This window comes from Psammomys obesus, unplaced genomic scaffold (genome assembly GCF_907164565.1).
Source record: "Psammomys obesus unplaced genomic scaffold, mPsaObe1.curated_primary_1811, whole genome shotgun sequence".
In the NCBI taxonomy this organism is placed as follows: Eukaryota; Metazoa; Chordata; class Mammalia; order Rodentia; family Muridae; genus Psammomys; species Psammomys obesus.
In genome coordinates, this window is record NW_026595981.1 from 10,814,444 (window position 1) to 10,884,645 (window position 70,202).

General features: G+C 51.1%; 1 protein-coding gene and 1 long non-coding RNA gene across 3 annotated transcripts; one reads left to right on the forward strand and one right to left on the reverse strand.

The window, feature by feature from the left end:
- The first annotated feature begins 9,787 nt into the window (after positions 1 to 9,787).
- On the forward strand, positions 9,788 to 34,928 carry Tbx4 (T-box transcription factor 4). Of its 2 annotated transcripts, none has more exons than XM_055620234.1 (8): positions 9,788 to 9,997; positions 10,576 to 10,670; positions 18,301 to 18,420; positions 19,299 to 19,446; positions 30,940 to 31,092; positions 31,808 to 31,896; positions 31,977 to 32,212; positions 34,216 to 34,928. In XM_055620234.1, exons 1-8 carry the CDS (start codon positions 9,788 to 9,790, stop codon positions 34,833 to 34,835), a joined length of 1,671 nt encoding a protein of 556 aa, XP_055476209.1. In that variant the 3' UTR covers positions 34,836 to 34,928. The 2 variants fall into 2 exon arrangements, with proteins under 2 accessions (XP_055476209.1, XP_055476210.1); XM_055620235.1 differs by having other exon boundaries at positions 34,219 to 34,928.
- A 1,247-nt stretch (positions 34,929 to 36,175) lies between these two features.
- On the reverse strand, positions 36,176 to 38,906 carry LOC129686337 (uncharacterized). Its single transcript, XR_008721598.1, has 2 exons — positions 38,201 to 38,906; positions 36,176 to 37,563 (listed from the first exon to the last, which is right to left on the reverse strand). It is a non-coding gene; the product is annotated as an uncharacterized LOC129686337 (long non-coding RNA).
- Positions 38,907 to 70,202: the final 31,296 nt, after the last annotated feature.

Genomic DNA, 70,202 nt, shown 5'->3' on the forward strand with positions numbered 1-70,202 from the left:
TGACTCCCGGCCTTGATGTAAATGGTTTATGGAGGGCATAAAGTCAGGCTATTTTTGAGATTGCCCAGGTTGGTCTTGAACTCCTCCTCAGCTGGTTACCTCCCTGCCTCAGTCTTCCCTAGACTAGGGCTAAAGGCATGTCACCATGCCCAGCTCTAAATTCTGTCTTTTAATCTACGATTTGTATAGTCATTGCACTGTTCGGAATTGAGCTCAGGGCTTTTTACTTGGGCAAAGGCTCTACTATTGAACCATTCCCCTCAGCTCTGCATTTAGGTTTTTACATTTTTGAGCCCATTTTTGGGGGTTGTTTATGCTTAAGAAAAATGAAAGGATCACGTGTGGTGGCACACGCCTTTAATCCCAGCACTCTGGGAGGCTGAGGTAGGATTGCTTTGAGTTCCAGGCGAGGCCAGCCTGGTCTACAAAGCGAGTCCAGGACAGCCAAGGCTACACAGAGAAACCCTGTCTTGGGGATAAAAAAATAGAAGTCAGAAAGGGGAGGAATAAAAAGAACCTATGGAGCTGCTGGCCTTAGTGGCTGATGCCTGTAATCCCAGCACTTGGGAGGCAGAAACAGGTGGATCTCTGTGAGTTGGAGGCCAGTCTGGTCTACACAGTGAGACCCTGTCTTGGAAAAAAAAAAACTAATTAATTTCTCTAACTCAGATGTTTTGTTTTTTTTTTTAACTCACCAAGCCTAGTGCCCAAGCTTTCCTCAGACAGTGAAAGACTCATGTGTTTCAGAGAATTTTTTTTTTTTTTTTTGGCACAAACAGAATGAAGTGGCTCTTTTAAGAGAGTGTGGTAACAGGGACAGGGAAGGCTGAGATCCACATAGCCCAGGTTACCTCCCACCTCTGCTGTGTCTGTGGAAGATACCAGTGGTTCTGGGGAACGGCCTCACTCCCCGAGAGGACTGCCTAGCCGGACATAGCCAGCTCAGCAGTTCAGGCCTCCGTTTCTTCTAACTGGAAGTTTCCCAATTCTCCCTAGGAGGAGAAGGCCCTAGGGAGACTGGGGTCAGAGGTCAGGTAAGCAGCCCTCATCTGTGGAGCGAGGGGAAGCACCTGCAGCACCAGCTGCTGCCATCCCCCATCCCCCACTCCCTAGAGTGGGCTCAGGTCCCCACCCCCACACAGCTGCAGGAGTTTGCTAACCCCATAGGGATGTGGGCTGAGGAACCTGGAACTGAGAGCCTGGGCTACTGGGAGATAATAAAGACCCAGGGGACAGGTAAAGTCCCGTGGCCTCACCCATCCTTCCCCTCTGGGAGACTTAATAAGGATCCCAGGCCTGAGATCACAGCTGGGAGGGGCTGGGAGGGCTTTGGGTCCCTGCATCTGGGCGGGAGGCATGTTGTACATGCAAAGGCCACTTCAACCTTCAGATGGGTCTTTCCCTGTGCGGTGCCTACTGGACTAGCACCCAGTGATAGGTCTTACAAGTCTCTGGCCAAAATGTACAGATCCAGATGAACATGATGTAAAGAAGTGGGGCTTAGCTCTCTCTCATCACAAGTGGCGGGAAGATCAGGCCACCACGGCACCTGACATCCTTGGCACAATAGTGTTCACCCTTCTTTCTTTGTCTTTGGGGTGTGGGAACCCCAAGAATCTCACCCATGAGAAATGGGGCAGAGGGTATTGACGGTTGAGGGACCACTGACTGTCTTCACTGCGTTCCCTTCGGGAAAGAAAGCAAAATGTTTTCCATGATATTCATTCCTCCAGTCTTCTGCTTAGATGTCTTTGGTGGGGACAGGGTCATGTGTCATTTCCAGCTGCAGGAAGACTAGGAGAGAGGAGGTCAGAACTTCCATTCCAGGCTTAGAGAGACAGCTCCCTACATGGGCTTTGCTCACAGAACTGTGGCTCTGTTGCTTCCAGGCATTTATTAAATGTTTCCCCAAACTTCTGCCCTTTTTGAGATGGGGTCTTGCGTAGCTCAGGTTACCCTTAAATTTCTTGTGTGTGCGGCTGGCCAAATTCCTTGTGTCTAAGAGGATGACCTTGAACTTGTGATCATCCTGTCTTCACATACAGACTTCTGGGATTACAGAACCCAGGTCATCCTACGTGCTACCCAAGCACTCTAGTAACTAGCTACAACCCCAGCCCAGACCTCTTCCTCCTCCTTGTTTGTTTGTTTTTGAGACAGGGTTTCTTTGTGTAGCCTTGTCTGTCCTGGACTCACTTTGATTGATTGATTGATTGATTGATTGGTTGGTTGATCATAGTGCAGATTGACTATGTGCAGTGGAACATATTAGAATCCCAGCACTTGAGAGGTGGAGGCAGGAGGATTATCAAGACCAGCCATGGCTACATAAAAGCTTGTTTGTTTGTTTGTTTGTTTGTTTTTAAAAAAAGGCAAAATAAGGGACTAGAGAGATGGCTCAGTGGTTAACAGCAGCAAATGCTTTTCCAGAGGGTCAGGGTTAGAGTCCCAACATACACATGGTGGTTCACCATCTCCAGTTCTAGGGGCTCCAATGCCCTCCTCTGGGTTCCTTGGGCACATGCATGGTTCACAGACACGCATGCAGGCAAAGCTCCCAGTCATGTAACAGAAACAGGATGGAAACTTGTAATTACATCTTCCTACACTACACTGCCAGCTCAAGCAGCCACCCTTGGCCACATCTGCCCTGGGCTTCCGGCAGGCTTCTGCCTCGAGTGCTGGCTGGGCCCCCCCTGCCTATCCTGGAACCCTGCACTCCCCAGGAGTCATGATGTAGGGATTGGTGAACTTACAGGTTATTTGTTTACGGTTTGCAGTAATTTGCTGGTTAACTAATAGCTTGGCCTTTTCTCTTATTTATGGATCTGGTAAACACTGGGTAAATATTTCTTTGGATGAGTAAATTCATAGAATAAAGATAAAAATGGAGTTCTACAGCAGCATCAGACAAGAGTAAAGCTACCAGCCACTTTTTAACCAAACTCTGTGCAAATAAAAGAGTAAACATTTACACGGGAAACAACTACTTTCAAAATCTAGGGCTGGGGAGGTTTGTTCCTACCTTGCTGTTTCTGGGCTGGCGAAATAGCCCTGTCAGTGAAGTGTTTGCCTCGCAAGCCCGAGGAACTGAATTTCAGCCTCAGAAACCACGTGAAAAAGCCTGGTGTACTGCCAGATTTGTAAATTCCAGAGCTGGAGACAGGTGGATCCCTGGAGCTCAGAGGCTGACCACCCCAGACTGTGTGAAGGCCAGTGAGAGATCCTGTCTCAAAACAAACAAACAAACAGTATTTTAAAAAAGCACCCAAGGTTGCCCCCCCCCATATGTATGAATTTTGCATTCGCACACAGACAAAATAAAAACTCAAAACGAAAAAGAAGTGTTGCTTGTATGTTTCTGAAGTGGAGTAACACCCTTCTTCCCTGATGCTGGGAAGCCGGATTTGGCGTCAGTTACAGCTCTCCTGCCAGTAGGAGAGCATACACACCTCTTCCTTTGCTGTGGCCCCAATTTGTCTTCCTATTAGTATTTTCACTAGCTTGTGTTTGTTATAAAGCACGTTGGGCTTTGAGGAAGAAAGGAAGAAAGTCACATGTAGAACTACCTGGAGTTTTCTTAGGAACCTATCACACATGAGGCATATACATGCACCAACTCAGCCAAACCTTGCCATGGCTGGCAGGTCACCCCATTTGATGTGGGTGTTAAGAGACTCGCCTAAGGTCACACAGCTGCTAATTGGTGATTCAAGAGTCAGAGCCTGGCTCACAACCAAGCCCAGCCTAACACCAAACCTGAGGACTTTCCTCTAAGCCAGCCCAAACCAGCCTGCTAATGCTTGTATACTCTGATATTGTTTAGCTAGTTGAGGTGTAGGGGTGTGTGTGTGTGTGTGTGTGTGCGCGCGCGCGCATGCATTCATTCACACACGTGTATTTGGAATTTCTGATAGCTGTTTTAGGGGGAAAAGGAAGGGAAAGATATTTCTTGTATATTCATTGATAAGTGCTTCATCTGTTATTACAAGCTACTACGTCTGTGTTCCAATACTGTTCACTAATGTCAGTACGACATTGACTATAAGGTAGATCCCAGTTTCAGAGAACTAGAAAAAAATGTATGTGTTGGAATTATTCCACTCTTGTGATGGTGTGCGAGTGAGAGAGAGAGAGAGAGAGGCTCCTTTCTCTCTCTCATTCACTTGCTGGCTGGTTTGCTGCTTTATTTTCACTGCCAAACCCTTGTCTGTCTCTTCCATATCTCATGTCTCCACATCATCGGGAACCAGTTGATACTGATTTAGACCATTTCCCATGAGTCTCCAGAAAGACGTGCACTTAGAGGAAGACCACAGCCTGATTTTTTAAGAGCCGGGCTACGTGGTGTCATTATGAACTTCCTCCGGTGACTGTCAACAAATTCTTTCCAGGGTCTGGCCTAACTCTGGTTTTTGTGTAGTACCTGCTAATTCACTACCGGCTCTGCCCGTTCCCACACAGTTGCTTGGTCAGCCTGCCTACTATGTGGGAAAGATTTCCCTACAGGCTGTTGAAGAAGACAAGGGAGGGGCCTGGGGGCAGGAGCTGAGGCCTGTCATCCAGTTGTCTCTAGCACAGGAAACATGGCTCCCCAGACATACTCTGAATCACCAGGGCCTTCCCTTTCTTCACTCGGGAAGGAGAAAAAGGCAGGGTGGGGAGAGCCAAGCCTTGAACCCATTAGAGCTTGCTTCCTCTCCCCAGTTTGGAAGTCTATGGGAGGAATCTTTTTTTTTTCTTTTCTTCTCTCTCTCTCTCTCTCTTTCTTTTGGTTTTTCAAGGCAGGGTTTCTCTGTGCAGCCTTAGCTGTCCTGGAACTCAGTTTGTAGACCAGGCTGGCCTCTATGTCTGCCTGCCCCTGCCTCCAAAGCAATGGGATTGAAGGCGTGGCACTCTGGCCTGGTGGATGGGAGGAAGGGTCTGGGCGTAGACCAGTGCTATGCTGGACCACCGGCTCCCGACAGCAGCAGGTTTTTTGTTAGTTTGTTTTTCCTAAGACCCTTGTTTTCCTTCTTTCTTGGAGCACCTGAGCCAAGGAGGCGCTGGTGCTGGCCCTCAACTTTGAAAGGGGACAGATTCCTTAGGGAATGGATCTTGATTTGTGCCTTCAGTCTCACTCTGAGGAGGAATCTTGAAGAGAAGCCCTGGCTGATTGGGTAGGTGACGGCCCCAGTGGATCAGGGAGACAGTCATGCTGAGAACTGAGAGCTAAGGCCAGGATCCCCACTAACGGAGGACCTCTGGAGATGGGTGGGCAGGCATATCCTTGACCAAGTTTCCCGGGCATGTGGCAGGCTGTGAAACCCAGAAACGCGTGGGGTGAAGGCCACAGGAGTCTGTGTACCCCAGAGGTTGTGGGAGGTGAGAGCAGATGTAAAGAGAAAGAAAGGTAAGGGGACCGAGAGGAAGGCACGCAGCCTAGGCGGCTAAGCAGGCCTCACTTCCTCAGGCTCAGACAGAAGGCGCTGCGCTTGGCTCAAGTGTGTACTGAGTTGGATATGGGGACCTCCTGGCCCAAGCCTGCCTCTCTGCTGCAGTTTCCTCAAAGGGCTTAGCTGCTTCTGGTACCCCAAGTCTAGCTGAGGCCGGGTCAGGGCCCAAGCTCCGACTGAGGCTAGTTCAGCATCTCCTAGTAGCTACAGGCCCAGCCCGGCCAGGCCCAGCCACCCAGCCTCCTCCCTGCGCTCCTTGGTGCCCCGCTCCCCACTCCTAGGCTCCTCAGGCTGGTGGGGCACCCACGGTCGTCAGGCCAGATCCCGGGCACAGGGCTGCGGGTGTGAACATGGGTGTTCAGGAGTCATACTCGTCGTGTGTGCCTTCAGCGTAGGCTCCCAAGTCCTGGCAGGGCTGTGGGAGAGCCAGTGCGGGGAGCTGATCGGCCAGGGACCAGGCCCAGCCCTGGACGCCTGGAAGAGGGCCTGGCGGTCCAGCCTCAGTGGGAGCAGGGCACCGCGACCCAGCCGCCCGTCCCCCTTTGCCTCCTCTCTCTCTAATCTAAACCATGCGGGGCTCCAGGCCCCTGTCCAGCCCGAGGACCCCAGGGAGGACACCCGGTTGCTTGCCGAAAAGCCTGCAGCGCGATCGAGGCTTGGGGTCCGGGACGACGGAGGAGTCCCAGGAAACCTAGAATCTCCCCTCTCCGGGGGGCGGGAGGGGGGGGACGGCGGGCGAGACCTGATTGACAGCTGCGACGTCAGCACGGAGGGGGGGCGGCGGCCCTGGAGGGAGGGAGGACCAGGAGGAGGGAGCAGAGGCCCCAAAGCGCAGCCTAGGAGATCAAGGGCCCGCTCCGCACCGGGGATGCGCCGCCCGGCCTCGAGGGCGCAGCGGGCAGCGGGCCGGTGACCCAGAAGCCCGGGCAGAGCCTCTACCGTTCTGCTCCTTTAGGGCCCGAGCTGGGTGCGGACCTGGGGCCGCAGGAGCCTCCGCATGCTGCGGCACACTTAGGGTGAGTGTGGGCTCCAGTTGGTCGCGGGTGAGCAGGGCGCGGGGCTGGGGTCACTCATCTCAGGGCTTAAGCAGCAGAATCCAGGGGGATGAGCTGAACAGGAGACGACTCGGTATGGGCCTGGTCAAAGCCGTAGGGGGATCTCGACTGAGCCTCAGTAGTCAGGTCTCTGTCCCGGGCAACACCCAGCGGCAGGGGCACAGCAAGCCCTTGTCTATAGTGAGGAGACTAAATGGGTCTAGGGACCTTAAGAAGCAGCTTCGCAGGCACGAGAGCGGTGGCCTTGAAATTTGAATTTTCAGAATAAGAAAGGCCAAAGAAGAGGGCTTAGGGCTGGTGGTGAAAACTGAAAAACCACGCAGAAATGTGGGCCACCAGGACCTTGGGCTGTTTGATGCTGCAGACTCCTCAGATTTAAATCAGTGCCCATCACAAAAGTAACAGCAGCTCAAAACTGCCAGAAGGTGAGCCATTACCGAAGAAACAGAGCGAACCGCTTAGCTAATGCAACACTTAGGGTTTTCGTCAGCACAACAGTCTTTTTCAGGATCAAATGAAAAGAGTACCAACAATTTGAAAAGGGCTGAAGTCAAAGTAACTTCAAAAGCAGAGACAAAGTCACTATCCGTAGTATTTAAGGAATAATGCTATTGTAGCATTTTACTACTTATTTGCTACTATATTGTAGCAAATTACTAAACCGAAGTACCGTAGGAAACGAACCAGGGGAAAAAAACGAACAACACATGTATTATGGGAAATTCTCCAGTAGCGTTGTGAGACCATCGCACGATGCATTGTTGATATCATGTCAATATTAAATATTAACCAGAATGTTAACAAGTAATCTTAAAACACGTAGAGACGCGGTGATGAGGATTGCCGGAGTAATGACAATTTCTGAGCAAGTATCGATAGTCCTAACGTTATAAATAATGTCCAAGTAGTAAGGATTGTACCAGCGTGCTGAAAAATAACCAGAGTATTAAGGAAGTAACAAGAAGCCGTGAAGTGATGGAAAATAACAGGCAAATTAAGATCCATCTTGCACACAGCGACAGAGTGACGAGTAAGGAGGAGATACTATTACAGGGAGGCGATGAGTAGCACGAGCGATCCCAACAAAGCCAATCGCGGTAGGATCAGAACTATTATAACGATGTAAGGAAAATTAAGCTGAACATCGGGGCAATGATATGACAGCTGTGCTGAATGTCAACCCGTGAGAATTCACGTAGAGCAAAGAGCTGGAAGTGGGAACTCGAATGGGATGCCCAGCACGACTAAAATAATGCCAGAGTCCCAGGGCCAGATGAACACTGTATCTAATTACCGGGGAGCCCTGAAGGACGAAACAGTAACGGGAAAGCCGACTCCGGAGTGATACTCAAACTCCGCTTTATCCTTACAGTGTTAGAATCACAACTAACCCCGGAGCTGGGGATTAAACATTCTTCACGTTACCGAACTGACCAGAGTTTTACTTTGGCGACAACAATTAAATCACTAAAAGAAAAAGAAAATAGTAAAATATATATATATAAATGTTTAAAAATCCCCTTAGTGTAAGGGTAAAGTTCGCTAGTAAAAATAGGAAAATGAAAACCCGCTACCCTCCTTTTTATTTTTTTCCTGCCGGGAAAATTGAGGTAGCACAGAGGTAGCGGAGTCCGCGGGCTGACCCCGCAGCGGGTAGACGGGGGCGGCCCTGGCGCCGGGCTGGGGTGAAGGTGGGACCCCAAATGCCAGCCTCGGAGCATGCAGGGACCGAGAGGGTGGCCCACAGCGGCGAGGAAGACGGTGGCTTAGGGAGAGCGCAGAGCAGTTCTGGCCGCGGGTGTAGGAGGGCAGGGCGGGCCGGGCCAGCAGCTGCAAGGCCGCCGCTGGGCTCCGGGTGACAAGCGACCTCCCGCTCCTGGACCCCGAGCCTCCGCACCCGGCCGCCCTGGCCGGGACCCGGCAGCGGTCCCCACCCCCGCCCCCGTTTGCGGGAATCCCGGATTTTCGAAGCTCAGCCTGGGAACCAGCATGTGGCTCAAGCCGGGTGCAGGGGCAGGCCGGGTCCAGCGACCCCTGCTTGTCCCAGGCTGGCGGTGGCCGAGACCCGCTGGGCTGTCAGCCTTATCTTTATGGGCTTTTCCCAGCCCAGCCGGCCCCGGCCCCCTTTTTATCTGCTCGGTTGCACTTGGCTTGTTTACTTTGGAGGCCCGGGAGTCTCAGCCAGGGTGCAGAGGCTGAGAGCCGGCTGGGCGAGGGGCCTGGGGATGGTCGGAGCGACCTGGGGTAGAGCAGAAGGGGTGTGGGAGGGGAAAGGGGAGACATTTCGCCGAGACACACAGAAAGCCTGCTAGAACTTGGCTAGCCCCCGGAGGAAGAGCAGGGTGGCTGGCGGGAAGGAGGGCGCAGAGCAGGGCATCACACCAGCACTCCCGAGGGACGCAGGCCAGGCTGGTCCTTGCAAGCGAGACCTCTGGTGTCCCCAGGACCAGAACGCGCTGGTGGGCAGGCAGGTGAATAGGCCCGGATGCTTAGGGGAAGTTTAGCTGTGGCCTGACCAAGGCCAGGCTCTGCGAAACGGACACTGGACCGCCTTACTGGCCTAATGTTTAGCTAACAAGGTTTTGAATCCTTTTGGCCCAAAGCAGATTCGTTTTTGGAACTAAAGAGCGAGCGTGTAAGCCAGCCTGTGTGAGTGTGAGGACAGGTTGAGGAGGCCCCTGGCAGAGTTCAGGGTCTGAATCAGAGGGGCAGAGAGAGAGAGAGAGAGAGAGAGAGAGAGAGAGAGCTTCTTGGGTGAGGAGAGTGCCGGTCGGGGTGTCTTCACTGAGCCAGCCCGGGCTGGGGCGCCGGCCTGAGGTACCCCAGCTCTGAGCCCTCCACAGGTGTGGGGCTGCAGGAACGCGGTCTCTAACTTCAGGCCTAGCTCTCCCCTCCAGCAAGACCCTGGGCCAGAGAGTGAGACCCCAGTTATCTAGGAATGGACCAGAAGACCCAGGCCTTGGGCTCCAGTCGAGGGAGGGAGGGAGGGACAGCGGCTGAGACCAAGCCGAGAAGGCGGTCCTTCCTCAGAGACCTGCTCATCAAATGGTCCTAAGTCTCAGGGGCAGGCAAGACCTTAAACTGCACGTAGACCCTCCCAGGTCCAGAACCTGGAGGGAGGAGGCTGGGGTCCTGCCCTCCCGCATGCTCCCTCCCCCAGCTCAGAAAGGGGCGGGGTCCACGTGTGCCTGGGCACCCACTCGAAGCCTGGGGGGGCCTCCGCTCCACAGGGCCGCGGGGCCTCCGGACGGTGTGGATCGGGGCCGAGTGACTCTGGGTGTGCTGTGCCCGCAGGAGATGCTGCAGGAGAAGGGCCTGTCAGAGAGCGAGGAGGCCTTCCGGGCCCCGGGCCCAGGGCTCGGCGAGGCCAGCACCGCCACCGCCACCGCCGCCGCCGGCCCCGAACCCGCGCTGGCGACCCCGGGCCTCAGCGGAGCAGCGCTCAGCAGCCCCCCGGGCCAGGGCGCCGACGTCGCCGCCGCCGCCGCCGCCGCCTCGGCCGAGCAGGTAGGGGCAGCGCGCTCGCGCGGGGCCTCCCGCGGGTCCGGGGTGGGCCTCCCGCGGTCAGGGGCGGTCAGCCCTGGCCGGGTCCTCCGCTTTCGAGGGGGGGGGGCTTCCCCACCTCCAACCCCCGGGGCCGACTCCGCGGCAGCCCCAGAAAGCAGGGGGTGAGCCCGAACCGACGTCCAGCCCCCAGGATCCCGAGAGGGCGAGAGCCAGGGAGCGGGGCAGACAGGGGGCCACGGGAGGCGCACGGAGAAGGCTTTCTCGCCACCGCTCCCCTGCACATCACCGCAACCCATATCCCCTTCTCGGGCCCTCGCCTCTCTGGACCCTTGCTTCGGTCCAGCTGTGGCGTCCTCTCTGGAGGCCTCTCCCCCCAAAGGAGGGAGTCTGAACACCTGATCCAAAGTCGCCAAGTCGCCGATGGTGATGGTTCGAAATAATTTTTTTGTGAAACGAACCATTTCGAGGAGCGTGGGTCCAGGGCTGGCGCGCTCTGCGCCCCCGGCTGGTCTGCGCCCCGCGTGGAGCCCAGCTGCGGGCCAGCCAGGCCCACCAGCTCCCCTCCCTCCTGTCGCCAGGCCATCGAGAACATCAAGGTGGGGCTGCATGAGAAGGAGCTGTGGAAGAAGTTCCACGAGGCGGGCACCGAGATGATCATCACCAAGGCGGGCAGGTCAGCCGTGGGGAGAGGCGCGGGGAGGGCGGCAGGCAGGTGGGCAGCGCAGTAGCCGGGGAGACAGGAGGATGTGTGGGGGCTGGGGATCCCCTAGAGAGAGTGCTCGGCGGTCCTCTGGGTTCCAGGTCAGGGGCCAGTGGGAAATTTATCAGCCACTGGGGTCCCAAGCTCTGCGTCCCGCAGCGGCCTGCCAGGCCCCCAGCTTTGACATTTTCAGAGGACCCGAGCCGGCCTGAAGGCTCCGGCAGAAGTACCGAAGGAGTACTTGTAGTATGCTGAGGACATGCAAACCAGGGCGGAGGCCTGGAGGCCCTTGCAGGGGTGCTTTGCCCTCCCGGGGATTTCTCCGGCCTCATCTGCCTAGGGACCTAGTGGTGACAGAAGGGCTGAGGTTTCTCAGTCGCCCTAACTTCTTGGGAGCGACGCCGCCGAACTACAGGTTCTTATCCCAAGGCAACTCCCTCAGCCTAAAGGAAGGTTCGGCCCTTTGGTTCTGTGTTGTTGTTTCCGAGCCTCCCTAGCTCTTAGTGGCTGCCAGAGAAGGGTGATTTATAAAGTGGAAACATCTTTAAAATGCGCTGGTGTGTCTGTGGGAGAGAAGCCTGAGAGAGGGTGAGAGAAGAGGAAGGCAGATCTCTCTCTCTCTCTCTCTCTCTCTCTCTCTCTCTGTGTGTGTGTGTGTGTGTGTGTGTGTGTGTGTGGTCACATGCCTGGAGTGTGTGCAGAGCAGATATTGGCTGTGGTGGGGTGCCTGGCCTGGCACAGGGCAGCAGTGGCCGAACAGAGCAGTTGTCAGGTGAAGGAGAAGGTCCAGGGAGCTGCTGTGGATCCCCTGCCCCTTCTGCATCTACATACTCTTGGTTTTGGTCTCTGGTGACAAGTTAAGTGAGAGACCATGTCTCTGGTGATGGGCCCCGGGGAAATCGCTGTTTGGAGAAAGAAGATGGTAAGCCATCAGGGGGCAGGGCTGTGGAGCTAGGGAGGACAGTGTGGGAGGCGTGTTCTCTTTCCATCCGTGCAGCCCTCAGCCGAGGGCCAAACCCAGTGTGTACCTGCTTCCATTTCGCCCACGGAGAAAATGCCCTGCATCATTCAGCCGCCCATAAAGCACATGACAAAGATCTGTTTCAAAAGAAACCGAGGCCAGTGGGGTGCTGGGTGCAGCGCTTGGGTCCTGGGCTTCCTCCTGTTGGCTCCCAGGAGGCATTATGATTTTTATGAAGGTCTTGTTTTGTTTTTATTATGTTGGAGATGGAAATATATGGCATGGCCAGGGGAGGAGGAAGGCTGGTTTTAGGGCACAAGTTTGCTGCCCTAAAGGGGGAAAAGGACACTCTAGTATTCTTGGCGGAGGGTGACTTTGTGGCGAGGTCCTGGGGAACAGAGAAAGGGGCAGGTGTCAAAAGGTCTGCCCCTTTCCAACTGCGCGCACTTGGCCAAGTAACTACTGTCTTGTTGCTCTGTGGTACCCAAGTGTTTGAAATGGTGACTGTGTGCGTACTTGCTGTCTTTTCTAATGGTGGGACTCAAAACTGGGGCTCCTCGGAATGGCACGGGTAAACCGTCAGTCAGGTGCATTTCAAGTGTGAGGAAAGGGAGCTTGTTCTCTCATGCTTGCTGACATGGGGGGCGGGGGGAGGAAAGATCACTCCAGAATTTACATCTGTAGATTTTAGCCTCTTGGAAATACATGGCGGGCATGTTCTCTGGGCATAGGAGTTTGTGGTTTTCAGTGGGTCCTTCCTACTCCCAACACGAGCCCTCAAATCCACACTGCGGAGGCTACTGCCCTCTCAGTGAGGAACCTGCACCCTATCCTGGTGACTCTACCTAGCGGTGGACCTCAGGGGTGGCGCTGATAATTTAAAAATGGCTGTGAGGATGCCGGGCGGTTACGTGGTTCTCACATCCTCTCATTTCTCTGGGAAGCAGTATGCCAAGTATAATCGGAAAAGCTCACCAGCTTCATCCACTTCCACCTCAGATCCCATTTCTTCCTGCAAACCTTCCTGCTGTCTTTTGGGCGGGGGAGGTGGCTGGTAGGATCCACGCCATCTTGCACACACTAAGCACGCTGCTATGGCTTAGCATGTAGCACGTGAGCTCCACCGCCAGACCCCGGCTGCCTTCCTGGATCTGCTCACTGTGCCCTGTGGTCTCTGGGCGCAGCCTGCTCTGTGGGCTCGTCTTCGAACTCTACCTAGTCAGTGCTTCCAAACTCTGCAAGTCTACCAGTACCAGAAGACAGCCTGGCACTTTTTCCTGCACCCTGTACCATAGATTCCTAGGTGTAAGAACTGGAAAAACAAAACAAAACAAAACAAAAAAACCCAAAACCAGAAAGTACAAACCAAACCCCAGAGAAGGGAATTGTCAGGGCTGTGCAAGCCAAGCAGCCTGCACACCTCACCCCCAGAACAAGACCTTAACTTTGAGAAATCTCCACAGTTGTTTTTTTTTTTTTTTTTTCTTTAATGGCAGCCCTGTGCAGTGTCGGAGTGTTTGGTCCTAGAGACTCTGGCTCCATGGGGGCAGGATAACTCTTGTCTGCCCCGGGAAGGATGGGGCCCTGGAGAAAGGAACCAGCATGTTCTCAAGCCCTTTAGAGTTCATGGTTTCACAAGCTCATGGTTTCACACGTCTCCTGACTATTGGGGGTCCTTAAAAATCTGAAGGCAGACGGAAAAAGAGAGTCAACCTCATTGGATAGCAGCTTTGACTAAAATGCTGAAGAAACCCCCCCATGCCAGGTGTCACATGAGAGCCACCCCACTCCCACCCCACCCCAGTCAGCCTCAATTTCTCTCAGGCTCTTGTAGCCAGAGTGCTTGTGTTGGTCATGGCAGGGAACAGAGTTCTCTCTTGGCTTCATATCTCTTCCAAGCTTGATACATGTGAGAAACTGCATTTTTCTCCCAAACACAGATAAAAGTGAGCTACACACACACACACACACACAATCAAATATAAACTTTCCCAAAATGAACATTTCCTACCCATCTGATTGCCCTAATCCTAGGTCATGTGGTTTTTTTTTTTTTTTTTTTTTTTTTTTTTTTTTTTTTTTGCCACCAGATAAATCTCCACTATCAGCCTTCATAGCCTGTTGAGTTCAATGTTGCTTGTGTTAGTGACAGTGAATTTGTGTTTGAAAAATGAACTACCGATGAGAACTCCTGTTGAACCTGTATTGTTTGTTATTCTGAGGCAAGGATTTGGCCCGGCTTAATCCCGGGCTTCAAAGCCAATTGCCCTTGCTCTGTATACAGAGCGTCAGAGCCCAGTGGCGTGGATGATAAGAGGAGTAAGGGCTGAAGACACTGGGAAAGTGGGTTGGGGAGAGAGTGCTTTGATCTCTTCTTAAAGTATTTTCTGAAAGCAAAAGTCTATCAGAAGGAAGTGCCTTAAAAAAAAAAAATCCAAGCAAAGCAGCTGACCTTCCCAAACAGCACCCATTCCACACACCCTCCCCTCATCCCTTTCCTCAGGGAAAATATGTCTTTAAAAAGTGCTTTGGGTATGTGAGAAAGGCGTAATCTCTCTCTCTCTCTCTCTCTCTCTCTCTCTCTCTGGGAATCAACAGGAGACAGTAGTGCTTTCAGAAAACGCTTGGCTCCGAAAGGTCTGGCCTGAACCTAGGCAGCACCCCCACCCTTTCCCAGCAAGACCCCAGGATTTAAAGGCTAGAATGATGGGCCAGTGATTCCTGCAACTCACTTTGCATTTTGTTTTTCTTCAAGGTTCTAAGCTAGGAACCGTGTGTGTGTGTGTGTGTGTGTGTGTGTGTGTGTGTGTGTGTAAAAGCACACGTCATTTAAATGTAGATTTCGTCTTTGAAGTGGAATATTTCTGCAAGGGAATACTGGTGCATCTGAAGTTTACAGCTCTATAGAATTTAAAAAAAAAAAAATGAACCCAGGGTGTAACCAAGAAAGGGAGACCCTCCCTCGTCCGCTAGCATTCCTCCAGGTCACCACCGCTCTGTGAAAACCACTTTCCACACCTCTCGCCTTCTGTGGCGGCGGTTTTAATGCCTGGATTTAAGGAAAGGCGCGTGCAGCCGCCTCGGGCCTCCATCCTCAGGGAAGCCGAGGCTGCGGTGGGTGGGGTTTGGGGGTACAGCTAGGTAAGGAGCGTCTGGCCGATTCCGGGATCTTGATTTCCACTCTGTCCTCAGGATGGGGGATGGAGGTGAGGGTGCGCACTAATTCAGCGCTTTGAATTGACAACCATGAGACCCGGGGAGCCCAGCCATCCCCGATGGACGTGTCCCACATTTACAGATCTGTGGCCCAAATCACACCGGCCCCCTCCCCCTCCAAGCCTGCACCATGGGAGAGGCCTATTCTAGCAGCTCATTCTAAGGCCATTTCCGAAGTATGAAGCAGATAAAGGCTTCGGCCTCCCCGTATCCCTTCAGGGCCGGCTGCTGATGAGAGGGGAGGTCCGGGCTTTCATCTGCTCCCGGCGGGCGGCCAGGCGGCCGGCGTGTTTATTCCCCCGGCGGAGCCGCTTCCGCGCGTGCTGGCCGCCGGGTGCGGGCACCCGGGGCGGCAGAGAGGGAGAAGCGGGAAGGGTGCACGGAGCAGAAGGGGAGGGAGCGGGCCACGCTGGGCGCGGAGCAGCCGGGGCCAGGGGCAGCCTCCCCTCCTGCTCCGCCCTCCCCCCCCACCCACGAAGGTGTTTGGTTTTCAGGTGTGTTCAATGTCGTTAGGTCAGAAATAACCTAGCCCACGCGATCGGGCGCTCCGTGCGTGCGTTTCATCAGGGAGGTACCTTTACTTTGCCAGTAGGGAAACAAACGAGGAAGTCACAGCCCCCAAACTCCAGGCTGGCCTCTGCGCGGAGGCCTGCTCTCCTGAGCAGCTAGTGGCAAGCTAGACCTTTTGGGTTCCATCACTAGCCCTTTCCTAAATCAAAGGCAGATGCCTGTGCGGTTGGGAGCGGTACACATCACCGTTCTCATGCAGCAGCCCTTCCACCCTGCACCGACAGCTGGGTGGTGGAGGTGGGGTGGGTGGCCACGCTTAGGACCCCCACAGTGTGTTCCACAGGCCCCGGAAGCTGCTGCCCTCAGAAGAGGCAGAGAGAGGGCAAGGGGTACTCTTCCTTTCCTACAGCAGGGCCTCAAGACCTCCCCAAAGTGGCTTGTCCATGGTCAGCCCCTGGAAGCAGACAGACCCTGGCCCTGAGCCTTGGGAGGCAGAGCACAGGGGGCTTCTCAGGAGCACGGTGTCCGCTTGTTCCTCTGAGCTGCTGAGGCCTAGTGGCACGCAGAGAAGAGTGGGAAGGCAGAAGCCCTTCAGCCCCCTTTCCATCCCGGCTGTCTGCACTGTTGTGGTGGCAGCCAGGCATTTCTTCCTGGCTAGCCTCTGCTGCTGCCACCTGCAGCAACTGACTCCCCGGGCCTAGCGACCCCAACACAGCCAGGGCTGCCCCATTTTGTTGCTGTCTCTGCCGCAGCTGTGAAATGGTGGCCTGGAGGGGACAGGGTTCCTGGCCTAACCCCAGGGAGGGCGAGGCAACGCAGCTGCTGCCCTCCCCCTTTTAGCTTTAGGCCCACTAGGAGTGAGGCAGGGCCAGGAAACAGGGTGGTGCCCACTCCAGCTGTGCCCCTATGCTGGGCAGGGGACTGGTTCGAAGGAGGAGCCTGGATTGGGTTCCTGAGTCCTCTGGCTTTCCCCCCATCTTTGGAGAGGGGGTGGGGTGGATATTTGAAAATGCTTTCAATTGACATCTGAGACAAATTCTTCCACACGGTTTATAAGTCCCCAGACTTGCAGCTAGAACTGCGCGCACACACACCCCCTGCCCTCCAGGCACGCATACAGGCACACATGCGCAGTTGCCGCGCATGCTCATGCACATGCGCCTGGCACTTCTCTCTGCTGTGTGTGTACCAGTCTCTCCTGTAGCAGGAGAGGGGCATGGGATGGGCTGGGCAGGTCCTGGAGGGGAACCAACCCTCCCGGAACTCTCCTGCTCAGGGTCCCAGCTTGCTGTAGGGTCTGCCAGCTTGTGGGGACCTTTATTCTTGCAGGAAGCCCTGCCCCATCCAGGTAAGCTAGTTCTGTTGACAAAATGGGGGCCAAGGGGCGGCGTGGTCCAGCCTGTTTGAGGTGTGCGGGGCGGCTTCTTGTGAGGCTCTCCAGCTGACTTTGGCTGAGCGAGCAGCTTCCTGGTGTTGGCTTGATTTGCAGGAGCACAGTGGAGGGAGGGTTGAGACTCGTATGTCTCCATGTTTGGGCCCTGCTTCTCTTCTGGAGAACCCTTTAGTAATTTTTTTTCCTCTTTCGAGACCGGGTTTCTCTGTGTAGCTCTGGCTGTCCTGGAACTCACTCTGTAGACCAGGCTGGCCTTGAACTCAGAGATCTGCCTGCCTCTGCCTCTCAAGTTCTGGGGCTAAAGGTGTGCACCACCACTGCCCTGATGATTTTTCTGTTTGTTTAAGACAAGATTTTGGTGTGTAGTCCAGATTGGACTCTAAGCTACTGTCCTCCTGGCTCAACCTCCCTGAGCACTGGAATGATAAGCCAGTTATGGCCACGCTGAGCTTAAATGGAGTATGTGACTTGTATAATTCAGGATCCAACCCAGCACATTCTAGGCAAGTGGTCTACACCTAAGCTTTCATCTCCAGCCCTCGTTTGTGTAGTCAGCTGGGGAGAGGTCGGAGGCACCTGTCAGGGGAGGGGTGCGTGGCTGTTCTCTGTGGCCTGCTCTGGTTAACGAGGAGCAGAGGGTCCTATGCTCTTGCAGGTTTATATGAATATGCTGAGGGCCTAGGGAAGGTGCTTTTTTTTTTTCTCTCTCTCTCCCCTAGAATGTTTCCCGAGCCTTAGCAGGGCCCTGGAGGGGGCTTCATTGTGGGCTGTAAGGAAGTGGGTCCATTTTCACAGAAATAGGCCATACCACTAGCTTGTGGAAGGTAGAACAAAGCAGGGGCCGGAGGCAATAGTAGTATATTATCTTCACTTGAGAGGTAGGGAAACCAAGGCGCAGGAGACCCACAGGCAGGTGGCCTGAGGTCTTAGCTGATGGTGGTGCCTGGCTGGGAACTGGCAGGCTGATTTCACCTGCGAGGCATCTCTGCTGACTTCCTGGATTCCTGGGCAAGGTGTTATGGCCTCGGTGAGGCATGTGCCGTGAGAAATACCCCTGCAGCACACACAGGAAGAACCCAGGCCTAGCAGGGTTTTCACAGAGCTCTCTTCCCTGTGAGAGGGGCAGCTCACTGGGGGGTTCAAGGTCAGCTGTGTTACCCCCTATGTTGGAACCTCAGAATTTTAGCTGTATGTAATTGGGCAAGGGCCCGGGGACAAGTTACGGCAACCAGATTTGCTGCTGAAATCCCCCTTCACGATCCTGAGCAGGGTCTCCGCTGCTGTGGCTCACAGCTACTGGAACCTAACTGTGGGGGAGGGGTTCCCAGGGCCGGAAGGTGATAAAAGGTATAAACTGTCTTTCTGGATGTAGATCGACAGCGGGTGGGGTGGTGTCGTTTAGACAGCTCTATCCTGTGGTACAGTGAGAGGGCGGGAGAGAAGTGCATCAGGACCTCTGGCTAAAAGGGCTCTTCCATTTACCCTGTTGTTTCTGCCCCCGACTCCGCCCCTGACTCCCTCAGGAGGATGTTCCCCAGCTACAAGGTAAAAGTCACAGGCATGAACCCCAAGACCAAGTACATCCTGCTCATTGACATCGTCCCTGCCGACGACCATCGCTACAAGTTCTGTGACAACAAATGGTGAGAGACCCCGGGGGAGGAGGGTGGGGAGGGGAGGACCGGCTTCCCTCAGCTGCTCTTTGGCTTTGCTGGTCTGCCGCCCGCACCTGGGCAGGGGCGGATGCAGGCGGGCAGGCTTGCTGGACCTCGAGGCACCATATCCCCCACCCCCCCACGGTCACGGACAGCCTGGTGCTGTCTAGTGGTGGGAAAAGTAACACCTGGTGGCTTCAGGCACTGGTGACACCTCACCGGGGTGGAGAAGGGGGGGGCCATTTTGCTTGACATTACTTGGTTTGAGGCGCTCCTGTTTCTTGGCCTGGCTTCAGACTGAGGGGCCTCCCAGTGGGGCCCTTGCTAAGAGCCCTGGGGGAGTGAATGGCAAATTGGAGGGGCAAATGAGTACCGAATCTTAGAACCATTGCTTGTCCCTAGAACACCTGGCTGGGCCCCTGGGCTCCGAGGTGGAGGCCGCAGAAGCAGGCATTACATTAGAACCCAGAACAAGCTCTGGATTTGAGCAAGTTGTTTGGGTCCTTTGAGAAGTTCCAGCTGACACATTCATAACATTTAAAACATAAAATACATATAAGGGTGGGATGGGGTGGGAAGGTAGCTCAGGGGTTAAAGCACTGCGGATAAATGAATAAAACACACAGAAGTGCCTGGACTCTCCCTGAAGCGTCTTTATAAACGGCCTCAGGCTGTGAAGTAACTGCTCCTGCATCCCCCCACCCTCTTCCTAAAGCAGTGAAGAAGGTGGGAAGTTCTGACTCCTCCTCCTCTCCCCTCCCCCCATCGGCGCTGTGGGCCTTGGTTTGCTCTCCCAGGGAACCTGGAAGTTAGGCAGCACCAGATCCCAGTAGCCTCAACGCTCCTGCTGTCTGCTTTGTCCACAGGATGGTTGCAGGAAAGGCTGAGCCAGCCATGCCGGGGAGGCTGTATGTCCATCCGGATTCTCCCGCCACCGGGGCCCACTGGATGCGACAGTTGGTCTCTTTCCAGAAGCTGAAGCTGACAAACAACCACCTGGACCCCTTTGGCCATGTAAGAACAGGGATGGTCTGGTCTTGGGAGAGCAGCGGTGGGGGCCGGGGTGGCCCTCATGGGTTCCAGGCGTGGCGCACTTTTTGTCAGGCCTCTGATCCCACAGATCAGCTGAATGTACGTGGCTCCTCCTCGAGAGCTGGTGATTCTAGGCAAATACCTTAGTTTCCTGGCATGGAGAATAGAGTTGACTGTAGCAGCACCTTTTGTGGCAGTGTGGCCTAGACGAGAGAATGTGCAGGGAGAGAAGAACTAAGTGAGTGTGGCAAGCATGACGATGCAGGTGACGGGGGATGGGGATGATGACGATGACAACAATGATGGTAGCGATGACACGGATGGAAAGTGATGTCGATGACAACTGCGATGGTGATTGGTGGCGCTGATGGTGCCAACGGTGATGAAAATAGGGGAAGTGAGGACGGTGACCCCACTGGCGATGGTAACAGTGGTGGAGGTGGTGATGAGGAGGATGGGTTTGGTTTTCCAAAACCCACTCCTGCTAGACTCTACAGACAGGAATTCTGAAATCCCTCTTTGCATGTTTCACCCTTCTGACCTCTGGAAGGGGAGCACTGTCTGTGGCTCCTGGCTCGGCCTCTGCCTGGCTTGCCGGGGTCTGGTTCATAGGTCAGGACGGTGGTAGTAGGAGTGGCCGTGGTAGCCACTGCAAACATCCTAATTCCAGCTTCCCAGGCTCATTCTTTTCCCATCTGGCCCTGGCAGGCCCACAAAAAAAGGAGCTTTTTATGTGGAAATCTTTAGCTCAAATGTGTTGCAAACAGAAGCGTAGCAGCTGGTATCATCTTTCAGGCCTTCAGACCCTGCCTTGGTGGACTCCTGTGAGTCTCTGGTAGTGTAGGGCAGGGGTGTGGGGGAGCCCATGGGAGTAGAGGCTGCTGGATGCTGGCTCTGCTGTGTACCGGAGGATGGAGATGGGGGACAAGGTCACAGGTGTGGATCTCCTGCACAGCTCGGTCTCTGGAGAGCTGGTACAAGTCAGGATTCTGAGAAGAAGAGTTTCTGACGCAGAAGTGCTTCATCCTGATGGATCTGGAAGCAGCTCCTGGTTTCAGTTTCTGAATCTTCTTGGTCATTGGTGATGTAAATTTGTACCTAGAGTGCTGGCTTTACCAAACTTCCTCTTCTCTGTTTTACAAGTCTCCACACTGGCCTCCCTCTCCTATACCCCCCTTCCCTCAGGGCATGAAGATCCTAGTGCAGAGGGTCAGCCAAGCTCCAACTCCCAGAGCCAATCCTGGCCAGGTCTCTGTCCACTTTTAAGTCCTGCTGGACCTTGTCTGCCTGGCTGCACTGTGATATCAGGTTTACAAGATTAGGGCAGGCCTCTGATGCCAGTGAGGAATGCAGAGACAGGCAGCCTCTAACTACACCTGCAGGCTCATGTAGTACCAGTAGGATGGGTAGAGTCCAGAGCTTGGCACGTGTGGCCTCTTTGGGCAGCTGAAGTACCTTGAGGTTAAGGGTTCTGATGGGTCCTTGGGTGCACTTGCTTGTTACCATGGCTTCCAGGCACAAGAATGCTCTCTAAGCCACTTCTAGTTCCCTTGGCCCTGCAGAAGGCTGGAGGAGAGGGTAGCCAGGGCTGGAAAGCTCGGCCTTCTCTAGCAGCGGGAGAAAATACAGTGTTTCCTCAGCCCATCTTCCATCTTTGGCAGCTCTTCGTGTTATACAACCCTGCATGCTTTCTTAAGTTAGAGTTGGTGGGGGGCTGATTTGCAGGCTTGGAAGGCAGTGGGTACCACAGGATCCACTGGCCCTGCCTACAGGGGTTATTTCTTGGAGAGTTGAAATTTCACCTTTCTTGCCTCGCCTTCATCCCTGAGGGATGGGTGAAGGACATCTGTCTACCTTCCCTCTGTCTTGTACCCAGCACTTGGCATGCATCGGCCACCTTACGATGTTAGAGCCAAGGGGACGAGTGTGTCAGGAGCTGAGAGTAGAGAGGGCAGATGCCTGGACCCACACCTCCTGCTTCCTCCTCCTGGAGCCTCTCAACCTGTCTGGACCCAGGGCTCTGGACCCCGCCTTCTCTTAGGTATTGGTAGTATGGCTGTAGAGGGGGTAGCCTGTAACCATGGAGACAAGGGCTGTGGTACCCAAGCTCACTTCCTGGCCTTATCAGGGCAGAGAAGCCCTTTGGACAATAGCTTTCTGCTTATTGTGCCAGATGGAAGTCGTGAGCTTGCAGGAAAAGTTACCTTTCTTGGCTTCTCAATTCAAGGGCCTGGGAAAGAGTCACCTTGTACCATGAATTTGCCTTAAACAAGACCTCCCTACTGCCTAAGTCACCCACACAAGCTTAAAGGCTTCCCGACATGAAGGAACTGTCCTCAGCCCAATGGCCTTGGGCCTTATCCCTTGGATTCTCAGAGCATCTGAGAAGCTCTAGCAGCTGCAGCCTATTTTTTGCCACCATGTCATCAAAGTGGTTGGAACCTCTCCCTTGGGAAGGAACAGCTGAGGCGTGAGATGGGACCACTCCATCTTCGAGAAGGCCACACCTAGTGTCAGTGGTGTGAATTACCCTGGGGTCCTCCATGTTGGCTCAGGGAGCCTCCAGGCCAACCCACCCCATCTCCTCACTTCAGAAGTGGCCATGTATCTGCCGTTGCACAAAAGCAAGAAGAGAGTCAGGAAGTGGACACCATCCATCTTGGGCTATCTATTTTATTCAGATTCTTTATCTCCAGGGCTTCCTCCCTCCATGAATGCTCGTTTTGGTGTTTTCTTCTTTCCCTCTTCCTCCTCCTCTTCTCTTTCCCTTCCTCCATCTTCCCTCCTCTTTCCTCACCTTCCCATTCTCTTCCCCCTTTTCAGATGGGATGCAGGGCCTTGCACATGGTGGGCAAACATTCTACCCCTGCCCACAGCCTGATTTTTTATTTTTTATTTTTTTGAGAGCCAGGAAAGGGGGCTAGGTATAAGGGTAGGGAGTTGGTAGTCAGTATTCTATGGAAGATGGAACCTTTCTTAGACTACATGGCTAAATGCCCCAAAAGTCAGGCTTGAATTCTGACTTGAAGACCTGTGGGGTTTTTTTTTAAGTTTTTTTTTGTTTTTTGTTTTTTTTTTTTAATATAATGTACGTGGATGTTTTGTGTGCATGCTTGGTGCCAGACGAGGTCAGAAAAAGGCACTAGATCTCCTGGATCTACTGAAGTTACAAATTGTTGTAATTTGCCATGTGGGTGCTGGGAATTGAACCCAGGTCTTCTAGAAGGGCAGCCAGTGCTCTTACTAACTGCTGGCTCATCCCTCCAGCCTCAACTTGTGGGGCTTTGCAGTAAAACCCCACAAGGAAATTTCTAGTAAGAACAGTGGAGGAGGAGAGCAGGGCAGGTGCAGGGTATGAGCTGGATTTTGCTAGAGAAGGGCCAGGTCACAGGGGCAGAAAGGATCATGGGAGTGAAGGAAGACAGCCACTGCCTCAGCCTGGCACACCTTCAGCCGCACTCCAGTCATTCTGAAGGCTACAAAGCTGCCATCTTCTCTTGCTGCTTTGCACCTGCTCCTACCCCAACCCCTCCAGGACGCCCCTGTGTTTGGGGACCATGTGACAGAAAGAGGATATTCCCCCTCCCTCTCTCTTAGTCTACTAAGAGTCTAGCAATACCTGGCTTTCAAGAAGTCAAGTAGGGCTGAACTGGGTTCATGGGGGCTGGCAGGCACATCTGGAGATCTACCCATCTGGAGGTGGGAAGGAGCTGTCAGCATAGGCTGTGTATAGTTATGAGCACAGGGAGATGGCTGCCCTCATCTTAAGGAGGCCTAGGATATACTGGGGGTGGGGGTTGGGCGGCATCAATAAGGTCTTCCTGTTCCCACCATCCCAATGACATACCGAGGTACGAGGCCATCATAGTTCGCTCCAGGAGCAAGCGAGCATATGGGTTTACTTACAGAGTGTAAATATGAAGTTTACTGACAGAGGTGTGGGCAGCCCCTCTCCGAGATGCCTGGAAAATCTTTACCCAGGTTGGATGATGGCTTCTCTCCATAGCTTCATAGATGGAGTCTCTTCTCTTGGCCTCTCTCAGAGGCCACGTGCAATTAGGGCAGAAGTGCATACAACTGGCTGTGGGGAGTGGCTGCATGCTCTGGCGAGGGTGCCATAACCCAACAGTCTACAAACCTACTGGGATCTTTTGACTCAGATACAGCTGAGCCCATGAAGATGGTGGCAGTTTGGTTCAGAGGGCAGTCCTGTACGGCACTGGGCCTGCCTAACATCCTGCCATCCTGTCTTAGTTAGGGTTTCCATTGCTTTGAAGAGACACCATGACCACGGCCACTCTTACAAAGGAAAACATTTAACTGGGTCTGGTTTACAGTTCCAGAGGTTTAGTCCACTGTCATCATGTTGGGAAGCATGGCGGCGTGCAGGCAGACATGGTGCTGGAGGAGCTGAGAGTCTTGATCCACAGGCAGAAGGAGACTGTGTGTCACACAGGGCATGGCTTGAGCATATATAAGAACTGAAAGCTGGCCTCCAGTGACACACTTCCAACATGGGCCAGGCATTCAAACACATTAGTCCACGGGGGCCATATCTTTTCAAACCATCACATATCCCCCCGGCCCCGGGGCCTGGGTGACTTTCCTGTCCCCTCCCCTTGACTCATTCCTCATCCTTGGTTCTGAGTTCCAATACATTTCCTCTGGGGAGAAAGCACAGGCTCTCTACGTGCTCAGAGATACACGCCTTTTTATCCTTGCACCTGAAAAGTTTTACCTGAGTACTTGTTTGTACTTGACAGTTGACTTTTTTGAATCAGAAACACAGTCACATGGCTTAAAAATAAGTTACCAAGGAGCCTGGGGAGCCAGCTCAGTTGGTCCCCGTAAGCCTGAGGACCCGAGATAGATCCACAGCACTCTTGTCAAGAAGCCCCTCACACTGGCTTGTGTCTGTCAGCTCCGGTGCTGTGGGTGTGGAGATAGGTGGACCCCTGGAACTCACTGGCTGGTTGCCAGAATTAATGAGCTCTGGGTTCAGTGAGAGAGCCTGTCTCAAAAAGGGAGGTGGAGAGCCGCCGAGGAAGACACTGGATGTTGGCCTCTGGCCACCGTATGCACGTGTACGCAAGCACACTCACAGCACAGCACACGAAAACTAGTCGCTGAATTTAAAGAAATGTCTTTGCTGTGATGTGGTTGAGCACCGTCTTGCTCTCAGCATTGCTGGCACAAGTAGGCAGAACAGGCTGCCGTATCAACACCTTTTGCCCTTCGCCCTGTGAGCAAGGTGTCCTGGTGATCCTTCTGCTCAGACAGAGCTTCCTCTTTCCCGGGTTCAGCCGAGCTCCACTTTTCAGGGTTTCCATGGCTCACTTTGTTGGTCTTTACTGAAAGAGTTGGGTGATCTGCTATCAAGTGTTTCAGTCTTTGTTTTCTGAGGTTTGGTAGCCCAGGTTGGTCTTGAACCTGAGATCCCCCTGCCTTAGCCTCCTGGGTACAAGGATTACAGGCGCTGATACTATCTCAGGCTCTTTTTCACATTTTGTTTTCTGAGGCAGGGTCTCACTGTGTAGCCCTGGCTAGCCTGGGGCTTGCTCTGTAGATCAGGCTGGCCTCAGACTCAAAGAGGTTTACTTGCCTCTGCCTCTGGAGTATGCAATTAAAGGCATACACCACCACACATTCTTTTGGTCATGTAATGCCAGGTTCACGGGACCCTCAGAGACCACCAGGAGACGACTCGATGCAATTGCAAGAGAGCTTTATTACGAGAGCAATCAAAGTCAGGACCCAAGTCTCACTGACACAGCAGTAGAGAAGTGGGACCCTGAGCTCTGAGTGAACAGGATTTTTAAAGGGAAAGTCTGTGAGCAGGGGGTTTCCATGGCAGCAAGCAGGGCGGGTACAAGCCTTGGTGTTACAGAATTGGGTGAAGTTTAGCAGGGCAGGGTGACCTTTTCTGAGGCACACAATCACAATGGCTGTTTTGCTATAAACCACATCTGAAACATTGGGGAGAATTTTCCCACCCGATCTCAACCAATTCCCATTGATTATTGCCAGGGAGATTGTCTGTATTTTCTATTAAGCATTTATTCTGTATTATTTCCTGGAGGCTGTTGCTAGGAGAGTTAACTTTGTTTTCTGCCAGGTGTACATTCTGTGATATTTTCCTGGTACCTGAATTCAGCTCCCAGTCAAGATCTTTATTTCAAAATGGAGTTATATTCTGGCTAACTTAAACTCTTCAGTCAAGCTTGGATGGGTGTGGTTTTGTACTGTACCAAATGTGTGTGTGTGTGTGTGTGTGGAGCGCACGCAGTAAATGACCTGTTGACAGTTTGATTGGGAAGTTTGAAAACAGTCACCCCTCTTCTCATGGGCCCATCCTGGCCTCACCTGGCAGGGTGGAAGGGCAGACTTTTTGGATTTTGTTTTGTTTTTGTGCATCTGTGCGTGAAGGTGAAGGTGATATATTTATGTCTGTGTGCACACACATGTGGAGGTCAGAGGTCAGCCTTGGGTGGTGTTCCTCGGAGCTCCATCTGGCCTCTCTTTTGAGGCCAGAGTTCTCGCTGGACCTGGAGCTCCAGCGAACTGACCGCACCTGCTTAGGCTGGGCAGGCAACCTCAGTCATCCTCCCATCTCCGATGGCTGGCTTCAGCTAGATTACAGGCATTGGCCAGGCCTGGTTTTTTACATGTATGTTGGGGATCACATTTGGGTCCTCGAGGTTGCACATGGAGCCCCTCCCCAGCCAAAGCTTGGTAGGTTCCTGACAGTTTGATAGGTGAAATACAGGTACCGATTTTAGTTTTAACTCACATCTCCTTCCCAGTGAGCGAGGGCACCCTTCATACACATCTCCTTTCTGTGAACCATTGATTCTTTATTTTCCTCTCAGATTCCTGAGCTCATCAATTTTAGGAGCTTTTATAAACTTGGAAGATTTAGGTCCTGTCTAATGTGTTTGCCAGTTTGTCACTTGATCTGGTCCGCAGTGGCTGTGGTTTCCCCTGGCAGAAGTTTTTGATTGAATTTATCCTTTCTTCCTTTATAGATTCTGGAAAGGCCTCAGTCATTTCTTCTTTATGAGGGAACTTGCCTTCAGTACTTTTTAGAAGCTCTTTGTGTAGCCCAGGTTGGCCTCAAACTCCCAACTCTTCTGCCTCAGCTTCCCGAGTGCTTTGGGGTCTGTTCTATCCATTATGTGGCTCCATTGATCAAATTCAGATGGTCAGGCGTGGCAGCGGATGCCTTTAGCCACCGAGCCATCTTGCCAGCCCTAGGTTTATTTTATTTACAAAATAGAAATCCTTTGAGAACCATGCTGGCCTTGGGTGAGGGGCGTCAACCCTGTTCTTCTGATTTTGAGAGAGCTTATGTGGCTGTTCCAACATCAGTCAGGGGAGGGTCTCTGTCCCTGGGTTAGGATGCCTTCTGTCCCCATGCGAAGTTGTCTCTTCCTGTGCCAACTGCTTTAACTGCTGAGACTTGATGCATTCAATGCTTGGCAGGGCTTGGCCCCTTGGCTCTGCTCTTTTCAGTTTTCTTGGCGAGTTGTATGTGCGGTTTTTTTAATTTATTATTATTCATATGAACTGTAGGATCGACATGTGTAGCTGAAGAGAGAGACTTGTGTTTCTACTGTAATTCCTTCACATTGTAAGCTGCCTTTGGGAAGACTGTGAGGAATGCCCCTTTCTTTGTCCTCCAGGGTGCCTTCAGGTGCCCTCCCTAAGGCGCTGCACATTCTTGCAAGGCCACTTTTCCTGCCGTATTTTCTCGCCACTCATTTTCACTTGCTTCTTGGTGGTGGTCTGGCTCACATTATGTCTGGATACCTGGGAAGCTAGTGAGGGCTGGTGGACAGCGCGTGAATCACAAACACTCACAAAGGTGGTGTGTAGGCCGGTGGCCTTTCCTGGGCCAGCGATTGCTGTGCCCCCCCCGGGCTGTGTCGTTCCCTCTTTGCCACCCCCATCTCCTGACTGACAGTGTGCCAAGCCCCACCAGTGCCTTGGGAACAACAGATGCCTCACCATGCCCTGATCAGCCAGGTGAAGGGAGTTAGTACTGATTTTGCCTCCGTCTCAGACTACAGCCAGATGTCCAAATGTCTTCTGATGATCAATCCATGGTATGTTAAAATGAGGGTTGTATTGATTTTTTTTCTCTCTATCTTGTTTTTTGAGACAGGGTTTCTCTGTGTAGCCTTGGCTGTCCTGGAACTCACTCTGTAGACCAGGCTGGTGAGGGTTGCATTGATGGCTTTGTAGGCATTATCAAGATTAATTATGATATATGTGAAAATACCTAGCCCAAGGGACCAGCACAAAGGCTCTGTTCCCCTGACCCTTGGCTGTCATTGCTGTTACTCTGAGAGAAAAGCACGAGGCTCCTGGCCCTGTGGGAGAGCCCCAGGTTGCTGTCCTGGGAATGAGGCCCAAGGCTTATCCGGCCAGGGATTTGTGAATGGGCGGAAGGTCTGCCTGACTCCATTCAGTTTTTTCTCTTCTACCCTCCCATTTCTCTTCCCTTTCTTTCTTAATAGTATTTCATTTCACAGCTGAGGCTGGCCTTGATCTCTTGGGGTCCCTCTTCCCTCAGCCTCCCAAATCCTGGGGTTTCAGATATGAGCCCTCCCCCATCTGCTCTGCTGCAGTGCTTGTCTCTGTCCTAATCTAATCTTACTGAGGACGTAGCCTTAGTAAGAGCTGGATTCGGGTGAATCTGGTTTTGCTATATGGCAGAATGTACGTTAGCCCGCTGCTGTTGTGTGGCTAGTATTCAGACAAGTCCACATCCCTCGCAGTGTCCAGCAGACACCTTATGAGTTCATGAAGTTCATCGAGAGCAGGATGTGCTCTTTCCAGGGCCATCTGGAATCTGCTGGGCTGCCTGTCTTCTTCCAGCTGCATGTCCTTGGGCGAGGCGCATTCCCACTCCAGGCCTTCTGTTCCTCAGTGCCAGTCTAGAGGCTGGGTGAGCATACTCTCTGCCTCTCCAGGCTCTTGAGTTCTTGGATTCTAACTGGGGTAAATCTGGACCTCGGTGGCAAAGCACATCTGGGCAAGCTTTCGAGGAGACGGACGCTTGGCACTATTGGGTCTGTTAGAACAGGCTTCTGAACTGGGGCCAGAACATAACAAGTCCCATTTTTATAGAACAGTGATGATGATGGGACGCGTCTCAAAATGGTTGACATGGCTAGCCCGTTTGGCCCACTATCACTCTATAACAGATAGAAAGGTGAGACTCCGGCAGACGGGTTAAACATGGAGCCTGAGGAGCTTGTGACCGAAGCCAAGTGTTGCTATCATATTCTCCCAGGCTGGTAGGACTGGGGTCCAAGTTTATATGGGCATTGGCTTGGTGGGCAGGGTTCCTTCTATTCAGGTGCCAGACTATCAAGACGAGCTTGAAGGGCATTTGTGGGACCACTTGGCTGAGGGCTGTCCTTTAACAGATGGGCCCCCCAGTGTCTGGAGAGCAGCTTCAGCATCACTTAGTGCTGGTGGAGAGATGATTTGGAGGCTTCCTGGCACCTTTGGAGTCCTCTGTGGCCAAGGTTATAGGCCGTACCCTCTAGTGCAGTGGTTCTTAACCTTCCCAATGCTGGGACCCTTTAATAGAGTTCCTCTTGTTGTGGTGACCCGCAGCTGTAACATTATTTTTGCTGCCACCTCATAACTGTAATTTTGCTACTGTTATGAATTATGATGTAAATACAGGTGGCTCCTACCTGCCTCTGCAGGGTGTGTTTGGCAGGAACACTGTCTCATAGGCTGAAGTAGTGGCATTCCAAACATAAGACCTTAATGGAGCCCGAGTGGCTGGTGGGAGTGGCCATGGAAGGAGGGGAAAGGAAGAGCTTGTACTCACGGAAAATCCACAGAGAAGAGGCATGTAGGCCTGGCCCTGGGTCTGCACTCGCTTGGCCAAGAAGCCTGAGGTGCAAAAGAACAAAAGATAGGGCCCTTTCTTTGGGGGAAGTTTATTTTAGTGGTATTGGGAACTGAGCCCCTATTTCCAGCCCTGGGTGAGTTTGTAGTTGGAAGAGTCAAGAAGAAATAGGAAGCCACATGGTGGGCAAGGCAGCGTGAGAAGCTTAAGAACTGAGAGGTCCCACACAATCCCTGGGAGGACTGAGGAGCTGGGTCCCTGCAGAGGGGAGAGGAGACTGGGAGTGTGCCCCTGGCAATACCGAGGCTGCTTCCCTGGAAACGGCTTGCTGGGTTCAGGAAACAGAGGTCCTCAGTGAGTAACTGTGCCTTGGCGACTTGTACAAGGTGACAGTCAGTGACAGAACTGTGAGGTGCTTCGCAAGGCCCCACTCTACTGTCTCAGGGCACACCTGGCTCCCAGGAAAGGATGTGTGTTCTTCAGCCACACTGGGCGTTAGTCCACCTTCTCCCAAGTGAGGAAGGGCTGGTGCACAGGACAGGCTGCCCCAAAGCCACCCAGGTGAACTTCAGAGCCCAGGAAAGACCAAAGCCCACAGCTAGCCCCTGGCCTGCAGCAGCCATGCAGGCACAGGATGAGTGTGGGACCTTCTGGGATTCAGAATGCAGCAAGGCTTTCCAGGAAAAGAGCCTAACTCTTGTGCCTTTTCTCTTGGCACTGTGGCCACCTAAGGGTTAAATGTTTCATTCCACAGAGGCAGCCGGCAAGCCCAGCCTGGAAGGGGCACCCCAGGGCAGAAGAAAGCATTTGGGGAAGAGAGGCTGAGGGCCAGCAGCTTGAGACAGAAAGCAAAGGGTTAACGAATGTAGCGGTGCTGATAAAATGCCCCAAATTCCTGGCCCCGCCTCCAAGGGGAGGACATCTGGCAAATGTCAACGATAAAAAATACGTTTTAATGGCACGTGATGTAGCCGCTACCGCGGGGGCACAGCCACACGAGGCAGGTTTGGGGCAGTAACTACTGTGCGTTTCTGCATGTTGTGCTCTTCTCTGAGCTTCGGCTGGGCCCTCCTGCCTTCTCCCAGCCCCATACTCCTGGGCGCTCAGGGCCTGCTCAGGGTTCCCCCACAGGCCCCAAGGCTCAGAAACTTTGCTTGTCATAGTGATGAGTTCTCCTCAGGCTGGGAACTGCCTTGGGCAGCTTGAAGGGTCACAAGCAGCTGGTCTTCCATCATGCTTCACCAAGCTAAAGCAGGACATTTCCCTCAGCTTCCCTGCCCTCTCCTGTCCTGTGAACCCTAAACTTAGTTGCTGGCAGATGTGAGAGGCAGCGGCTGAGCACTTCCAGCAGGCAGTCTGAGGAAGGGCAGGGTACCTGTAGGTTGAGGGGAGGGGGTAGAGCTAGGATCTCACAGCCCAGGCCCAGAGAAGGTGAGGTTCTGGTCACAGTGAAACGATCACAAGCCCGAAGATGCTGGAGTGAAGGGTCTCTGGAACAAGAGGCTGGGGAGGGTGTGGGGATGGAGTTGGGAATCCCAGTTCCTTCACTTGGGAGACATTTCTGGGTTCGGGCCTGGAGCTCAGACTGAGACCTTATCCCACAGATCATCCTCAACTCCATGCATAAGTACCAGCCGAGGCTGCACATTGTTAAGGCCGACGAGAACAATGCCTTTGGCTCCAAAAACACAGCCTTCTGCACCCACGTGTTCCCAGAGACCTCCTTCATCTCCGTGACCTCCTACCAGAACCACAAGGTATGACCACAACCCCCACGGTACCACCATCCTAACCTGCCTGTTGACTCTCGTCACATGATGAGCAGAAAGGCAGAGGGGACACACAGACAGTGAGATTGCCATACTGGGAGACAGAGCCAGGGAGTTAAGCTGAGGAGCAGCTTAACCGAGAAGGGTAGAGCCCACGGCCAGCAACTGACAACTAGAGTCTGCATGGAGTCTGCCTTGGGGTTGGGCTCTTTTCTTCTAGAATCTTCCAGTAGGTGCAGCTCTGGGCTAGCAGGGCAAGGAACCTGGGTCCCGTCAACTATGAGGTGGCTGGCACTTGCCAATCACCTCCCGGTCCCTGTCACTTTTCTGCCAGTTTGCCTCTTACCCGTGGTCTGTAAGTAGAGGTGGGTTTTAGAAGAGCGATCACGTCAGGTTTTCAGTCACTTAGAATCTGTAAGGGAGTTGACATGCGTAGGAGGCTGTCACAGGGCTCAGGAGCTGGAAGAAAGCACTAGAAGGACTGAAGCAAGTAGAACAGAGAGCCAAGGATAAGCTCCCAGTGTGCAGCCAGGTCAAGGAAGACTGAAGTTGGTCCTGGATTCCAATCTGGCTTAAGCGGGAGTGGGGGTGGGGTGGCGGCACAGCTTCTTCAGGCTGCACCTAGGCCTGCGTTGGGGGAAGAGGGCCACCAGTCAGCCTGTCCCCTCTCCTCCCAGCGACCGCGTGTGTCCTTTTCTGACAGATCACACAGTTGAAAATCGAGAACAACCCCTTTGCCAAGGGATTCCGGGGCAGCGACGACAGCGACCTACGCGTGGCCCGCTTGCAGAGGTGGGGCAGCTCTGGCCAGGGGCGGGACGGGAAGACCCAGGAACCCTCAAAGCATCTTCCCTCTCTCCCTGCCCCCCCAGCAAGGAGTATCCGGTGATCTCCAAAAGCATCATGCGGCAGCGGCTCGTTTCCAGCCAGCTCTCGGCCAAGCCCGACGTCAGCCCCCTGCACAGTGCGCACCAGGCGCTGCAGCACTACCAGTACGAGAACGGGGCCCACGTGCAGTTCGCCACCGCGGAGCCCCAGGACCTGGCCCTCAACACCTTCCCGGCCCAGAGGGACTCCAGCCTCTTCTACCACTGCCTGAAGCGCAGAGGTAGGGTTCTGGGAGGAGTGAGGGAGTGGGGGTGTGTCTGTCTGTCTGTCTGTCTGACAGGCTGGCGCGTTGGTGCACACTTTTGTGTGGCCTTGGAGACAGCTAGCTCTCGCTGTTCCCAGAACGCTGGCCAGCCCCAGGTGCTGATTTGGGAGCCTCCATGGGGTTCTTCCTGCCCCCACCCTGCCTAGGAGGGAGAGGGAGGCTGGACTGTTGCTAGTCCCAGTCCCCAGAGCAGGGTGTTGCCTGGTGGTGTATCTGATGCTCGCCACCCACCCCTTACGGCACACAGGCCTCCTGGGAGCTGAAATGAGTGACTTGGGCAGATTTCAGGTGGCAGCACTCTTGGCACTTGGATTCTTTACAACACTGACATGGGAACTAGCAGGTCCAGGCTCTACTGCCAGCCTTGTTTGTGTGTGTTTAGTATTATTTTTTCCTTTTTAAAAAATGTATTTATTAAATATTCTGCCTGCATGTGTGTATGAGCACCAGAAAAGGACACCAGACCGCATTATAAATAGTCTGAGCCACCGTGTCATTGCTGGGAATTGAACTCAGGACCTTTGGAAGAACAGCCAATCCTCTTAACCTCTGTGGCAATCTCTCCAGCCCCCAGTCCTGTGTTTTCCACAGACAGATTTGGGCTTGACTACTGTTACCTTGCCAAAAGACCCATGATTTCTCTTGGGAGACTGGGTACTTTTGCTTATAATCCAGAATGTTCTCTCAGCCCACTTCTAGAGATAAGATTGGCCTTTGGACCTAGTTAGGCCCGATGTCTCTTTATTTTAAAAAGGTGGGCTTCTCATGTTATTATATAAAATTCAAACTTTAGCATCCATTGTTATTTGGCCTACAGCTGCTGCTGCTTCTTCTTCTTCTTCTTCTTCTTCTTTTTCTTCTTCTTCTTCTTTTTTTTTTCATAATCCAGCAACAAGAGTGAGTAATTGTGGTGCAAATTGGATGGCCTTAAAGCCTATACCACTTGCCTGGCCCTTTGCTCCTCTCTGACCCAGGATGATGGGTCACCTGCCAATCACAGGACGCTAGTGCAGGGGAAGATGTGGGAGAAAGGAGTAAGTTTCCAGGGGCAGCCAGGAATCAGTCTGCTCTGCCCTCCTCCAGGCTGCCCAGGCTCTGTGTACATGGCTCCCAGAACAGATCCCTAGAGAAAGCAGAGGAAGGAGGCCAGGATAAGCCGCAGGGAAGTGTTCTTAAATATGTTGAGAGGGCTGCTGCCCCAGCCCTCAAGCCTCAGTTATCCCCAGGTCCCAGGAGAAGACATGTCACTCCAGAGGGCTGAACCGACATCGTTGGGGGAAGGGGGCTGGAAGACGCAGAGACTTGGTTTGTGGTGGCCCATGGCCTCTTTCCAGAGAGTCTCGAAGCGGCCTGCACATATCTTTTTCACTTGTTATGTTGGGATTGGCGTGACAGCAGCGGATGTGTCGTCTTTGAACACAGTAGGGTTAAATGCATCCCTCAAAGCAGCCAAAACTCGCCTACAAACTCTTTGGCCCACCGCCTCCTTCCTGAGGCTTCCCGCAAGCACTGAGGGTTGAGGCAGTAACATCGTGGCCTTAATTTGCTGGCTAGTTCTGACAGATGTGGTCTCAGGGCCTGGCAGTTGCCTCTGCTTTCCTGGGCCAAGGCTGGGCTGGCCCGGGAATGCCAAAGTGCACAAGGGCCTCTTAGCCTCCCGAGAGTCAGGCGGGCAAAGAATCAGAACTGTGTACTGCTGATGTAGCGCATCCCTCAGGGCCCAGGGATGTGGTGTCCCCCATGGCCTTTGACGAAGGTCCGTAATCTGGCCACTCCTTGGCCGCTGCCACCTTTTTAAAAGCTGCAGATGATTCAGATGGCTCTGGGAGTGCCAGGCGACATAGGGCCAGGCGGATGCCGAGTGAAAAGGGCAGGCTATCCTGGCGCATGGAGGTGGGGGTGTGCCAGGCCCTGTGCTACTGGGAAGGCCACCTCCTGAGTACTTCTTTGTCTTCCAGCAGACAGTGCCCGCCACCTGGACTTACCCTGCAAGCGATCCTATCTGGAGACCCCCTCTTCGGTGGGGGACGATCACTATTTCCGGTCTCCCCCACCCTACGACCAGCAGATGCTGAGCCCTTCCTATTGCAGTGAGGTGACCCCCAGAGAGGCTTGTATGTACTCCGGCTCAGGGCCCGAGATCTCCGGGGTGTCTGCCGTGGACGACTTGCCCCCACCCCCGCTGAGCTGTAACATGTGGACGTCCGTCTCGCCCTACACCAGCTACAGTGTTCAGACCATGGAGACTGTGCCCTACCAGCCCTTCCCCGCACACTTCACTGCCACCACGGTGATGCCTCGGCTGCCCGCCATCCCCGCCCAGAGCGCCCAGCCACCAGGGAACGCCCACTTCAGTGTGTACAATCCGCTGTCCCAGTCTCAGGTCCGAGAGCGGGGACCCTCGGCCTCCTTCCCTAGAGAGCGCGGCCTCCCTGCCGTGTGTGAGAGGAAGCCGCCCTCGCCGCACCTGAACGCTGCCAATGAGTTCCTCTACTCGCAGAGCTTCTCCTTGACCCGGGAGTCGCCCTTACAGTATCATTCAGGAATGGGGACTGTGGAGAACTGGACTGATGGATGACCTGACTACCTGTATCCTTGACAGCCCCAGGACCATGTCAGTCCAGTGTTGACCTCTGTGGGTGGCTGGCACTGTCAAGAAACACGGAAAGGAATTTCAGAAGGGGTGAGTGTGTGTGTGTGTGTGTGTGTGTGTGTGTGTGTGTGTGTGTGTGAGAGAGAGAGAGAGAGAGAGAGAGAGAGCATGCTTGAGCTTCTACATGCATGTATGTGGTTGAAGGGCATCTGTCTTCTAGCATGTAGCTAAGGCCAAGACGAGAAAACAGACAAACATGCAATTATCTAAGTAATTTTGGCCACTGGAGCTGAGTACACTGTTACCTGGCCTCTCCTGACATGCCCCGGGTGGGAGAGAAGTGGAGGGCTCATGAATTATCTAGAGCTTTCTGAAATATATGCTGATTTTACTCAGGGGCCAGGCGAGGTCTCTGGCACAGGGAGGTAGGTATCCGTGCTTACCTTAGAGTCCCTGGCCTTCCACCTGCAAGGAGAGCTGCCACTCTTGGGAACAGGAGCACCCCCTTCCCTCAGCTTCTGGAGATTGTGGGACACTACCTGAGCCGTACAGAGCTTTGAGAGTGGAGTTGGTCACACATTTGCCTGGACTTGGGATTCCTGAAGCTTCAGGCAGCTGAGGCATGACTTTTGGAAAGAGTCATGCACCAAATGTCACCTCACGGTGCTTGTTTTTCCTTTGAGGGGAGGGGAGATGCCACCTGTAGCATCTCTGTAGTCGGTCAAGTCTTAAAGTCCCTCCCCCGCAGTCCCAGCCTGCGGCCCCTCAGCCTGTCAGGCACCACCTGTATGCTATGATGGGCAGTCAAACCCAACTTACCTGGCAACATCCCCTGGCGATCTCACCCGGACTGATGATACACGTTCTGCTCCCAGAAAATCTCCATCCTTGAAGCAAGGAAGCTGGCAGAAGAAAACGGACAACTGAGAGAAGGTGCTTCAGTGTTCAAGCCCAGGGGGGCTTTGGGTCTCTTCAGAATGGGGAAGAGAGCGCATACTCCTTGGTCCCTTAGCATCAGATGGCATCAGAATGGCAGGGTGGCTGGTATGAACTCTGAATCAGAATTTGGAAATCACTAAACTCTTTGCATGCCAAATAGCTATTTATATATTATATAAATGAATATATAAATAAATATATCTATATCTCACAGATGCTGGCCACATGTCAAATTCAGCTTTGCTTTTTACAAACAAACTTACCGAGAAATGAATGCTGACGGGAGTATTTGGGAAAACATCTATTTAAATTTTTATGACATTTGATGTTAACTAAGAATGGTTTAGATAAACATATATATATATATATATTATAAATGCACACACTGCAGATAAAGCTTTATTAGAAAACACATTAGCTGACAGGTGGTATGAAATTCCAAGTGTTTTTGGTATATAGCATGGACGTTTTCTTTTACATATTGGAACATAAAGCCATCTTACAACTGTGAAGCGCGTGTTTGTCATTTGTTAGCGCCTTGCCTTGCTCGGCGACAGTGTCTTTCCTTTTATGCCTTTTTTCCTTCCTTCAGGTGCCTGGTGGGGCCCTTAGTGCCCCTTTAAGCATTTGTGCCATGGGCCCTCAGAGTGACCTGAGTTCAAAAGTCCCTTCAATCTCATGTTACTCCCTGGGTTATGGGGCTAGTTTCCAGGGCTCACAAAGACCCCAGAAGGGTTGGTTGGGCGGGCAGGCAGCAGCAAAGATCTCATCTTTTTTAGCATCAACCCTACAATTCGGAGAAGATAGTCTCCTAAGTAGAGAATCCTTGGTGGCATTTGTGCAGTTGCTTCAGAAGAGTGGCTTCCAGGAGCGGCTGTGTGAGTCTGTCAGCCACCTTTACTCCAGTGGGTCTGAAGTGAGACCCTGGCTTCCAGGTGGAGGGACTGGGAGAGATGAAATCCAGCTTGGGCGTGATGAAGAAAAGCGGTTACAGGAAGGTGCCGCCAGAGTGGACTAGTCCCCGGCACAACTCACCCTCACGGCTGGTCCATCCCCCATGGTCTCCACCTAAGATGGTCTTGAAACCCAGGACAAAAGAGGCAACAGTGGGGTTTCATTTCAAGCCTCTTGCCCTGGCCCTTCCCTTTGGCTCTACAGGGCCTCTGGCTGGGCAGCTTCCTACTGCTCTCTTACCATTGGTGCCTGCCAGGGGCTTAGTCACAGAGAAAACTCTGACTTAGCTTGGAGATAGGGAAGATGGCCCTTGGCTCACAGGCACCCTGCCGGTGATGGTAACCTTGTCCAGTTCCTCCTCACCTGGAATTCGGAGGGTTAGGTGTACCTGGGTTCTCTCCAAGTACCTGCTTGGCTCAGCATGAGAGTTGCTCCCAAAGTGGTATTCGGCTTTGAGACAGCTCACAGAGTCCTCCTGGCTTCCTGGGAAAGGTGAGTTTCCCTGGCTGCCCCACCTGGGCATGGCAAGAGCCGGGGCTGCAGTGGGATTTGTGGAACTTTCCCTGCCCCTCTGAATCAACAACTCAATAAAAAGGGGGCACATGGGATCCTGTGGAACAAAGGGCACCATTCAGTAGAGCCAGCGGGTCATACATCACCGGCCCAGAAGCCTGCCATATGACAGTGGCTGCTTCTGCTGTGCCCTGCTTGAGGAGGAAAAAGGGCCGGTTACTGCTCAGCTCTGTGGTCCCCAGGGTTCCTCTCCAGCCAAGGGCTGGAGGCCTCAGCCCGGAGGATCGGCCTCAAGCCACAGAAGGTCCTGGAATCACAAAAGAGAATTTGGGTCAGACTGACAAATTGTTAAAAAACCAAAGCGATTTCTAGCCTCGGCAGGGCCTCAGGGGGTCAAGAGGCCTCTGCCGGCCCCTCTAATGGAGCCTGCTAGAGGAGCAGCCGCCTGGCCTTGCAGTGTCTTATCTTACAACATAAAATTAAAACCCACTTAAAAGGCCGGAGGGCATGTTAACATTCCGCCTGCTGTCTAATTGAAGTAGTTCCCAGCGCAAAGCATTTTACTTGAAAGACGGCTGCCTCCGAACCAGGCTCTCCTGCCTGCTAGGGCAGGGGTGGTAGGGAGGGAGAGATTGTCATTCCAATGACCTGCATGAGCTCAGGCCAGAAAAGCTAGTGGCCCCCAATGGTGGAGGTATGAGGGGTTGAGGGGGGCAGGTGGTGACAGGCAAGGTTAGAACAGGCTAAGTTTTCTAGTTTTGCAAAATTTACAAATTCATTAGCAGTTATGTCAGCAAAGGCCAGGCTCATTCAGGTAATGATTCAAATATGGGGAGCCCCCCCCCCCCCCCGCAGCCAAAAACCTGGCCGTCTCTGTGGCCCAGAGGTTTCTGTTCCACCCACCCCACCCCCCACCCCCAGCAACCCCTATGCAAATCTCTCACAGGTCTCCAAGGCATACGGAATCAATCAGGGACATCCTGTAAAGGGTGGTGAACTTGCACTGGCCATCCCGAGTAATGGGAACCAGCCAGCCAGCCCCAAAGCCGGCTGGGACTGAAAGCCAAGGTGACAGCCATTAAGCAATCGCGCGCAGAACAAAATGGCAGAGGGGCCGGGCAATCAATTCAATTTCAGCGGGCAGCCCGCGCAGCTCGCAGCGTCTGTCGCGGCCGATTAGGGAGGGCCGGCCCGAGCCTTCAAGGAGAGCCCATCGCAGATCAGAAACAGGCCCCGGGATGAAAAGGGAGCGCGCGTCTCCAGAGGAGCGGGCGATGAAGGACTCTGTTTTATGTGGCCATGTTCTTCCTCCCCTCCTTGAAGAAAGAGAAGGGGAGGGGGCAGAAAAAAGCCAGCAGTTTTGGAGATTAGATAGTTCTCTTTTCAGCCATTCATCATTATGAAGGGAAGTAGACAGGGCGAGAGCAGAAAGAGCTCCAGCGGGATTTCTGCGGAGTCTCAGCGCGGAGGACCGGCTTTGCGCAGCGACCCACCAGCCTCCGCCTATTACCGCGGTCTGAAGGGGGCCTGCAGAGCATCCAGGCTCCCTCTCCTCCAACAAACAGGCCCCGGGGCTCGGAGGACCACAGGCCTTCTCCTGCAGGAACTCCGAACCTCCAAATGGTATCGTTTGTGTCAATTAAAGCAGGAAACCGGAAGAGGAAAGACAGGAGAGAGTTGTGTGATGCTCAGCAGGTAGGGCGCAGGAGGCGCCCGCTCCCGCCCGTCCTGGACCCAGGTCAGAGCAGCAAGGCTTCTCCTGTGGCATCTGCTGCCTGTCAACACTAATCCTAGCCTGATGGCAACCCGCAACAAAATTCTAGGCTCAGATCTGTTTGCTCTGTTCTCTGCTCTGGGGGCTCAGGACACAGAATGAGGAATGCCCCTAGGGCATAGAAGCCAGGAAGAGATCAGAGAGTGCAGGGCTATGGAGACCTGGCGAGCAAAGGCATGGTATGCAGACACAGGAGGGAAGGGACCGTTCTGGAGGTTGGGGCAGGAGGGCTCAGGACTGGGCTGGGGTCGAGAGAGAAAGGACTGACTTAGAGAAACCAGAGTGTGTGGGGGTGTGTGTGTGCTCAGATGGCCCTTACCACAAGGGTTGCAAAGATGATTAAGCCAGCCTCACAGTAATGTACAGTGTAATCGGAGCGGTAGCCTGCCTCTCCTGCCTGACGATTAGTAAGACGAGAAGAGAGAGCCCTTCATGGGTATTGCTGGTGGGAACAGACTGCTAGCTTTCCTGGAAAAGAAGCAGTCGGGTAGCCTGGGCAATGGCTCTCAAAGTATTCACATCCTTGAGGGAGTAGCCAGAGATGAAGATGCGGCTGGGTGCTGTGTAACGCTCATTGTATTATAAGTTTTTAAAGCCCCCACCAGCAGAAAGCAAATCGGCAAATGATGATTTCCTCACATTCTGGGATATGAGGCAGCCAACAGAACTGTAACTACAAAGGGCCTTTAATGGCATGGGAACTGGTTGAAGATTAAGTGAAAAAGGAGAGGCCTGATAGAACACAGTCTCAAGAACATTTAGATTAAAAAAACAAAACAAAACAACACTGGAGTAGCCAAGCTATGTATCAAGTAGTAATTAATAAGTGAATAAAAAATATATATCTTTTTTCATTTATTTATTACAATTTATTCACTTTTTATCCTTACTACCAATGACTTATATGAAAAAAAGTAACAACGTAGCCTCCCATTCTTATACAATACAAAATCCAAATCAACCCAGTGTGTGTGTGTGTGTGTGTGTGTGTTTTACTTATGTGGCATCCATACAAATGTGACCATGTTAGGGGTAGATGGTTAGGAAGGACCTGTTTGAGAGTTCCCACCCACGTCTCTGTGTTGTTTGGTTTCTTCCAATAAGCATGCAATCACTTCTACAATTAAAAGATATAACTAAAAACAAGAGAAATGTAAGATTAATTCTAGAGCTCCTTGAAGAACTAAAGCAAACTTCCCACATGCTCCGGGAGGGGCCGAAGCCACTGCTGGAGACTCCACTGGACAGACTGCCTAGCTCACGGAGTATTTGCTCTGATGCCATCTATATGTGCGACTCCTGCCAGCAAACCTGCCCGCACACCTTGTCCAACCTCACTCTCTCCTCCTGACACCGCCTCCTGGATTATTTCTACTAACGATCCGCAGGGCATTCCGCTGCACCTGTGCGGACCCATGCCCAGGTACCGTCTGCACCTTCCTCACGCTGTTGGGGGCTCAGCGCTCACTCCTTATGTGCACTTACCGGCTCCCTTCAAGCCTGTGTCAAATGAGGCCAGTTCCGCCTCCCAGAGCTCTTCCATCTGAGCCAGTCGCTCATCCATCAGGCCTGGCAGTGCCGCCAGCATCCAGGCAGATTCCTTGGTCTGGGCTACTGTCGCCCTCCAGTCAGGGCTTTGGGATTATTGTGAGTGGTGTTTACCTGTCTGTCACCCATGTGTGACGGCCACTGACACCCATGCAGCCAGGAAACGGTGCTGGCAATAGCAGGAGTGCCGCCCTCATGGGCATCCCTTCCCGCAGACATGGGTAGCACCCCACAGGTGTGGCGTGGAAGCAAGACAGCTCAGCTCTGAGGTCACCCCTAGGGTTATGGGTTATTTGAGCCATCCCTGCCCAACAGTTCTTTCGCTATCTTTTCTTTCTTGTTTCCTAGCGGCAGGTAGGCCCAGGGAGACTGGATGGAGGATATTGCCTGTGTCCATTCTGTCTGCCTGGACACCCATCATCCCTCAGGCATTTCAGATTGTCTGCTCTCCTAGGGGAGGCAATTCCAAGGGAACCACCCTCAGTCCACACCAGCCAAAGACAAGACACAGCCAAAAATGGTTTCCCACGTAAGGGAATCTAGCACATGCTTCCTGGTAGAGAGAGCATGCCCAAGAAATGACAGCACTCTTTCTCCTTCATTGCTTCATGGTCTGCCCTCTCTTTCAACTCTAGAACCTGGTGCCTGTGTGGGTAGAGAAGGTAAGAGCCTAAACATCACCATCTTCCCTCAGACAAGCTGGCGACTCCATGTATTTCCCCCATCCCAGGATGCTCCAGGCTAGACCTTTTGGGTTTAACGACTTAGAAGACTTCTCTGACAAAATTTCACCAGTACTTCATGACACTGAGCGCCGCTGCCATTTGGAAAGTGGAAAGCGTGGTTCTGATGTTTGACTGGACAAACACCTGCTAAAGAACTATGGCTAGGACTGCCTGAGGTCTGGGGACCCAGGCAGGTTGTTCCAAGCAAGGCTGTATCTAGGTGGAGCTCATGGGAATTGAGCTGATCAGGAGTTCAGAGGCCAATAGCCAGAGCCTCTTGTTTTGTTTTGTTTTGTTTTGTTGACATGGGGGTCTCAGTGGCTCCTGGGGGGGGAGGGGGAGTTACTATGGGACTTACTATGTAGTTGAGCTCCTAAGTACTGTACTTACAGCATGAGCCTGTACCAGAGGGTCATCGTTGCCTTGGTTGGCCAACCTGTGCAAGGTCTTCCCCAGAATCCAGTTTGTGGACCACTGAGCCAGGTGTCCCTTGAGCCTTTCTGCCCTACCAGGTGAAAGCTCTGTCTCCCCTCCCCCCCCCCCCGTGTTTCTATTCTAAAGATACCACAACTTTCTAAATACTGCCACCCCCAAGACAGCTATTCCTAGTTTAAGATGTAGCCCTGTCACCTTCTGGCTTGTTTTTAACCAACAAGGTCATTTCTTTGTTTATGACTTGGAGACAATGTCTAAGCGCTTGCCTGGTTCTTAGGATTGTGGAGGGGTTCTTCCCTTCCTCTCCCCTTCCCTCTCTCCCTTCTTCTTTTTAAGAGTTTCACCATGTAGCTCAGATCAGCCTTGAACTCACAATCTTCCCGCTGGGCTGAGTGCTGCAATTACAGGCGTTCCACTGCTTCTGGCTTGAGCATGTGTGAAAAGACCTCGCTGCTGCACAGCTTCTGACCCTGAAAAGTTCATGGAGTAAGAGGCCAAATGCTAGTGTCCCACTTCACTGCTTCTCCCAAGGGGAGGACAATCTTTTCCCTTCGCAGAGTCTGACAATGAAGGCAGAGTCTGAACTCTGAGCATTTTATCGTTTTCATCTGTCCCATGAGAGAAGCAAACTGAAAATTCCACTTAGTTTGTTAATCATCAGCCCTCAGGCACTGGGCTTGGCACCCATGTAGCCACCTCCCAGGAGAGCATCCAGAGGTCAGGGAGATGAAGAAGTGTCTGCAGGTCATGGTCTAAGTCCACGACTGGCTTCAAACCCAGGTGGCTCTAGATCAGCGGGTCTCAGCCTGTGGGTTGAGACTTTTTTTTGGGGAGGGTGTTTTGCATATCAGATATACATTATGTACATTATGACTCATCACAGTAGCAAAATTAAAGTTATGAAATAACAAGAAAAATCATTTTATGGCTGGGGGGTCCCTGCAACATAAGGAACTGTGTTAAAGGGTCTCAGCATTAGAACGGTCGGGAAACACTGTTGAATGTGGAAGATTTTGCTCTTTTCTCTCAACTATCGCTTTTGTCACCTTGACTGTCACTGCTCCACTCCGCCCTCTTTCCTCTGAGGCTGCGGGACCCAAGAGATGTGCATACTTTCATGGCTTTTGCATTAACGAACGGAAATAAACATGGCTAACTAATTTCAAGGCTTGGAGTGTAAAAAATGGCGGAGACTGACCCTTTTAGGGGCTCATAGCTCACAGCTGCCTCTACCAACCCCAGCTGCCAGCCCTACCTGGGCTATGGGGCTGCCAGTTCCCGCAGACTCCGGTTATCGCCTATAGGTAGCTAGGTTCTGTTCTGCCCTCTCCACAGAGATGACATTGGGTATTCTTGGGGAAAGTCTTCAAACCATGCGGCTAAGGTAACAGAGCTAGGACGGCCTTCTCTTGCCTTTCCAATGCCGGGGCACACCGTACTTCCTCAGAATGACCTGGAAGAGACTTGTTTGGAAATTGCTTCTCTTAAATACCCATAATTCCTAGCCGGATGCCTGAAGCAAGGGCCGGGTCTGTAAAATGACATGGCTCCATTAGGGATGGTGGAAACTATGCGGGCTGCTTTTAATAGCATTAAATGCAGCCTGGCACAGGCTTCCTTCTCTCTAGGCTCCACGTGCTCGGCTGTTTGGACTGCAAGTTTCGGCGTCTCCTCAGGGCAGTGGCTGGATCTCAATCTACTCCAGACTCGGCAGGGCCATCTTGGGCAGTAAGCTCCAGCCAGGTACACTGGAGACTCCAAAGTATTTTCTGGCCCAAGAAAATGAACTTTTGGCATCCTTTTTATATCATCAGTAGAAGGCAGTAAAAAGAGTTTGGGACTAGCTGTGAGGCTGCGTGGGCCCAGTCCTGGGACTATCATGTGCTGGCTGTGAGACTTGTCCTTTTCCCCAGCTGTCTTTCCTTCCTCCATGCCACTGCTCACATCCCTTGCAGCAGCTCAGGATTCAGTGAAGAGTATCTGCAGATGGTGTATTTCTTCATCACAACAGGGTTCCGTCTGTATCCACAGCAGGGCTTTTTTCTTACTTTTTGAATTTTACTTCATTCTTTTCAAATAGCCAATGTTTGTTGGGATGGTTATATATCTTATAAACTTTGTCTCCCTATGTTGCCCAGGCTGCCCTGAAATGCTTGTTCCTTTTACCTCCAGAGTTCTGGGACTCACAGGTGGTCACTAGCCACATCTGGACTGTAAATGAATTGATAAACAGTGTATTGGTAGAAGGTGCTTTTCCTTCCTGCGGGGAGCTGAGATCAAAAGTGGAGACTCCAGAGGGACCGGCAAGTAAAGTTGGGTCTCTACGCAAAGGCTGGGCTCGTTGCCACTCCTGCGATGCTCTGGGCTCTATGCCATCCTCTCAGGGTCGCTTTACCAGAGCTTTGGGTGGAGAGGCCTGGCCAGGCAGGGGACAGAGGATGGGCTTATTAGACACGTGCCTAATCTCTGCGAACCAGTTGCCAGGCATGTTAATTAGGGGTAATAAAATACAGCCCATATCTTGGGCTTATAGTGGAATAATACAGATAAAACATGTGTGCAAATCCAAGTTGCTGCCCTTCCCCCAGCCTAGGATGCCACTCTGCATGGTTCATGTTAGATGCTTAAAAGATGTGGGACTTTTCTTCTTCTTCTTCTTCTTCTTCTTCTTCTTCTTCTTCTTCTTCTTCTTCCTCTTCTTCCTCTTCTTCAGGGAAATTCTATGTATTGCCTTTTGGGGGGCTTTATTGCCTCTACTGTCACACAGTTAAGCCTCCTCTGCCAGATGCCAGCGCCTGGACCCACGTGTAGTTAGCTGTACGATGCCAACTGCAGGCAGCAGGCGAATGAGAGCCTGGGGAGACTCACACCTGGTCTTTTCAGGACCCTGAGCCCTTCTCATTACCCAGGGCCTTGGGGCTCAGTGTCACGGGAGGGACTACTTCTAGCCAATCATCTTCCCTGTCCACGGAAAACCCAGTGAGCCTGGGGATAAGTCAGGTCCTGAAAGAAGGCCTGGGGGCATGCAATTGTAATCCCAGCACTCTGGAGGGAGAGGGGAAAAGATCAAGGCTGGTCTTGACCACATACCAAGTTAGAGAGCAGCCTGGGCTATGAAGGATCCTGTATCAGAATACATCCTCCTCACCCCACCCCCGCCAAATTCCCTTTACAGCTTTGCCACGGGGTGTGCTCAGAAGAAAGAAAAGTCTTTCTTCTGCTCTGTTTCTTCCATTTTAAAACACCCAACCTTCTAGAACTTGACTTAAGGACCAAATGAGACGCTTTTAAATAAAACAACAATATTAAGCAAAAGCGCTGTAACCATGGCCCTTCCTGGTCTGTTAGCGTCAGTACGGTCCATGCTCATTTCTGCATTTCCATGGGAGAAAAACCAAACCGAAACCCAAAATGTGGCTTTTTATAAGCTCAAGGCAGGGCTCGATTACCACAGTGTGGGCCAATCTCATTGGCTCTAAGAGGTGGATGATTTAGCGTCATCACCTGCCTTATCGTTATCCTTGAGCCGCCTGCATCTTTGGCTTCTGAGGAGGTCAATTTCCGGCGCGCACAGGAAAGCCCATGGCTGTGGCAGGGAACAATCGGCCACAGTGCTCCGGGCCTGCTGTTGATCCTTTCATTTCCTCCAGCGGGCTCCTGCCGGGGCACTGGGTTCTGAGTTCTCTGCTCCTCTCTCTTTTAGACCAATCATTCACCACAGCCGGGAGCACCCTGGTTTGCTGTCCAGCTACTGCTGCGTAAGGCAAGATGGCTAATTGGGACTGGGCTCAGCCAAACGGCGAGAAAGATTTCAAGGAGCCCGTTCAGTGGACCTTAAATATCCTGACCACAAATTTACAGCCCAGGCCGCCACGGAGGAAGCGTGAGTCAGAGGCGCGGCTGCTGCTGAGGCAAGGTCTCTGCAATGACATTTTTCACGCTTTTAATAAACCACCGTATTATTAGAACTCACTAAAGCTGAACTTAATGAAAATCTTGGGCCCGAAGGCCTGAATTTTTCTTTTGTATTACAAAATGAAACCAACTGGTCCAATTCAAATTAACCCCAGGGAAAAAAAAAACAGAGTTTTAAATTTTCTTTCTTTCGTTTTCTCTTTCTCCCCTTTTCCATCCATGTTCTCATTTTCAAATTTCACTGCATTTCAGTCTCTCTCAGAAGAAGAAGAACGGTACAAGATGAAGTAAAATACAGGCACATCCTCTCATCCACCACAGATTTCTCTGTGCGGTCCCCTCAGCGAAGGTTGCTGTCAGAGAATTTTTAAAGAGAGAACGAGAAGGCAGCGACGACAAAACTGCAAGGCTCTCTCCAGTTGCCTCTGAGCCTCAAATCTGATTTAAAAAAATCCAAATTTAGGAGTGCCCGTTTCGATCCGTCCCGTCCACCGCCCAAGCCTCCACAACACTGGTGATCCTAAACAGAAATAACGAGGACAAATTCTCAATCTTTCAAACTTCCGGAGTTGAGTTTTTGGAAACCACCCTGGGGGTGGGGGTGGGGGTGGGGGTGGGGGGCTGCCAGGCACCTGGCTTCCAAGGGCTCCGCGGCCTGCCCGGAAACCGGAAATGGCTCCATTGCGGCTTCCGTACCTGTAGGAGCTCGTGAAAAGACACCTTTTCCTCCCTTGCAGCTAGGTTCGTAAGCAAAACGAATGCGCACTTTGCAACCCTCCACCCAGTTTGGCACTTATTTGCCCAATGAGAGCAGGTTATCAAATGTCGGCTTGTCCCCGTGGAGCAGAAAGGAGCAGTGCCCTCTCCTGACTTTGCCCCGCTGTCCTGGAATTGCCACCTGAGCTCCTGGGCTTCTCGGCTACCAAAGGTGGGCGAGAGAGGTGGTCTCAAACTCAGCCTGGAGCACAGAGGGAGGCAGAGAGGGGCCTTGGGAAGGTCCCTGCCCGAGCCGCTTTTGTCTTGGCCCATTCCTCCTTTTGGGACCGGGCTGGGCTCTAATTCCTGCAGGGAAGTCCCTGCTTGGCATCGAGGCTGGCCTCAGGCATAAGATCCTAATTATTTGAATGGTATTTGTTTTCATAGCGCACTCTCTCTCTCTCTCTCTCTCTCTTTTTAATGTGTCCAGGTCGATGGCATTTTAATGCCTTATTAAACAGGGGTTTTACAGCAGTCTGTCTGTGCAGTCTCTGGGCCCATGCCTGTGCTTTGTGTGCAGGGATTTTTATCTTTCCTGCTGGCCAAAAATATTTTCCGAATTCCCCATAAAAGTTTTTGAGATTTCCTAAGACAAATAGAGCCCCACCAGCTCCGAAATGACCCCGATGCCGTTGGAATTACAGACGCGGGCCCTCTCTCTTGTTTACACTAAAGAACTGAACTGACTTGTGTTCATTAACTGCCCTTCTCAGTGCAACGAGTTTGCGCCACCAACGTACACAAAAAACATAGCCTACCTGGGATGGCCCCCCAGAGCCACATCTTTTGCTGGTTTCTTCCAGCCTCTCAGATGGTCGCCTTGGCTTTGAAGACGACACCCGACAACTGTAAAGTGGCGTCCTCCTTGTGGGGTTTACAGAAGGGCCGTGTGGAGCCAACAACTGGGCCTTCTACAGGAAGACGAGGGAAATCAGCTGGGCCCTTAGGTTTATGTGACAATTTTTAAGGGCACTGTTGTTTTGCACATAGAAGCTTAATTTAGACAGGACAGGAAGTCACAGGTCAGGCTTTACACATAACGTGGGCACAGGTGTGCGCTTGCAGGCACCTGCGCCCACACATGCATGCAAACCTCAAGACAGACAATGGCAACAAAACCCAATGCCAGTTTCTTCACTCAAAGCTGAAAAGAGTTTCAGGGTTGGGGGTGCAGCTCAGTTGGTACAGGACTGGCCTAGGGGGCATAAAGCCTTGGGTTTGACTCCCCAGCGTCGCATAGGCTGGCTGTGATAGCACGTGCCTGGAATGCCGGAACTCAGCACAGGCAGGGGTCTGCCGCAAGAGGAATTCCTGGACAGCCTGAGGTATGTGAAACCCCGTCTCAGTAAACCAATATTTATGAAGAGGATTTCAGTGGGGCAAATATGAGCAGAGCAAGGTGAGTATAGGTAGATGAAAATGTTTACATGAGAGCCTTTATTTTGTATAGTTAACAAAAATAAAATAAGGTCAGGTGGTGGTGGTGCACGCCCTTAATCCCAGCACTCAGGAGGCAGAGGCAGAGGCAGGGGGATCTCTGTGAGTTCAAGGCCAGCCTGGTCTTGAACATGACAGCCAGGGCTACCCAGAGAAACCCCTGTCTTAAAAAACCCAGAATACATACATACATACATACATACATACATACATACATACATACCCCGAAGAAAGATTACATGTGAATACATCTCGGGGTTGTTACTGAGATCTTAGGGACATGTTTGATGTCTGTAAACATCTGGTACAGAGGCCTAGTGGTAGAGCACTTGCCTACCGTGAGCAGGGCTCTGGGTTTCATATCCTGACTGAAAAACAAAACAACCAACCAACCAACCAAGCACAAAGACTCAATGACTGGCACCAGTGTTTGTACATCACAAGGTCAGAAGGTAGGTCAGGTCTCCCAGGGGTGGAAGGATAAGCCATCACATGAGATGTGCTAAGATCTCAGCACTGAATCAGGGTAGGAGCCATGCACAGCTGTAAGCTACAGAACAAGAATGTGGATTTAGATCCGCTCTGACCTAGGCAGACTCTGTTGTCCGTATCGGGGACACGCTGAAATGAACCCAGCTTCTGCAGTGCGGCTGCATGATGGCCTGACCGTATGCGTTCATTCTATTTAGGAGGCATCACCAGCCCTTTCCATGCTAGCTGGAAAAGCTCCCTTTCACTTTTGACTCTACTGAGCATTGCCATCTTGGTGGCGCTTCATTAAAAATACCACTTTTACCATTCAGGACATTCTCCTGGGGAAAGACTGACTGAAGTGTATGGCCCATGAGGACACTCCCGCTTCATCCATGTCTGCCGGCACTGGGCATGTCACAGCCAAAGATGGAAGCTGCTTGAAGCCTGCAGTAGGAAAGGATCACTAATGAGGGCTTATGTTCATGCTTCTATGGCTAAAGCCAGCCATTTAGTTAACTAAGACTTTCCAATTTCTTGGAATCAATGGCTACTTTCATTTCAAGAAATATTGTTTCAAACCCTGAAACTCAGTTTGATTCCTTTTAAAGGCAGCTCAGCTTTTTAAAAAAATACTACTTTTTCTGATGTTCACAATCTCGTCTTTTTTTTTTTTTTTTTTTACATTTACTTACTCTTAAACATACTTTAAAATAATCTGTAGATGATGGTTATTATGTGAGGTTTGTCTGCCATTTACTGGGTCAAGTGACACTGAATATTTTCTTCTATTGTTTTATAATTTTGTAGGAACTCATCCCAAGCCAGATTTTACTCACAGCTAGTTTCCTGGAGAACAATTTCATGTGCATTAGGAAACTAACAGTTGTTAGTCACATATGGCGACACCTGCCTGTAATCATGGCCCTAGGAGACGGAGAAAAGACAAGTGAAGTTTGTGCCCAGCCTGGGCTACACTAGTGAGCCTGCTTACAATAATAATAACAACCATGGTAATAATAATGGTAGCTATAGTAAAAGCTAGACAAAAATCTTTTCTGTTGATTTTCATCGTGTGTAGTATTAGACTGCTCAGGCAGTATAAAGCATAAGCAAGGACTGAGGGCAACATTTCTTTGTCCTGAGATGACAACATGGCTGAGAAGGTAATGACACTTGTGTCTAGGCCTGCCGGCCTGGGCTCTCTCTCCAGAGCACACGGCGGCTGGAGAGAACTGAGTAGTGCACGCTGCGCTCCGGCCAGCCCCTGACATGCATGCAAGCACACAAAGCTAGTACAATTTCAAGAAATTCCTTTTCTTGCTCTGGGTGGGAGTTTTGTTTTTGTGTTAGCCATTGATGATGGCCTCAGTATCCACCTTTCTTCTACGCTTCCCTGTCAGTTAAAGCTCAAGCTTCTGGGAACCTTGAGGAATGGAGATGGGAGGACTTGCACAAACCCATCATCAACCCGAAGTGACAGGCGGCATAGTACTGGTGCCAGGTGACAGATGGAGCAGACTGCAGACACGGAGCCACGTGGTGATGTCTAGATTACAGGAGGACAGTGCCACGGCGGGAAAGGACGGTGCTCAGCCCATTGACATTCACAAGAAACAAAATGAAGTGTGATGCCTGACTCACCCCGTATGCGTTCCTTTCCAACTGATGGGGTCCAAATATGAAATATGAAACAGCAGCATGTTTAAAGACTTGGCTGATACCTCCATGACCTTGAGCCTGGACACACAGAATCCACTAACTACAATAAAAGATTGACATAGAGTCAACTAAAATCCTACGTGTCTTGAAATATGCCATTAGCATAACAAGGAGCTCAATGCAGAACAGAAGACGATTAAGATTTCATACGTATATACATATGTTCATTCATATACACAGATATGTTTACTCATATACACGTGCTTATTCATACAACACATGTCTATTCATATACACATATATGCTTACTCTTATATACATGTATGTTTATTCATTTTTTATTATTATTTTATTATTTATTATTATACATTTAAAGTCAAATCTAGAATAAATGCAGACAAATATCCCTTCAGAAGGACGGGAAAAGACTTGCTGGCAACAGAGGATAGACTTTGGGATGTCCTCTTCAATTGCTTCTCTACTTTATTATCGTGTGTGTGTGTGTGTGTGTGTGTGTGTGTGTGTGTGTGTAACTATGAGAATACAGACACACCATGACATGTTTGTGGAGGTGAGAGGGAAGTCTTGGTGTCATTCCTTCCCGCTGCTATGTTTGAGGCCGAGTCTCTCTTGGTGTTTGCCAGTGTGTACTCCGGGCTAGCCCTTGAGCATCAGGTGAGTTCTCCCCCTCCTAGGGTTACAAACAGGTTTCAGCAGGCTCAGCTTTCATCCACTGTGCCATCTCCCACCCTGCCATATTTGTTTTGAGACGGGACTCTTCTTCTCTGAGCCTGGAACCCACCGTTTGGGATTCAAACTCGGGTCCTTAGGCTTACATAGCAAGTGTTTTCCCCACTGCACCATCTCCCCGGTCCCTTTGGTTAGATGCATTTAAACTCTCTCGGAACGAGTTATATATGCGTAGGGGTATTTTCCTGCATGTGCGCATATGTGTAACACACGCATGCCTGATGCCATGGATCTCCTGGACCTGGAGTTACAGTCAGTTGTGAGCTGTCATGTGGGTGCTGGGAATTGAACCCAGGTCCTCTGGAAGAGCAGCCAGTGCTCTTAACTGCTGAGCCATCTCTACAGCTCAAGTCATATTCGCTTTCTCCTCGCCATCCTTGAGCTCTGCGTACAGTGCTTTGGTGCTGGATGGATCTGTTCCCGAGCTGCCAGCAACCGTCGGTTGCTCCCTGCCAATTCAAATACACACTCAGTTTCCAAGCGCCAGTGTTCAACCCGGCGCTTGCGGCTCTTGCTTGAAATCTGAATACATCAGCTTCCTCAAAGTAGTTTTGGGACTACCCGTTTATCTTCAAACATTTGAACGCGTTTTAAGCAGCTATCTCTCAGTGTCTGGACTGGACGAGAGGGTATTTCCAGTCTCTTAAAGTCTTTGGTAAATAAAAATTCACACACACCTTTTGCGTCTGTAACTCCATCCCTAAGGAAATCCGGATGAGCGTCACCTCTTGGGAACACTGCCTGCTTGCCCCCTCCTCTCAGTTCTCTGTATTGTGTGGTGTGCCAGTGGGCAGGTCCCTCCTTTTTCGTGTCTTTCCCAGTGTCCCCACCAGACCTATTCCCGTAACTGTGTGACCAGATACCACACATGTCCCATTCGAATGAAGAGCTGACATTGTCTTCACCAAGCCCTGTGTTCAAGCTACAGTCGCCATGCTCCACAAGCTCACCCAATCATGATGTCTACTCTTTAGGCCACAGTGCCCCCTCCCATACTGCTGAGGTCCTTAGGAATTCGGACATTATCCGAATTGATTTGCAAATTCCCTTGACACCCCGGAGATTACTGACGGTTCTGTTGTTCTTAGATATTTTCATCTTCAGATTTTCCTGCTGTGATTCACACATCTCTAAGTACTTCAGTGGAAAGAGCATGGTTTACCGTGGTAAAGTTTCCCACGGGTGGGCTGAATTCTGAAAAAAAGACCGGCTACCTTGTTCATTGCTGTGGCAAAATACTAGACATTTGCAACTTAAGGAAGGGGGGGTATTTGGGTTCACTGTTTGAGGGTGCAGTCCACTGTGGCGGGAGAGGCGCGGCAGCAGGAGCTTGGGGGAGCTGGTCCCATGGAGTCTGGTGGGAAGTTGAGACACTCCGAGTGCTGGTAATGCAGCTTGATTTCTCATTGTTATAGAGTCTGTGGAATGGCAACTCACACTTGGGGTAGCTCTTCACACCTCAACTAACCCTGATCTACAATATGCCCTCAAAGGCAGAGGCGTGCAGAACTCTGTGAGTTCAAGAACAGCCTGGTCTACAAATTGCATCCAAGACACACACACACACACAAAGTTTAGCGACACCTTCATAGACATTCCCAGAGGCTCTGTCTATGGTGATTCTAGGTCCCATCAAAATGACAGTCAAGATCAGCCATCAGCAACGCCACCTTGTATACACAGTAAACCAAATATTTCTGCATTTTTGAGGACAACATATGCAAATGATTCAAATGTGATTTGACCAACTTATCCTGACGTCCACATCAAAGCCCCAGTGGTTTCTGGGATAGAGCATGGACCACAAGAGGAGACTCCATGGGCAGATATGTTTGGAAGCGGGAACTTTAAAGTACCTGCAAAAGCATAAACTACACAGCCACTTCTGAAAAAGTTTCTTCTTTCTTTGTAAAAGTCATATGTGCTTAGGTGAAGCATCTTCTCATTGTTCTGCAGAGTGACAGCTCCCTGCTGTTCAGTCTCTAAGCTGTTAGTGATGCTAAGAGAGAAAGGCACAAACCAGGCCAGACCTGGCAGTTGCAGCTTCTTCCTCCGGGCTCTGAGAAGCAGAGTGGGGCACAGATCTGTAGTCTAGGAGCTTTGTCACGTGTGCCACCGAAGCAAAAACCTTGCGGATAATTACCTCCCACGCACGGCGTAGGCCACGAGCAAGGAGTTTCCATCAGCTTCTTCCCTCGAGTCTCCAAACTTACTGCTTTCCTTATTTGTGCTTACACTGCGCTAGCCGCTTATTTGAATACTTTCCCTTTATGGCTTTTTAAGTGGGTGTTTCTGAGTGGAGTAGGACCATACTTGCTAGTGCAGCATGGCTGCTTATTCATCTTTAGGTCCAGTAGTTTTCATTTGGTGGTTGTTCTTTTCTATCTTCTTTCTTCTTGAGATTGGGGGGGGGGGGTGTCACTGTGTGGCCCTGGCTGGCATTGAAGTTGCACACCCAACTGCCTCGGCCTTCCTAATTTTGGGATTAAAGACGTGTGTCGCCACACCTGGCTTGGTTTTTGTTTGTTTGTTTGTTTGTTTTGTTTTTTTAACTTTTCTAGTTAGACAATAAGATACTGTATCTTCTTTCCCTTCTCTGTTCTCTTCCTTCATTTTTCCACGCAATTTTTGTTGTTAGAAAAAAAAAAAGACTTTGCCCACAGTGATAACTAAACATAATAACAGATCGTGTATCCTGACTCTTTCTATTAAATTTTTTCATGGCTCATGGGCACTTTGACTTCAGGTGTGCATATATACCATGTGTGTGACCGGTATCCATGGAGACCAGAAGTACAGACAGTTGTGAGCTGCCGTGTGGGTGCTGGGAATTGAACCTGGGCTCTCTGGAAGAGCAGCCAGTGCCCGTAACCACCTAGGAATCTCTCCAGTTCCTTGTCCTGGCTTCAAAAGTGAAATCCTTCTAGTGCTTTCTAGTGCTTTGTTCTTTGTGCATATGTCTGGTAGGTACGTATGTGTTTGCGCTGGTATTTATGTACATAATGTGAAGGCGAAAGGCCAACATTTCACGCCTTCTTGATCATGCTCCACCGTATTTTTTGAGGCAGGGTCTCCCACTGAACTCGGAGTGCACTGATTCAGCAAGGTTGTATGGCCGCTAAGATCAAGGGATACCCCTGTCTCTCTGCACCCAGCATTGGGGTTACAGATGAACGCTATCATTCCTGGATTTTCTATGGTGCTAAAGATCTGAACTCAGGTCCTCACCTCTTGAGGCCACCTTCCCCCAGGGCTTTATTCTTCTGCTTTCATTTGATTTGTATTTGATTATTACATCTGTTTCCATTTGCTCTGTTGTCTATCGTCTAGCTCCTTTTATTACCTTTTCTTTTTCTTGCTGTTCTGAATGATTTCTTTTATGACTAACTCAATACTCTGTTCTTGTATGATGTCCATATCCAGTAAAGAGATCCCTTCTCTCCCGGGTGCAGACACTTGCATTCCTGTTACCGTCTGCATGTTGTTGGCTGAGATCCTATAGCTACCTCACATTTGAAGCCTTCAAAGCTGAACACAAAGAACACCCCCCCACCCGGTGGGTTCTAGGCAGACTCTGATGAGGCACTAACCCTGCTCAATCTGAGTCAGAAACCTGTTCAGCCTGTGTCTTTACCTCTATCCCTCTCCTCATGTAGGACTGACAAGCAAATGCTTTTACACAAGACCAAAGCCTGAGAAGGGCAGAACCTGAATTCTCATGTGCAGGTCGCTATGAATGGTGTGAGTGTGACGTAGTCCCAGCATGTGTAATAGTGGAAAGAAAAATACAGTTCAAGCCAGGCATGTTGGCCCACGCCTTCAACACAAGCATTCAGGAAGCAGAGGCAGGTGGATTGCTCTGAGTTCAAGTCCAGCCTGGTTTACAAATTCAGTTCTAGAACACCCACAGAGAAACCCTCCCCTGAAAAAAACAAGCCAAGAGGTAGGGAAGGGGAGGAGGAGAGACAGAGACAGACAGACAGACAGACAGACACAGACACACAGACACAGACACACACACACACACAGAGAAAAAGAGAAAGAGTATACAGTCCAAATTTGAAACTAGGGCTGGAGATGCAGCTTATTGGTAGGGCGCCTCCTTAGCATGCCTGAGACCCTAGGTTTGATCCCCAGTACCCCATAAATTGGATAAGGTCATGCAAACTTGTAATCCTAGCACTGAGGGTGTAGAGACAAGGGAAGTAGAAACTTAAGGTCATCTAAACTACAAAATGAGTTCAAAGTCAGCCTGGCTTATGTGAGACTTTGGCTCAAAAACAAAACAAACAACCTCAAACGATAACAAAAACAAAAAAACAACAACAAACAACCTTAAACAAAAATAAAAACAACAAAACTAACGACAGACATTTTGCTACAAGGAAGTTGCCCAGCTGGCCTCAGAGTGGACGGTGACTCTGCTTACTGAAACCCTCCGGCAGGACCTTCCTCCCGAGGTGAGAGGTTTGGTAAGGCTGAAGTTCCCTCTGATAAAGTCGGAGGGCCTGAGCTTCAGCGGAGAAGGAGCGGGAATGAAGGTCGGGGTGACCTGGGTTGTGGATCTGTCACGGGAAGAGACGAGGGAGACAAGGCAGAAGGGAAAAGAGAGAGAGACAAGAAAATAGAGAGAGACAAGGCCAGAAGGCTAGGAAACCAGACCGAAAGAGAGAAAGCCCCTCTCTCCCTGGGAAACAGCCTCTGCAACGGGGACATTAGGACAGTGACACCCCACACTGACTTCCTCCTCTGCTGCTACCGGAGCAGTGTAGGTCGCTGTGGCCCCCCTGGGACCCTCATAAAAGTATACTACGCATAACTGCCTGGTGTGAGTGGTGCTGAAGGAAACTGAGGATGAAGGCAATAAAATGAAGTGTGGCCTCCTCACATCACCTCCCTCGAGGCTGCACGTCTGGCAGCAACCCAGGGCCCAAGAAAGACAGCTCATGACTGTGTCCTTTCCTCAAGGAAGTGGGGCATGAGTTGGCGGGAGCAGCCAGAGGTTCGGGGAGGCTAGAGAGGGGCCTAACACACAAAAAAACTATAACCGAACTACAAATCACCATGGGATGGGGGTGGATTATGCAGAGGACGCTAGGCTGACCAGGAAGTCAGTGTGTCAGGAACAAGTATTGATCGAGATGAAGATAAAATAAGATTGAGGTAGACGAGAACCCCCACATATGATGAAAGCGGCGTGTATACCACCTAAAGCACCAACACGGGATGATGTGAATGAGCTAAGATTATGCCAGTTATATGTTATATATATAAGATTATAACATAGTTAGAGGACTATGCTGGCCATAGCCAACCCAAGACTACTTCATGGTACGCCAGCAGCCTAATTCTTTTCTTCTTCTCCTCCTCCTCCTCCTCCTCCTTCTCTCTTCTTCTTCTTCTTGCATGTGTCTGTTGGTGTGGCGTGCATGCATAGATGTATGTATGTGTATGGGTGTGTGAGGAGGAGGTGCACACACATGTTTGTGTGCGTGCTTATAGAAGCCAGAGGCTGACAGGAATCTTTGCTCTTTTACCTTGTTCATTGAGGTAGAGTCTCAGTTGAATAGAGCTTGCTCAGTCAGGTAGCTCAGGAAGTTAGCTTGCTCTGGGCAGTCCCTCTCCATCTTCCGAATGTGGACTCCGGGGCAGGCCTACCTGACATTGATGTGTGTGCTGCGGACACACACTCACGTCCTCACGTCAGCTCGGCAAGCACTTCACCCAGGGAGCCGTCTCCCTCGCCCCAGAGCCCTGCATTCTACAAAGAAGGCTTGGCCAGTTGCAGAGGTGCCCACTTGTCATCCTAGCACTCTGAAGGCAGAAGGACCAAGACTTCGAGGTCTGTCTAGACTGAGCAGCAAGACTGTCTCAGAACAAGAGTCAGACGTAAGCTCGGTGTTTTCTGACTAATGAATGAAAAATTTGTTAAAGTAACTCAGAATAGAAAACTGATAAATGAACAGATGTCACAGACCAAGTCGGGGAGAGTGGAGTAAATGGACAAACAGCTTGAAGAGAGTACTTGAGACCTCCAATTGATATTTTTTTACTAGAAAAAAAATTTTTTTTTTCTGAATAATGAACATAAAAAAAACAAAAAACAAAAACCAAGCCGAGGTGGATCTAATTGTGTTAAGACCAAGAATCTGTCTGGGCACGATGGCGCACACCTGTCATCCCAGCACTCCAGGAGGTTGAGGCAGGTGGAGCTCTGTGAGTCGGAGTCCAGCCTGGTCTATACAGGGAGGAGTCCAGGACAGCCAAGGCTACAGAGAGAAACCCCATTTCAAAGAGAGGGAGAGAAAAAAAAAGAACCTGGAAGAGGCAGCAGTGTTCAATCCCAGCATTTGGAAAGCTGAGGCAGGAAGATCATGAATCTGAACACAGAACACAAACAACAAAATCAGGAATCGTGGTACCAATTCGGCTGCGGTGAGCTGAGGAAAGACTGGGCAGGGCGAAGGATCTTCAGGGCTCGCAATAAAGCGCAGGGGAGATGGAGCTGGGGGCCAAGCTAAGAGCTCTGAAAAGACTCTCCACCGCACTTAAGAGCAGATTGTGGTACCTAACATCCACGAGAGGGTCTGTGTGTCTCTATTTGGTAGTGTGTTATGCATGACAGGGAGAGAGTGTCCACACAGTATCTGTGAGTGAAATTTGTGAATCAGCATGTCCTATTGTATTTTGTCCTGAGAGATCTTCCCCAAGGTTTAACTGGGGGTGAGGGGGAGGAAAGACTTTTCACAGGACAAGCACGTGAATTGTGGAGTGCAGAGTTAGAACAGCTTCCAACAGTGTTAAAATGCACGAGTGCTTAAAGAAAAGACCCATAAGCTGTGGCTCCAACGCTCTCCTGCTATATGACAGCCTTCACAGAGCCGAGTGTGTGGGGCAGGTCTGGGATCCCGGGGGAGGGAAGGCCTGTGGCAGGGTGTGGGCAGGCTGAGCGCTGACTGCAGCTCAGGGTTCACCTCTCCTGGGGATCAGAACAGGCTTGTGGAGAGCTGTGTTCCAGGTAGGTGCTAGATCACTTTCTGCATCGTCCCCATGGATTTCACAAGGGAGGAAGACAGGCCCCAGGCCCCATCGAAGGCCTACGAGCTTGGAAGATGTCACAGCCAAGGCGTGGTTTACACACTGGGTTTATGCTGCAGGGGAGATGGCTCAGTGGGTAAGGGCTTTTTTCTGTTGACCCAGCACCCACCTCAAAGGCCAGGCATGGCTGCTTGTGCCTGTGACCTCAGCACTGTTGGGGAGGGGTGTAGAGACAGGAGGATGGCTGGGGTTTGCTGGTCAGCTGGCCTCCCCTTCATCACCAAGCTCCAGGTTCAGGGAGAGACTGTCTCAAAGTGATAGGGCAGAGGGTGATAGAGGAGGACCCCCACCCCCACCCTCCTGACTTCTGCACGCACATGCATGGACCATACACTCACAGACGGGCAAACAACGATAGAGGAGAGCCAGGCATTCCTCTGTACAATTTCCTACTGACTCTTAGGGACAACAACAAAAATTGGGGGGGCTCTGATGGTTGCCTGAGACCAAGCAGAATTTCCCTCAGAGCAGGTGAAAGTTATCAACCAAAGCCTGCACTCTCTGGGGGCGCTCTAGAGACAGACTCCAGCTTTGGGGTGGGGTGAGTGTGTGTAAAATAAACACAATCAACTCCAGATTCCTCCCACTCAACAGTATCTAAGAGGGAGCAGGGGAACCACTTACTCAGGGTGAACAAACCCCCCAGCCTTGAGGAGCCTCTTCTTGCTCCTCGAGAAGCAGGTGTTTGAGAAATGGAAACTTCTGCTCCACGGAAGTCAGCACAAATCGGCAAGAAGCAGGTCGGCCCTGTAAGGCCAAGCACCGCTAAGGCGTAGACTACACAAAGAAGTCTACAGATCAGCAAATAGAATCACGCTGGAAGGAAAGCCTACGAGACCAGAAGCCACGCTCTGAAGAGAAAGTAGGCCTGGCTGGGAAGTGTGAAAGATGGCCCACCTAACTGAGAATCACTCAGAACTCACGCGGAGCCAGCCACCATTTCATACCCCTTAGGTCGCCGGGGCCTGGAATGTTGGGTAAAACCCAGACTCACAGGAGCTGAGGCTCAAGTAAATGCTTTCGCCTCGTAGCCGCTTTGTAGGTGTTCCTTGGTTGTTAATTTAGAGATCGGGTCTCATCTCTCACATATGGTAGTGGCTCACACCTTTAAACCCCTTCACCTCACTGAAGCATAATATATATATATGTATAAAATTTAACTCATATCTCTTTACTATTTGTAGGGACTAATAAAATAGAGATGTAAAAGCAAACATATTTTATGGCATAACAAATACCCACTGTTATTTTTTATGATAAAAATAAATTGACACCTGGTAAACAGATATTTTCTGAAATGTAACTACGTTCTTTCTTGACCTTAGGTTTGTCATGGGGATTAGAGACCTTTGAGGTAGACCCATGCCTTCTGTTCAGCGTCGGTTGTGTATATGAGGACATTGTTGAGACTTCTTATCATTCGGAGAAAGCTAATTTCTCCTGGTCGAAACAGTGAAATCTGTATTCCACCCTCAGCTCTGGGCAGAGACATGACATTCTGGTTGGCTCAGAAGATTAGCACACTAACATCAAGAATTAATTCGGCAGGGCCTGTCATTTAGCTAGACTGAAGGCTGGGAGATAATAAATCTGACTGACTGGAAGACATGAAGGAGATGAGAGAAACAATTACCACTCTGGCATCACATGTTCTCTTGAAAGTAACACCTGTGCTTGAAAAGGAATTCAATAACCACATTGGCTGATCAAAAAAAAAAAAAAAAAAAAAAAAAAACCAACGAAAACAAACAAACAAACAGACAAAAAAGGGTTTTGAACGGTAGTGGTGGCACATAAGATTAATCCCAGTACTTGGGAGGCAGAGACAGGAGGATCCCTGAGTTTGAGGCCAGCCTAGTCTACAGAGAGAGTTTCAAGACAGCCAAGACTACACAGAAAGACCCTGTCTCAAAAAACCAAAACCAACCCCCCCAAAACAAAACAAAAAATCCAAACACACAGAGAGGTCTCTGTGTGTGTGTATGTATGTATGTATGTATGTATGTATGTATGTGTGTGTGTGTGTGTGTGTGTATAGCTCTGCCCAGCTGCCTAGCTTGGGGCTTGTTATGGTATGTACACCAGGCTGGCCTCAAAATCACAGAGATCTGCAGTAGAAATCTTTTTTTATATATAATTTTTATTTTATGGGCATTAGTGTTTTACCTACACGTGCATCTGTTGAATCCCTTGGGACTGGAGTTCCAGGCAGTTGTGACCTGCTTGGTGGGTGCTGGGAACTGACCTCGGGCCCTCTGGAAGAGCAAGCCGGTGCTCTTAACCGCTGAGCCCTCTGGAAGAGCAAGCCCGTGCTTTCCAGCCCCTGCAGCGGGAATCATAACTGAAGGATTTTGTCATCGTTTTGTGACTATTGACTACAGAGATGTCTTCATTTTTCCCTGATGCCTATACTTTGGCACCCAAAATGGCCAGTCTAGCACGTGCTGGTTGCGTAAGTGAATAGGCTCTTTGCTATGTATACTAAACTTTTAAGAAAGGATAATGGTCCCTACTTCATAAGAAAAGGAGATGGAGGTTCGAGTCTGTACTGGTCCAGGCTATGTAGCCTGTGACACTTGTTTTTTGGGGCCCAACCTTGATATTCTGTGCCTGTCATCCAGTACCCTAGAGGCTGAAGCCAGGAGGGCCATGAAGCTGAGCCCAGCCAGGGCTACACGGCGAGACTGTCTCAAAGATAAACAGATGAAGATAAAAACAATAAAAACCCGGAATCAGCTGCCCATTCCAGCTCACTGTCAGGGTGCCTGAAGTTGGAAATCCAGATGTGGCTGAAGGCCTGAGCAGCTGGAGGTCCTGGTGCAGGCGAGTCGCATAGTGCCTTGCTCTACAATTACACCGAACCTAGCTGTCTGTGCTGCCCTGGCTCTGTGTGGCTGGGATCCAGCTATCTGGTGAGCCGATAAAACTATGCTCTCAAGGCACTGGATGAGACATCTCTGCGGCAGGTCCTCGTTGCCTCCTCCACCAATGATTCAGAAACCCATTTTGACCCAACAAAGCTTTGGGAATGTTTATAGAGAACCCCCCCCCCCAAAATGTCTGACTCTAAAAATGTATCTATTTTTGAGTGCCCAGCTTAAAAACAGCGAGGAGACTGGGTGCCAAACTTCAGCCCAGAGTGAGTTTTTACGACCCAGGCTGTAAACCTATGAAATTAGGGGTTTAAAATGGAAATGCTGACACAATCTGCACTTCGTAGAATGTCAGGGGCTGGTGGGGGCGGTGATCTCCGCTTGTTGCTGCAGGGAATTTGGGTAGGGGGAGATTCCTCGCAGCTTGGGGAAACTTCCTGTCCAGTTTTGGGGTCCCTGGTTCTCTTCCTTAGATTGCCCCAGCCCCACTGTGGCCTGGCTGGGAAAGGCAGCTCAGCTCCAGGCCCATCTGGAGATGTTCAGTGTGAGGCCCAGCCAGGCTGCAGAGCCCAGCCTACAGGGGCCTCTCGGGTTTCAGGCTCCCTGGTGCTGCCCTGGCTGGCTGGGCCCCAGACCCTTTCAACCTGGAGCCTTCCAAGACACGTTGTGGGCCTATGTTCCTTCACTGCCTTCCTCCGAGGCCCTTCTGTGACTGAGCAGGGAGCCATTTCTAAAGCGTCCAGGGCTCACTAATGGTTCCTGGCTGGAACTGAGTTAGTGCCCTTCGAGAAGGCCAGTGTGTGTATTAAAAGCTTTCCCTCTCATGGCAACAAAGCGATCTGTAATGACTGCTGTCTGAATGTTATTCAGAATTAGCCAGGCTTTGAGCATGGAGACTGAGTCATATTGCCCAGACTCAAAACCTCACTACCTAACCAAATGGAACCACTGTTGAGTTTAGGCAAACTGCTTGGTATTCCCTAGGATGAGCAAGGCCCTTTTCTCTTTGAAAGCAGAGGCAGGATGGGACAGGTGCCAAAGGGATGGGAGGTAAGAGGACAGAAGCTAAGGGGTCAGGTTCTGAGGACCTGCTCGTGATGGAGGTCAAGAGAGGGAGGGAAGAGGGGACTGGATACCGGTGACTGCAGCTGACATTTTTGTGTGCACGGTGCTTTATGGTTTACAGTTGTAGCTGAAGAATCCCAGCATCCCTGGGAGGTGGGCTTAATCTCTAAAGACCCTGGCTCCGAGGAGCAAAGCAGCCTGGCTGAAGACATGAGGGGAGGAAATGGAAAGCCCAGGCTTGAGCCGAGTATCCTGGCCCTGAGTTTGACACTCTTCATGGGTTCGTGGATTCCCACAGAGTACCAGGCAGTGGCTGGTGGGGCTGCCAGAGCTCTATTATCTGGTGGTCCCTTAGTTCAAAGACTCATCTTAAAAATGTGTGCGTTAGCTACAGACAGGGTTTTATGCGGCCTTGATTGGTCTGGAACTTGCTGTGTAGCAAGGAGGAATGACCTTGAGTGGTTACTCTTCCACCTTTACCTCTCAACTGCTGGATGCATAGATGTGCCGCGCCGCCCACCGCCACGCTCCTGTGTTTATGCAATCCCGAGGTTCAAACGGTGGTCTTTGTGCGTGTTAGGCAAGCACTCTGGGAAAGGACCCACAGCCTAAGCCCCCTAAAACTGATTTTTATACCTTTGAAAAATGGCTCACTGTCTAAAGAAAGTATACCGTATTTCCTTTATCTCTGAGAATTCAGAAACCAGCTTGGTATGGGTGCAGCAAGACTCAAATGAGTCCCTCTCAACCTTTTTTCTTTCCTTTTCTTTTCTTTTTTTCCTGTTCTAGGGATCAAATTCAGGGCTTTCTAGTATACCACTGAGCTATCCACCAGATCAGTGTATTAGTTTGAGAACAGAATCATGTTCAGTCTGTCTAACAAGCCTTTTTTTTTTTTTTTTAATGCTTTCTCAAATGTTCGTTTTGGTGATTTTCCCTCTGAGGTTATCTTAGAAACCTTTAAGCCATGATCAGAATGTAGCTGGGCAACAACAGAGTTAGTTTGGAATCTCGAAGCAAGGCATGAGGGCACACAGGGGTCATCGAGTCTTCTTGTACCCTGGAGACGTTTGCACGTTGTTCCGATTCGGAAATTGTTGTTTTCTCGTGCACAGTCATCTTCACCCCCTTTTTCTCCCTCCCTCCCTCCCTCCCTCCATCTCCCCACCTCCCCTGACACGAGACTGTCTCACTCTGCAGTCCAGACTGGCTTCAATTTGAGATCCTCCCCCACTGCCGCAGTGCTGGGGTTATGGGTACATAGCACCATACCCAATAATGTTCTCTCTCTCTCTCTCTCTCTCTCTCTCTCTCTCTCTCTCTCCCTGAGACAGGGTTTTTCTCTGTGTGGCTTTGGCTGTCCTGGACTTGCTCTGTAGACCAGGCTGGCCTTGAACTCACAGAGCTTGTGATCCCTGAGTGCTGGGATCACAGGTGTGCGCCACCACATCCAGCTGAACGTTCTTCTCTTAAAACATCAACAAAACTGAAACAAACCAAGAGCCAGAAACCAGAACATTAAAAACAGACAATCAACGCCACTCAAGGCAGAGAGTCAGGGGCACGCCACACATTTTGCAGGGTACATGGCAGAGAACTTGGTATAGTCTACACCCAGGAGGTCTGCTCGGGAGCAGAGGGGCATAGCAGCACTGGTGTGCAGAAAGACAGCTCAAGGGGACCGTGATGAAATAGTACCTTTGAGCAATGGTTCACAGAGAAGCTAATTGGCTGCCAATGCCGAAACACACTCGGGCACAGTGGGCTAGGGGGGAGTGTAAGGTGCAGGAGACTCAAGAGCTCAGCAGGGTCCAGCCACGAAGTGCATGAAGGGGCCCTGCAAGGACACAAACACGGAGCCTGGGAGTGAAGGGACAGGCGGGGCCTCCAGGAGTGTGCTGGGAAAGAACTGCATTGTGATAGTCATGCTTAAAGGTTCGCTTAGATTAGCTGCATGGGAAAACGCAGCTTGTTTTGTGACCTACACTAGGGCCACATCCAGTATGACCATGAAAAGGATCAGTCAGAATGTTTTAAGAGTCTGTATGAGTTCAACCAGACAAACTGCTCTAGTGACAGCTCTAGCTGACAGTGACAGGCAAGACTTTGATGTCAAAAGTCAGGAGGTGATATAAACAGCCCAGTTGAACGCAGTGGCATATCTGTAACATCTGGAACACCTGGAGGCTGGGGCAGGAGGATTGCTGAGGCAGGAGGATTGCTGAGGTGGGCTGGAATGGTCTCCAAGGTGAGTCCCTGGCCAGCCAAGGCTACATAATGAGACCCTGTCTCGAGGTCACTGCTCTAGGGTCTGCGCTATCCCTTTCTTGATACAGTCCACAATTTAGCCCACGTGCCTACGTATCTCACCAGAGCTATCGAGTGTCCTACTCTATCCAGAAACAGACTCACAAACGGGAGGAAAGAAAAGCATGAAGGCTGGCTGAAGAGAGAGTGAAGGAGGCTCCCGTCAGCGGCTGGGGGTCTTGGGCTTAGGCCTACGCTTCGTGTTTATTGCTTCCTTGCACTGATTCGCTCATTTAACCGCTGTGGTTCTGCGATACAGGTCTCTCTCTTTTTTTTTTTTTTTCTGTTTTACAGATTACGAGTTTGTGGACCTGGGCGGTTGGAGGCCTAGTTCTCACAAGTGCAGGAGTGAAGATTCAGACTCCGCTCTGACTGCAAAACTCGGGCCTACCCCACCAGGCCACGGTCTTCCAAGTGAGGTCTCTGAACGACTGAGATCCGAATTACAAGTGTGAGTCAAAGTGACTGGACGGAGTGTGGAACCCTTCCTACAGGTACGAGGGGGCTGTTGTGGGTTAAAAAGGTCTAGGTCAAAAGTGCATGGACTTTGCCAAGCTATCACTTAGCTCATTCCAGCAGGCTGCTGAGAACGGGGCAGAGAACACTTGGGCAAATTCGCCTACCGACGCCGGTGAGCAAGAAGGCGTTGGCTATGTCTGGTCATTTTACGGAGTATCTGTTCAATAAGTGCTGGCTACATGGTCCCGCTGTAGAATTTCGTATTCCCTTGCAGCTAGGTGACAGGGTCATGAGATAATGCCGAACTGTACTCCTCTACCCCGGGAGAAGACCAAAATCCCAAACCCGAAGTTTCTAACGAATGTAGAGGGCTTTCACATCATCAGGAAGCTGGGGAGCGGCTGGATTGGGCATTGAGTGGAACTTGAGTGGAACACGGCCGCTCTTACTTTACACTTAATTCCGAGTTGTGGCTGCCTGTTCCTGAGAAGCGGTACATTAAAAGATGGGCTTGGCTGGAAATGTGGTTTAGTGGAGGAACACTTGCCTTGCCCAATCAAGGCCCTGTTCAATCCTAGGAACTGCCAAGGGGGTAGGGGGAATAAGCCCCAAGGGGGGGGGGGAGGGGAGGGACGAGGGGAAAAAAGAATAACAAAAACCCAAAGATAGGAGAAGCATTTTGTGGAGTATGTATACTGATTAGAGAGAAGACAGAGGCCAGTTTGGAAGTGTGACTGAGAAGCACATTAAAAAGCAGATGTCAGACTGCAGTCGCAGGATAAATAAAGGCGTCACAAAGTAAAGCTAAAGTCAGAGGCGGCTATCATTTAAATCCCATCTATTGTGTTCAGCTGCCTGAAACAGAAAAGCCCAGGGGTTCCACTTGTTCCCAGGAGGCTTTGCAGATTTCATTGATCAGGAAGTTTGGGAGGAAAAGCCCTCTAAAAAAAAAAAAAACACAACAGGATTATAAATCTCGTCATCCTGGAGCCAGGGCATGGAGTGTCATCTACCATTCCCATTTTATAGATGAGAAACTGGAGCGTTAAGCTGTTTGCCCGAGATCACACAGCCCTTAACAGTGGGAGCCAGGACCCAGGGACAGGCTTGCTGTCTCCAGAGCCAGCACGTTCCCACGAGGGCTGTGGAGTCCCCACATCTACAGAGACGGCTCTGGGTCATTAAAGGAAGATAACCGAGGACTGCATGAGGAACCAGGGCAATTGCTGTGGTCGAGCTGAAGGGAAATGGGCTTCAGTGGCAAGCTCCCAGAGACATCTTGGCTGCCCACAACAACCAGATGCTCAACGGGAGGGGGCTGGTCAATAAATGAAAGTCCTGACACCTTCTCCTTCTCATTGGCATAATTAGGTACTTTTCATGTGTCTTTCTTACCGATACACTTACATGTCATCTCGGGAGGACAGTTGGAAGAAAATCTAATTTAAGAAGGGTCTCACAGTAACCGAAAAACACTCGTGTGTGCCGCCTGCCTTGATGGCCAGGACTGCTTTAGATCTGCACAAATGCATGAACTTCGCTCCTAACACCATCCTTGTTAGGAGCAAGAAGCTATGGGTTGCAAAAGCAGTTTGCTGGCTGGAGACCTTTCTAATGATGCTGTGGAGACAGGGGTGGGAAGAGCTAGTTATAAATCGTCCCTCAAACCCCTTAAAGGTTGAAAGGTAAGCAGTAACTTGTCATCTTCAGAACTCATCAGATTTACAAGTTTATCCTTGAGCAGGCTCAGGGCGGAGAGTGGACCTCATTAAACTTAATCATATCAATCTGAGGCCCCCATAAAATTGGGTCAGCCGTGGCTGCTATCAGAGTCAGGACATGTCTCAGACAAGAATGCAGCCTCCTGGTAGACATGCATGCTGGGGCCAGATAACAGCCAGGGATTTAGGAGACAACCACTGGAGACACTAGTCATCTTAGTAATGACAATAGCTACAGAGGAGATCCCAGAACTAAACACACAGCTAATAAAACCACCGAGATTCAGGGGGCAGCCCAGAGCAGTCAGCAGGGCACCACGGGCCCTGTTAACAAGAGGGAAAAGCAGCGGCAGACGTCCTGAGTGTGCCAAGTCACCCATGTCAGGTTCCCAGGGGTTGCCCATGGCTGGGCAAGGTGAAGGAAAGGATTAGGGCCAGGGAAAGAGAATCTACATGGTGGATTTTTGCTTCTTTTTATTTATTTTTTTAGTCTAAACTGAAAGTTTAGATTGTCCCGAGCTAGGAGGTGAAGATGCCACACACTGAGTTTTCCCTCCTAAACTTTGGGAAACACAAAAGTGTGCCAAGGAATATCACAGTGGACATTTTTCTCTCCAGCCCAGACGCCGCTTCCCTTACAGTATTAAATATACCTCAGAGTCTATATACCTATGAGCAAAACTGTTAGGTCACTCACCTTTCGTTTCACTACAAAATCTAGCACAAAACCATACAGGAGTCCCTCAGCAGGCCTTAGCGGGTTCCCCACACCACAGAAGGCTTCTCGCTCTTCTCTGAGAGTTACCATTAAAGAATCTCTCTCTCTCTCTTTCTCACACCCCCCCACACACACCCACCCTATGTATCCTACCCCTATGTATCCCCTCGCCATCACTGCACATGTGCTGGCCTCTGATTAGCCATCCTCCTTCCTCAGCCTCCTGGGACCTGGGATTACAGGAGTGACACCCCCCCAACCTGGCTCCAACCCCAAGACCTTGAAGCACAAGGAAACAGAGAACTTTAAAAGGACAGACAGAGCCTGATGGAGGAAGAGCTTCGCCCTTCTTCTTTCCCCCATCCTCTGCCCTTGCTCCCTGTTCTTTGCCCTCGAAGAGCCTTTAGCTGACAGTTCCCTAGTTGTTTTGTAACACATGAGATTAATTGCTGTAACTAGTTCTGTCTATCGAGTGCACTGTGTATGTATGTGTGTGTGTGTGTGTGTGTGTGTGTGTGTGTGTGTGTGTGCCCGCGTGCTCGCATGCACAAATGCACGTGGAGGCCAGAGGTTGACATTGCATTTCTTCTATCACTCTCTTCCTTGGTTTTTGAGACAGGCTCTCTCTGTCTGTATCCGATGCTCACTGATGATTTGGCTAGCAAGCTCTGGGATCTCCATGCTGCCCCACTCCCAGCACCGGGGTCTCGGGTATAAAAGCCGACTTGGAGATGAACACAGTTGCTGGAGACCTGAACATAGACCTTCATGCGTGGGCAGCATGGAGCCACCTCCATCACTCTGTCCGGTACATTTTAATGAAGTTATTGAGCCATAATTCACACAGTTCACTGCTTTTTTGTTGAAGAGCTCAATGAGCATGGTACAAGCCTGTAATGTCAGCACTAGGGAAATTGAGGCAGGCAGACTGGTACAAGTTTGAGGCCGTCTGAGACCACATACAAGCGAACGGGAGGCTAGCCTTGGCTACATAATGAAATTCTGTTTAAACACACAACAACAGCAAAAGGAAGTTGAGAGTAAAAATAAGGCAGATGGCTCAGTGAGTTCTAGTATCCTCACAGAATTATACAACTCTTGGCCCAGTCGGTTTCAGACATTTTCATCATCCCTGGGTAAACCCCGTGCTCTAGCAAAGCTCCCATAAGCACATCACGTCAGGCCCTAGGCAAGCACTGATGCTTACCCTTATTTCTGTATGTTTGTCTCTGATGGCCGCTCTATAAATATCATATAACATGGGCTCTCTTGCTTGTGTTTCTCTTTCTCTCTCTCTCTCTCTCTCTCTCTCTTACCGAGAACCTTACTCATGGTTTTCCACAATGTACCACGTAGCGGTCCGTTCTCCTATTTACAACCAAATAAACTTCCACCACACTCATCCATCACGTTTGTTGACCATCACCCGTTAGTGGGTGTTGGTAACGTCTTCACGCTTCATCTCTTACGAACGATAGGGTTTTAGAAATTCAGGAACAAGTTCTTCAACGCTGTTCTGTGCTTGTGTGCCTCTGCACATGTGTGTGCTGGGACTCAAACCCAGGGGCCTTGTACAGATCAGCCATGTGCTCCGCCCCTGGGCCTCTTTCTCAGCCACGCACAAGCTTCTGTGTGGACATGTTTTTGTTGCTGTTGGGTGTATATCTAAGAGTGGAATTGCCCGGCCGTGTGTTAGCTATGGCAGCTGCCCGAGGACCTTCCAGAACATCGGCCAAAAGCGGCTACATGTTTTCCATTCCCCCAGCAGCACATGGCAGAACTGATTTGCCTCTGCAACCCCAGACTTGCTAGTATCTGACTGTTTTGATTCTAGTCTTGTGGGGTGTGTGTGTGTGTGTGTGTGTGTGTGTGTGTTTTGATTTACAGGGAAGGATGCTGAGCATCTCAGTCACTCTCAGCCTTGTCTATCTTCCTTTTAAAAATCTCTGGGTCATTTGCCCACTTAGAGACTGGGCTATTTCTTGCCTTATTTCGGAAATATTAGAATTCTTCACATGTTCTAAGTACAAATCCTATATCAGAAATACGATTACAAGTACGTTGTCTTTGACAGTGGCCTTTGAAGCACATGGGCTTTTATTTTACCTTGCGGATACAGGGTCTCACCACGTACCCAGGCTGGCCTCAGACTTGCAGCCATCCTGCACTGGTTCCTCATGCTGAGAATACAGGCCCGTGCCGCCCCCCTCCCCCCAGGGCGGAGATCAAACTCAGGGTGGTGGGCCCACGTCTCCGCTGTTGAAAAGTCACCTCTTTCTCTCTGGAATGGACTTGGGGCTCCTGCTGAAAATTAGCAGCTGGGAGTGGTGGTACATGCCTGTACCCAGCGCTCGGAGAGGAAGAGGCAGGTAGACCTCTGACGAGGCCAGCCTGGTCTACAACCCAAGTCTAGCTACACAGAAAAATCCTGTCTCTGGGGGAGGGGGGGAATAAATAAAACAGAAGAGAATTAGCTGATACAGGTTTATGCCTGGGCTTCTTTTTCAACACTGTGTCACTGACTTTAAGGTCTGTCAAAATTCTCTATGGAATTTAGGATCAGTTTGTGGATTTCCACCAAGAATCTAGGTGAGAGTCTGGCCGGGATTGCCATGAACCGATAGATCAGTTCAGGGAACGCTACCAACATCGTGCTGTGACTTCTGAGACACTTTGCATTGTTTCTGAATTGTTGGGGTTTTACGTTTTTATGTTTGTATTTTATTTTTATGTCTTTGGTGGTGGCGGTGCACAGAGATCAACCCTGGGCCCTGCAATCCAAACATAGCAATACTTGCCTGAAATCCCAGCTGCTTGGGAAACAGGGACACTTTAAGCACAGCCTGGGCAACATAGGAAGATCCTGTTATAGACATTAATCCACTTTTCTTTTATACTTTAGGTTTTTGAGATTACAATCACATAAAGCCCTTACTTCCTTTTTCTCCCTCCAGTCCCACCCCTGTTCCTCCCCTTGCAGCCTCTCAGATTCATTGACTTTTTTCCTATGTATATGACCCGAGCTTTTCTCTGATCATCTTAGCATGTCTCTTAGTGTCAGCCTTGTGCAGGCCTTGTTTAGGCAGCCATGTTGGCGAGACTTCTATGGGCGTAGCTTCTGATAGTTCTAAGAGACACAGTCTCACAAGAAGCTCCCTCTTCCCTCTCCTCTGTAAAGATCTCTGAGCTGTAGGTGCAGGAGCTGTATCGTAGACGTATCTGTCAGGGAACG

Bases quoted from the DNA above. Each gene is read 5' to 3' on its own strand.
- Tbx4 (XM_055620234.1), top strand. From the start codon at position 9,788: ATGCTGCAGGAGAAGGGCCTGTCAGAGAGCGAGGAGGCCTTCCGGGCC. The intron at 9,998-10,575 runs GTAGGGGCAGCG...TCCTGTCGCCAG, and splicing joins CCGCCGCCTCGGCCGAGCAG to GCCATCGAGAACATCAAGGT. The intron at 19,447-30,939 runs GTAAGAACAGGG...CTTATCCCACAG, and splicing joins ACCTGGACCCCTTTGGCCAT to ATCATCCTCAACTCCATGCA.